Source organism: Mustela nigripes, chromosome 15 (genome assembly GCF_022355385.1).
Source record: "Mustela nigripes isolate SB6536 chromosome 15, MUSNIG.SB6536, whole genome shotgun sequence".
NCBI classification, from domain to species: domain Eukaryota; kingdom Metazoa; phylum Chordata; class Mammalia; order Carnivora; family Mustelidae; genus Mustela; species Mustela nigripes.
In genome coordinates this window covers 32,443,599-32,515,687 of record NC_081571.1, presented here as the reverse complement: position 1 = coordinate 32,515,687, position 72,089 = coordinate 32,443,599, and the positions used below count along the sequence as shown (strand labels likewise).

The 72,089-nt window shown below is 37.2% G+C and overlaps 2 protein-coding genes across 5 annotated transcripts in view; both read right to left on the bottom strand.

The window, feature by feature from the left end:
- Nucleotides 1-15,957: 15,957 nt before the first annotated feature.
- SUGT1 (SGT1 homolog, MIS12 kinetochore complex assembly cochaperone) lies at nt 15,958-55,297 on the bottom strand. The gene is made up of 13 exons (XM_059377688.1): nt 54,803-55,297; nt 54,653-54,710; nt 47,385-47,475; nt 46,641-46,710; nt 45,896-45,966; nt 43,433-43,486; nt 43,055-43,071; nt 40,645-40,679; nt 38,893-38,989; nt 38,035-38,142; nt 28,261-28,351; nt 24,808-24,989; nt 15,958-16,078 (listed from the first exon to the last, which is right to left on the bottom strand). The coding sequence occupies exons 1-13, from the start codon at nt 54,829-54,831 to the stop codon at nt 15,977-15,979; spliced, it is 1,005 nt and encodes a 334-aa protein (XP_059233671.1). The 5' UTR covers nt 54,832-55,297; the 3' UTR covers nt 15,958-15,976.
- Nucleotides 55,298-62,297: 7,000 nt separating this feature from the next.
- The window catches only part of ELF1 (E74 like ETS transcription factor 1), a 107,017-nt gene continuing 97,225 nt past the window's right edge, over nt 62,298-72,089 (bottom strand). For all 4 annotated transcript variants that reach the window (XM_059378099.1, XM_059378100.1, XM_059378097.1 and 1 more), the window contains 2 exons: nt 70,423-70,872; nt 62,298-64,315 (listed from right to left, as the gene is read on the bottom strand). In XM_059378099.1, coding sequence (XP_059234082.1) covers nt 63,715-64,315; nt 70,423-70,872 — 1,051 coding nt within the window. In that variant the 3' untranslated portion in view covers nt 62,298-63,714. The remainder of the gene's footprint in view (nt 64,316-70,422; nt 70,873-72,089) is intronic.

Sequence of the window (72,089 nt, the reverse complement as noted above, 5' to 3'; positions counted from 1 at the left end):
GACTCCCTCCATGAAGACTTCCAGGAAACTCCTTTGGATAGCACTGATTCCATGTTTTACTAATAATACTTATTTAAAAGGTGAAAATGGTAAATACTGTGCTGGCTATGCACTTCCAACTCACTCTGAAGTTATTGAGTTGGCACTTTGCCTTTGGCCACCTTAGCCCAACAGGCTGAACTGTATGGTCTCCCCAGGCCTGCAACACTGTAAATATGGGCATACCTTGTTTTAGTGGGCTTCACAAACACTGTTTTTAAAAATTGAAGGTCTGTGGCAATCCCGCCTCCAAGCAAACCTGCTAGTTCCATTTTTTCCAACAGCATTTACTCACTTTGTGTCTCTAGGTCATATTTTGGGTTTTCACAGTAATTCAGAGTGTTGCATTACTGCTGTATATGTTACAATAATCTGTATCTTTTTTTTTCTTTTTTTTTAGAGAGAGGTCACATGTGGGTTAGCATGAACAGGGGGAGGGGGAGTAGGTGAAAGGGGAAGGGAGAGTATCTTGAGCAGGGTCCATACCCAGCAAAGACCCCCAACACAGGGCTTCATCTCACAACCAAGATCGTGACCTGAGCCGAAATCAAGAATTGGATGCTTAACCAACTGGGCCACCTAGGTGCCCATGACCAGTTATTTTGATAATACTATTACAGTTTGGGGGTAGCATAAACCACACCCATATAACACACTGAACTGAACTGGTAACTGTGTGTTCTGACTGCTCCACCAACCAACCATTCACCCACATCTTTTTCTTTAGTCCTGCCTGTTCTCTGAGACACAACAACAATGAAATGAGACAAATAACCCTACAATGGCTGCTAAGTGTTCAAGTAAAGAAAGAGTCACATGCCTTAATTTAAATGGAAAGCCAGAAATGATTAAACTTAGTGAGGAAGGCATGTTGAAAGCTGAGACAAGTTGAAAGTTAGGACTCCTGTACCAGCCAGCCAAGTTGTGTGAATGCAATGGAAAAGTTATTGAAGGAAATTAGAAGTGCTATCCCAGTGAACACAATGGGAAAGCACAACAGCTTTACTGATGATGTGAAGAAAGTTTAGTGGTCTCGACAGAAGATCAAACCAGCCACACAATCCCTTCAGTCAAAACCTAATCCAGAGAAAGTCCCCGACTCTCTTTAATTCTATGAATGCTGAGGGTGAGGAAGCTGCAGAAAAGTTTAAAGTTAACAGGTTGATTCAGGAGATTTAAAGAAATGAGTTATCCCCATAACATACAAGTGCAAGGTGAAGCACCAAGTGCATATTGATACAGAAGCTGGATCAAGTTACCAGATCTAGCTAAGATAATTAATGAAGGTGGCTACACACTAAGCAAAACATTTTCAATGTATGGTTGGGCCCTGATCAACACAGGCTTGAACTGTGTGGGCCCACTCACACACACATTGTTTTGTTTTTTAGTACATATACTGGAAAATGTTGGGGGGATTTGCAATAAATTTTTTTTAAAGATTTTATTTATTTATTTGACAGGCAGAGATCACAAGTAGACAGAGAGGCAGGCGGATAGAGAGAGAGGTGGAAACAGGCTCCCTGCTAAGCAGAGAGCCCATGTGGGGCTCGATCCCAGGACACTGGGATCACGACCTAGGTGAAAAGCAGAGGCTTTAACCCACTGAGCCACCCAGGTGCCCCGGATTTGCAATAATTTGAAAAAATGAACAAACTGCATAGCCTAGAGATACTGAAAAAAATTAAGAACAAGGTGTATCTCAAGAATGTATAAAATACACATGATTACTAGCCTATTTTATCATTTACTATTCATAAAATATACACACATCTATTATAAAAAGTTGAAACTTATCAAAATGTACACAATAGTAAACAGCATGCTACTAAACAACGAAGGGGTCAACCAAGAAATCACAGACGAAATAAAAAAAAAATAAATGAAGATAAATGAAAATAGGGGTACCTGGGTGGCACAGTTGGTTGAGCATCCAATTCTTGATTTCGGCTCAGATCGACCTCAGGGTCAAAAGATCTAGCCCCATGTTGGCTCTGCACTTAGTGCAGTCTGCCTGGGTTTCTCTCTCCCTCTACCTCTGCCCTCCCCAACTCCTCCTCTCTCTCTAAAGTAAATAAATCTTAAAAAAAAAAAAAAAGAAGAAAAAAGAAGAAAAGAAAGAAAGAAAAGATAAATGAAAAATAAAAACACAAGTCCAAAATATCTAGGACACAGGGAAAGCAGTCTAAAGGAAAAGTTAAGGCAATGCAAGCCTCCCTCAAGCAACAAGAAAAATCTCAAACAACCTAACCTTACCCCTAAAGAACTAGAAAAAGAATAAACAAAGCTCAAAGCTGGTAGAAGGAGATAAATAATAAAGATTAGAACAGAAACAAATGAAAAAGAGATTTAAAAAAAAAAAATAGAAAAGATCGATAAAACCAAGAACTGGTTCTTTGGAAGATAAACAAAATTGACAAGTCTTTAGCTAGACTCTCAAAAAAGAGAATCCAAATAAACAGAATAAAAAATGAAACAGGAAAGGTTAACACCACCACAGGAATACAAAGAACTATAAAATACCATGAAAAATTATATGCCAAAAAAACCTAGAAGAAATGGATAAATTCCTAGAAACATAAAATCTCCTAAAACTGAATCAAGAAACAGAGAAAATGAACAGACTAATCATTAATAACAAAACCAAACTGATAACCAAAACTCCCTTCAAATAAAGTCCAGGATTAGACAGATTCACAGGCGAATTCTATTAATATTTAAGCAAAAGTTAATACCTACTCATGCTCTTCCAAAAAACAGAAAAGGAAAACTTCCAAATTCATCCTATGAGGCTAACATTACCCCAATACCACAATGAAAGACACTAAAAAGAAATTATAGACCAGTAACTACATTGGACACAGATGCAAAATCCTCAACCGTTATTAGCAAACTGAATTCAATACACTAAAAGGATCACAAACCATGATCAAGAAGATTTATTCTAGGGATGCAAGGATGATTCAATATTCACCCACCAAAGGGATACACTACATTAACAAAATGAAAAATTAAAATCACATGGTCATTTCAACGGATGCAGAAAAAACATCTGTCAAGACTCAGTATCTGTTCATGATAAAAAATTCTCAACAAAATGGGTTTAAAGAGAACATATCTCAACATAATAAAGGCCATATGTGGAAACCCCACAGGTAGTATCATATTCAATGGTGAAAAACTGAAAGCTTTTCCTCTAAGATCAGGAACAAGACAGTGATGCCCACTCTGGACACTTTTACTCAACATAGTACTAGAAGTCCCAGTCACACCAATCAGACAAGAAAATGAAATAAAAGGCATCCCAATTAGTAATAAGTTAAACTGACACTATATGTAGATAACAGACATAGAAAACTCTAAAGACTCCACCAAGAAACTATTAAAATAATGAATTCGGTAAGGTTGCAGAATACAAAATCAATACCCAGAAATTGACTGCGCTTCTGTAATAATCAGATAGCAGAAAGAGAAATTAAGGAAGCAACTACATTTGCAATTGTACCAAAAGAGTAAAAATCCTAGGAATAAATCCGAGGAATAAACTTAACCAAGGAGATGAACAACCTGTACACTGAACCATGAAACAATGATGAAAAAACTGAAGAGAGGGGTGCCTAGGTGGCTTAGTCATTAGGCATCTGCCTTGCGCGTGAGTTATGATCCCGGGGTTCTGGAATCAAGCCCTGCATCAGGCTCCCTGCTCGTCCTGAAGTCTGCTTCTCCCTTCCCCACTCCCCCCGTTTGTGTTCCCTCTCTCGCTGTATCTCTCTGTCAAATAAATAAATACATAAAATCTTTAAAAAAAAAAAAGAAAGAAACTGAAGACAACACAATGAAAAGACATACCATGCTCATGGATTGGAAGACTACTGCTAAATGTCCATACTACTCACAGCAATCTAGAGATTTAACGTGATCCTGTCAAAATACCAATAGCATTTTCCACAGAACTACAACAAACAATACTACAATTTGTATAGACCCACAAGAGACCCTGAGTAGCCAAAGCAATATTGAAAAAGAAGAACAAAGCTTAAGATACCACAATCTCAGATTTCAAGATATACCACAAAACTTCAGTAGTAAAAACAGTATGGCACTGGCACAAAAACAAACACACAGATCAATGGAACAAAATACAGAGAGAAATTAACCGATGTTTCTATGCTCAATTAATCTATGAGAAAAGAGGCAAGAATAAACAACAGGGAAAAGACAGTGTCTTCAATAAATGGTACTAGGAAAAGTGAAGAGCTAAATGCAAAAGAATAAAACTGGACCACTACTTTCTCAGAGCATACACAAAAATAAACCCAAAGTGGATTAAAAACCTAAATGTGATACCTGAAACCATAAAACTAGAAGAAACAGAGGCAGTGCTTTCTTTGATGTCAGCCTTAGCAACATTTTTCTAGATGTCTCCTCAGGCAAGGGAAACAAAAGCAAAAATAAGCTACTGGGAATATATCAAAATAAAAAGCTTTTGCACAGTGAAGGAAACCATCAAGAACATGAAAAGGTAACCTACTGAATGGGAGAAGATATCTGCAAATGGTGTATCTGATAAGGGATTAATATCCAAATATATAAAGAACTTATCAGGGGCGCCTGGAAGGTTCAGTGGGTTAAAGCCTCTGCCTTCAGCTCAGGTCATGATCCCAGGGTCCTGGGATCAAGCCCCACATCAGGCTCTCTGCTCAGCAGGAAGCCTGCTTCCCTTCCTCTCTCTCTGCCTGCCTCTCTGCCTACTTGTGATCTCTGTCAAATAAATAAATAAAACTTAAAAAAAAAATAACTTATCCAATACAATATGCATTCTGCATCTTACAGATCAAGGCATAATTTTAATTTCAAGGCTACAATTGCCATAGATAGGGGTTCCTTTGATGGATCTGGGCAAAGGAAGCTGAAACCTTCTGCGATTTTAGATGCCATTAAGAACACTTGTGATTCATGGGGAGAAGTCAAAACACCACCATTAATAGGAATTTGGGAGAAGCTGATTCCAATTCTCATCAATGACTCTGAGTGGTTCAAAACCTCAGTGTAGAAAAATAACTACAGGGGCGCCTGGGTGGCTCAGTGGGTTAAGCCTCTGCCTTCAGCTCAGGTCGTGATCCCAGGGTTCTGGGATCGAGCCCCGCATCGGGCTGTCTGCTCAGCAGGGAGCCTGCTTCCTCCTCTCTCTCTCTGCCTGCCTCTCTGCCTACTTGTGATCTCTCTCTGTCAAATAAAAAAAAAAAAAAACTACAGACTTAGTGGGAATAATAAGATAGCTAGAACTAGAAGTGAAGCCAGAAAATGTGACAACTACGGCAATCTCATGATGAAAGTTTTAACAGATGAAGAGATGTTTTTTTTTTTTTTAAAGATTTTATTTATTTGAGAGAGAGAGACAGTGAGAGTGAGAGAGAGCATGAGCGAGGAGAAGGTCAGAGAGAGAAGCAGACTCCCTGTGGAGCTAGGAGCCTGATGTGGGACTCGATCCCTGGACTCCAGGATCATGACCTGAGCCGAAGGCAGTCGTCCAACCAACTGAGCCACCCAGGCGTCCCTGAAGAGATATGTCTTATGAATGAGCAAGAAAAGTGGCTTCTTCAGATGAAATCTATTCCTGGTAAAGATGCTGGGCAGACTGTTGGAACAACAACAAAGGACTCACAATATTACATAAATTTAGTTGATAAAGCAGTACCAGTGTTCCAAAGGACTGACTTCAATTCTGAAAGTTCTGTAAAATGCTACCCAGCAGCATCACATTACAGAGAAATTGTGTATGTAAGAAAGAGTCAATTTACAGGCAAACTTCACTGTTGTCTCAAGAAACTGCGATAATCACAATCTTCAGCAACAACCACCCCAGTCAGTCAGCAGCCGTCAACATCAAGGCAAAACCCTTCTCCCAGAAAAGGACTTGTTTAAAGCTCAGAAGGTGGTTGGCATTTTCAGCAATACAGAACTTTTTTTTTTTTTTTTTTTTTTTTGAAGAGAGAGCACAAGCAGGGGGAGCAGCAGGAGAGGGAGAAGCAAGCAAGCTCCCCATAAAGCAGGGAGCCTAATGTAGGGCTCGATCCCAGGAACCTGGGGCTATGACCCAAGCCAAAGGCAGACACCTAATCAACTGAGCCACCCAGGAGCCCTAACAATAAATTACTTTTTAATTAAAATATATGTTGTTTCAGACATACTGAATTACACACTTAGCCTACAGTATAGCATAAACAAATTTTACATACACTAGGAATCCTCTGTAATATCTCTCAAGTGATAATGTAGAATACTTGACTAGCAATGCTCAACTGGCCTCAGAAAAGGAAAAATAAAATTAGAAATCTAGTAACTGTTGTTTCAGTGAGACAACTCTGGTTTGGCCAAACAGTAGAAACCTTAAGGTCTTAAAATGCTATTCATACCGGGGGCACGTGGGTGGCTCAGTCGGTTAAGTACCAGACTCATGATTTTGGCTCAAGTCATCATCTCAATGTTAAATAAAATTTTTAAAAATTTCATAATATATATGCTTTGAATAATTGGTCTTCTGATGAAATGATAGCTTTTACGAACCAATACTGATGGGGAATTATCAATAAAAACACAAAAGTTCCTACTTTGCTTGCCACACCTGCTCCAAATACAAGGAATATTATCAGTACTGCTCCTGGACACTTTATTTATTTAGCTATCATGCAAGTAAGGGGAAGGAAGGGACAGAGGGAGAGGAGGAATCTTTTTTTTAAGATTTCATTTATTTATTTGACAGAGATCACAAGTAGACAGAGAGAAAGGAGGAAGCAGGTTCCCCACTGAGCAGAGAGCCCGATGCTTGACTGATCCCAAGATCCTGGGATCATGACCTGAGCGAAGGCAGAGGCTTTAACACACTGAGCCACCCAGGTGCCCCGGGGGAGAGAATCTTAAGCAAGCTCCACACCCAGTGCACAGTGTGATGCAGGGCTCAATCTCAGGACCCTGAAATCAGGACGTGAGCCAAATCAAGAGGCAGATGCTTAACTGACTGAGCCACCCAGGTGCCCCCATCCTGGACACTTTTAAATTGCCCCCTGGACAAAGTTTGGCAAATAAATTTCAGTCAACCTCTCCCCTGCTCCAGTCTCATAAATGTGTTTTAGTCATAGTTTGTATGTTTTTCTCGCTGTACTGAAGCTTTTCGTTGTTAGGCTATTGCCTTTTCCACGGCTAAAATACTATTAGAAAAGATCTGTCTTGGGAGTGCCTCTCCCTCTCTTTCATGGAAGGGTAATGCCTTTGTCAGCATCTCCCAATGCCTTGAAGGGGTAAGCTGCTCCAACTACTGGATTCGGCACCAGAAACCACTATCTGTCCATGACAGCAGTGACCCCTTAGTTTACCCTATAAATTAGTCCTTGGAATCCCAGATGCTACCATAAGTTTGATTTGTCCCACAGGACCCTTTAATATAAAGGTGGAATACTAAATCCATATACCACCATTCCTTGCCGCAATTTAACCCAACCCGGGGAAAGAAGAATGTGATCCATCAAATATATATATGTACAATGCTAGAGCAGTCAGCATGAATCAGACCATTTGCAGGTTTGCTATCAAACCCATGTATCTTGGTGGTCTTTCAATATGTAATACTGTATTTGTGTCTTGGCTGAATGCTGCAAAGACCTCCATATTGACCAATACGTCCATAAATGCTATGTTTATAAAGTCGTATGTACACACCCCAGCTACTCCTTGACATGTGGAGGTTTTGGCAAATTTCCCCTATGCTTAGGCAACTTATTACCTTGACTGAACAATGAAAGGCCAATGTGCTCTTACTGTACTTAATAGTTCTGTTTTCTCTTCGTAATAAATGAGAAGCCTACTACTAGTCCACCCCATGAAGCCTCCATGGTCCCCTTAAATGGGGACCTGCAAGAAGCAAACAGGACTCCCAGTTTGCCCACATAGACAGCACCTGCCTTAGGTCAGAGTAAGCACCAATGGCTGCATTATCAGAAATCTCTCCGACATGAGAGTCACCCGACTGTGCTGCCAGGACAACAGTGCCCACGAGCAATCACTTGATTCTGTGGCTAGATAGCCCTTGATTGTATACTTGCTGAATGAGGAGGTGTTTATGTGACTGCCAATACCACATGTTGCACATGGATAAATTCCTCTGGGGAGGTAGAAATCCAACTGCCTAAAATGAGGGAAGAAGCACATTAGCTACAGTAAATTTCACTTAACAATTCTTTGATCTCTTCAGCTGGTTTGGTTACCTTCACGTTTGGGCTTCTGGTTTACAAGCCCTGAACAAACTGGACTTACCATTATTACTTTCAATTCTGCTTTGTATAATTCTTATTAAGCTTTATACCCGTTGCTACCAATCTTTTGTAAAAATGACATGTCCAATAGGGTAATTCCAGCTCAGTATTTTTAGTGTGGTCTCCCATGCTTACTAAACTTCCAAGATAAAGACTTCAGATTCGAAATGTCTGAGATCTCCCTCCTACCTTTCCTTTTTACTTAAATGTGGCCTAAACAGTGTCCCACCTGTGCACTTTCTCTCCACTGTCGGAGAGGACAACCAAGTAAGATCCTTCCTGGCACAGAGGGACAAAAATCACTAAATGCAGAAAACCTGATTCCTGGTTAGCCAATAAGAAACTGCCACATCTCAGCCCATGAGAAATTACCACAAACTGGAATTCTCCTCCTCCAACAAACTTTTCAAAAACTCCCCCTCCAACTTCCTCCTTTCCTCTATTAAAACCCTGTCTTCTTCATTCCTGAACTTGCCTATGGTTTACCATAGTTGGAATGTTCTAAACTGCATTTTTTTTTTTTTTTTTTTTTTTTGCTATTCCTGAATACATTCTTTTGCTAGCAAAATAACTGGCTATTTTAAGGTTGACGTTCCCCATTCTTTGGTATGAAAACAGGACTGATGATTTAACGCCTATAAAAACATCACATTCTTGTTTATAGCAGCCATGTCCACAAGAGCCAAACTATGGAAAGAACCTAGATGTCCTTCAACAGATGAATGGATAAAGATGATGTTGTGTGTATATATATACAATGGAATACTATGCAGCTATCAGAAAAACCCAAAATCTTGCCATTTGCAATGCCATGGGTATAACTAGAGGTATTATGCTAAGTGAAATAAGTCAATCAGAGAAAGACAATTATCTTATGATGTCTCTGATATGGGGAACTGGAGAGGCAGGGTGGGGGACTGTGGAGGGTAAGGAGGGAAACAAAATGGGACCAGGGAGGGAGACAACCATAAGGACTATTAATCTCAGGAAACAAACTGAGGATTGCTGGGGTGGGGGTTGGGGTATGTGGGGGGGACAGGGATAGGGTGGATGGGTTATGGACACTGGGGAGGGTGTGCTATAGTGAGTGCTGTGAAATGTGTTAAGACTGACCCACAGGGGCGCCTGGGTGGCTCAGTGGGTTAAGCCTCTGCCTTTGGCTCAGGTCATGATCTCAGGGTCCTGGGATCGAGCCCCACAGCAGGCTCTCTGCTCAGCCGGGAGCCTGCTTCTCCCTCTGTCTCTGCCAGCCTCTCTGCCTACTTGTGATCTCTCTCTCTCTGTCAAATAAACAAATAAAAATCTTTTTTTTTTTTTTAATTTCTGATGGTTCATATATTTTTTTAATTTTTTATTTTTTATAAACATATATTTTTATCCCCAGGGGTACAGGTCTGTGAATCGCCAGGTTTACACACTTCACAGCACTCACCAAAGCACATACCCTCCCCAATGTCCATAACCCTACCCCACTTCTCCCAACCCCAAATAAAAATCTTTTAAAATTAAAAAAAGACTGACGATTCACAGACCTGTACTCCTGAAGCAAATAATACATTATATGTTAATTCAAAAGACACACAAAAAAACAAAAAAAATCACGTTCTCTACACTGATGGAACAGGACAGAATTCATGGTTTACAAGTGGTGTGATTATGTATCTTGTTTTTATAAATCCTAACAGTTCTACTGTTTTGACATTTAAATTAAAATGGAATTAAAACTGAAGAATTTCTGAAAAGAAATCCCTTAATATTCTTCATAGTTTATATCTTCCACCACCAGTACACTTCATAATTCTTTTTAAAATACTAATACTTAGACATTTAAGCTCTGCTTAATTAAAATACTCATTCAAATTAAAGACTTTTTCTATATGCTTTCAATCATTTAAAAATGATACGAACAATTTTTAACCAGCTGATATTTTCCTCAAACAGAATCTTGAATCTTATAGGATTGAACTTATAACAAAAAGGCTTTCTACAGGATTTAAGCCTCTCAGCCTAAATGCATATATAATAATCTGATGGGTGCACATGGTGGCTTAGTCCATTAAGGGTCCAACTCTTGATTTTGGCTCAGGTTATGATCTCAGGGTTGTGCGATCAAGCCCTACTACCATCAGGCTCCATGCTGAGCACAGAGTCTGCTTTAGATTCTCTCTAAATAAATAAACAGAATCTTAAAAACAAACAAACAAACAAAAAAAAACCTGACATTATCTGTAACATTAAGCACTGCTCTTTGCACTTTAAATATACAGGTACATAATTCTTTCAAATCCCTTGGGAGTCAGATGTGTTTCTACAATTCCAAATTTTGGATTTTAGAATACAGATGTATCATTAATTTTTTTAACATCAGAAGGGTCTGTGTTAGCATTCTCTAATTAAACATACTAATATTTGTGTAGCAAAATATGACTTCATACTGTAAATTCACATATAAATTTAGTTTTTAGAGCCTTCTGGATTAAAATAAATAACTCATTTAATTCCTAACAGCTCACGAAGTGGAGATTATTATCCTAAGAATCTGATCAATATGATGTGTCAGTCTTCCTACACCTGTAACAGTTGTTAAGGGTATCTTGTTTCTCTGTGATTACCCAGATTTAAGAAAAAACAAAACAAAACAAATAACAACCATCACCTAGCACCTTCAACATAAATCAAGGTAACTTGCTTATATTACCTTCCATAAGCAAGAGGTTTGGATTCCTAGTAAGTTTTCCCACTTAAAAAACTGATAATATTCTGACATTTACAAATATACCTTTCTAGGGGTAGCAGGGTGGCTCAGCCGGCTTAGTTTCCAACACTTGATTATGGCTCAGGTCACGATCTTGGGGTCATGGAAACGAGCCTTGCGTTGGGCTTTGTGCTGGGCATGGAGCTGACTTGGGATTCTCTCCCTCTGCCACGCCCCTTCCGCACTTGCTCTCTCAGAATGAAAGCAAAGAAAGAAAAGACAGAAAGACAAAGAAAGAAAATACGTTCCCAGCCCACAAACAAGCAGAATTAAATAATTCAACTTACACATTTTTGGCTTCATTCTCAGGTAGATAATAACAATCACTCATTGTACACCCAACTCATAAACCTCAAGAGGAAGTTAAAGTATGGCACTGGAGTCTGACAGGCCTGGGTTCAAATCCCTGCTGCATTACTTATCAGTAGAGTAAATTTGGGCAAAGAACTTAACTTTGGCCTCATTTTTCTTTTTTTTTTTTTTTTTTTTTTTAAAAAGATTTTTATTTATTTATCAGAGAGAAAGGGAGAAAGCGAGCACAGGCAGAGGCAGAGGGAGAAGCAGGCTCCCTGCTGAGCAAGGAGCCCGATGTGGGACTCGATCCCAGGACCCTGGGGTCATGACCTGAGCCGAAGGCAGCTGCTTAACCAACTGAGCCACCCAGGCGTCCCAGGCCTCATTTTTCTAATCTGTAATAAGATGCTATGACTACTTGACAAGGCTGTTATATATGAGGTAGTGTACACATGGCACTTAGTGACACCTGACCCATAAAATGTACTAGTACAGAATAGCTACCACTGCTGCTGCCCTAATGGATAAGCAATGTACAGGATTTTAGCTTGATTTGGGGGGCACGTTCACTGAGGTAGGAAGAAAGGCTAAGAGTTAATTTCAGAAGCAGATCACAAGGATGATCCCAAAGAGTAACACCTGTGGGTAAATCAGTATTTCTAATTTACCCACAAGTTCGCAGACATTTCCTAAATTAAATCTCTTGGTTTAAAATGAACCTACAATAGAATATGCATAGTTGCATAACCTGATGATCTCTCATTCAGAACTACTTCACTCTTTCCGACACAGACACCACTATTTTGTCCTTTTATTTTGTTATTTCCTCTCCTTGGTTCCTCCGAGCCAGATAACCAAAATCCATTCTTATGAGACCACACAGTAACAGGTGTGAATGTCTCAAGGTAAACCTCTTTAGAGATGGTTAAAAAAAAAAAAGTAGCTCTCTTAACCAACCATTCACCGAGATATTTTCTGAATATTCTTGGAAATGTCAGTAATAGCTACAAGTCAGACACATGCACACTAATCTGGACAAGGAAGATCCCAGTACAGCTAAAGGGCATTAGGCAAATCAGATGGTAAACTGATAGGCAATACTGCTTTGAATCAGTGAGATCTCAGAAATCAACGACCTATTCTATTATGTAGATAATGGGGGAAGGAGAAAAGCAAAGTAAAATGGGTAAGAATAGCCAAATAATATTTTAAGTATTAAACTAAATTAACATATCTACTTATTTATAGTAATATACTGACATACCCAACTTTAAATATTTGAAATTTATAAAATTCATAAATTTACAAATATATTTAAAAGACAATCCAATTTTCTCCCTTGCTCTATTATAGTTAGCCTCAGGGAGACAATAATCATTTGATGTTCTGAAGTTAGCGAATATCACATATCTAAGAGATGAAATATTTTTTAAAATGTAGTTATCAATGCAAACCATCCTTTCTCTCCATTCCATATAAAGATAGAGAAAACCAATTATTTTTTAAAGTGGCCTGTAACTGCCAATGCTGACTCTCTTACAGCTGGCAATCAATTCTGAATGGGTCAGGACAGACAGAAAATTATCAAAATTGACCCTATATAGCCATCTCAAGAGATTACTTGATAGAAGAGTTCAAAGAAGTAGATTACCCTGTTCACAATTCTTTGAAGGTAAGTGTGAGAATTCTGGGAAGTCAGGTGCAGTAGATTACAAAAATCAGAAGAGATGAAAAAGCTAAGATTAAGAAAAAAATATATTCCAGCACTACACCTTAAAAAGGAAAATAAGAAATACTAAGAGAAAAAAAAATGTACCTTCTTAAGAAATAAAAGGTTAGGGGCACCAGGGTGGCCCAGTGGGTTAAAGCCTCTGCCTTCAGCTCAGGTCATGATCCCAGGGTCCTGGGATCCAGTCCCGCATCGGACTCTCTGCTTAGCAGGGAACCTGCTTCCACCTCTCTGCCTGCCTGCCTCTCTGCCTACTTGTGATCTCTGTCAAATAAATAAATAAAATCTTAAAAAAAAAAAAAAAAGAAATAAAAGGACCAGAACACTAAGAAAACCAAAATTTAAGAACTGAAAATGGAAGTCTAGAAAGAAAAAGAGAGCAATTAATATCCGAGAATATAGAGAATAAGGATAAAGAGGCTCTTAATTGAAATGATTTTTTGTTTTTGTTTTTTTAACTTTCTGGAGGCTTAAAAATTCTCATTATCTAAAAGGGTGAAAGAGAAGCAGTACTTCAGAGTGGTACTTTAAGGCAGCACTCTAACCTACTTCTCGTAAGTCCCTTCTTCACCATAGTCTGTTGTACTTGGACCAGGTCCATTTATACTCACATATATTTGGAACTCCATTTGGCTCAGCAAATCCTGAATCCCAAGTATTAAATAAATCTAGCCAACAGATAAACATACTATGGGTAGGATGCATCCTTGTAAATAGTACTGGAATTTTTAAAAAATCAACTTCTATTACAATAGTGTCATTCCTAAGAAAGAAAAAAGCTGCTCTTAAGCAACAAAAATATTTATTTAGAATCATGGACTTTTAGGGGTACCTGGATGGCTCAGTTGGTTAAGCATTTGCCTTCAGCTCAGGTCATGATCCTGGGGTCCTGGGATCGGGCCCCATGTCAGGCTCCTTGCTCAGCGGGGAGTCTGCTTCTCCCTCTGACCCTCTCCTACTCTCGTGCTCTGTTTCTCTCACTCTCAAATAAACAAATAAAATGTTAGAAAAAAAAATCATGGACTTTTAATTTTAACTCTAAGGCCCTAAAGATTACTTACAAATAAAGGAACTAAGACATAGGCTAAACCTGCTGAAGATTATAAAGGTAGTTAGTGGCAGAGATTTGTTGAAGCTAGGATTCTTGTCCCTGGTGTAGTGCTGTTGCCCAGCTTATGTGTCTGTAGCATTGGCCTCCCTAATCACCCCTGAGAACTAACGGTTCTGAGAAATTGTGCCACACAGAACACTAAAACTATCTAATTTCCTTAAGGAGAAAATTTCAGAAATTCACACAAGCGAAATTAATTTTGCCTTTTCCTTCAGTGCTGAAGAACCAAAAACGTAGCCTGTAGCTGTAAGTGGGCAGAAGGAGAAGTGAAAACGCCCAGGTACATTAATAGATTGTAAGAGGTTTGGGTAGTCAGGTATCACCCCACCACCATTTTCCTCATGAACCCTGCTACATTTCAAGTCAAACGAATAAATGGAAGGGACTGAATTCTCACTCTTTCGGAGGCTGACTCAATGCCTGATTTACCTCTGATCTACCTTATCCTAAGCTAGGAGGATACAGGAATGCCTTAACGCACTGTGAGATCTAACAGACACCAACCTCGACACCAACCTCAACAATTCAACAATTATGGTTCAAAAGCAAAGTCAGACCTATAGGTCATCATTGGCCTATACTTTGTAACAGTTCAGACTGCAAAGAATTTTAATCATAAGACACTAGTTTTCTGTCTCAAGACTCTATTTATAATGAGTTCAGCAATCAGCCATTCCACAATTCTTTCATGAATGCTAATTTTTTCTCTGCTAGATTATAAGCTCTTTGAAGTTAATGAACGTGTCTTTACTTTTTGTATTCCCACGGTATCTATTTACTCTAGGAATAGAGTACATACTAAATATATACCTATTAATTTATTCTCTCAGCAGCTACCTTAAACCACTGAAACCAAAGTAATCATGGAGATGTGAGATGAGAAATACTCTAATAAAGAAAAAAATATAGAAAAAAAAATTCAAAATAACAAAACAAAACAAACCATCAGTAATTTTAAACCTCCTGATGCGGGGAAGGGGGCCAAACCCAACAAAACAAAACAAACAAAAAGTCAACAAAAAAAACCCAGCCAAAAGTAGCATTGGGCTTTCCTAAATAACTCTTAGACCCAATTTCACAGATTATCCTTCAGTATGGATAAATTTGCAGCATGTTAAACTCAGGTCTCTTATGTTTTATACAGGATTTGGAAGGTAAGGACCACAATCTCAGTGTAATTACAAATATTTCCCATAAAAATAACCAAACAGGAATTCCCTGTGATAATTTCTCAAAGTTCTCATTATAAAACTTAAGAAAAAGGTAAATAAACCAAGCTTCTTCATAGAAAAACTGTATTTACAACTCCATCCAAAAGCATTTTTTAAAAGCAAACAATGTAACATGGAAGTTGAAAAAAATCTGTGCTCACCCAAACTGCCAAATCTAATAAATTATTAACAGAATACTCCATCAAAAATAAGGCAATAACCCAAGATATCCCATTAATGATTCTTCCACTTCCATAACTAGGTAGAACTAACCTATCCAGTAGCAAATGATACTTCATTTCATTTCGGCATGTCTGAAATCCTTAAGGACAAAAGTGTTAAAATACGATCTTCGTTCTTCATTAGAATCTTTTAACACTTGGGAGGAAAATGATTTTTAAAGCACAAAGAGGTAAAGAGGTATAACCTTTCAAAAAGATACTCAGAGTTCAAAATTCAAGAATGCGATATTAAAACACAATGGGCATAGGTGAATATATGCAATACAGTGATAGCAAATTAATTTATTTAGTACTTTTTCCATTCCATATCATCAGGAGGATTGATTTCAACTTTCCTTTTACCTACATCAGACCAGTTGGTACTCAAAACTGTACCACCAGACTCCATCTGTAATAAGAAATAAAAATAGATTAATCCTTCGACCATATAATCAAAACAGTATTTTTCTAAAACTGTTTCAAGTATAGTGTTCTAAATATAAGCTATGTTTGGCTCAATATAAACATAAGACAATACTTCGATTTAATTTTAGACTTTCCAGATAAATTAGGCAGAAGGCATCATGTTCATACACAGTCATAAATAAAAAGCACATCTCCCTCGGCTAACCAGAAATGAGGTAAATGTGGAAAATCTACCTTCTGATGAAAACAAAATTGGCTCCCCAAGAAAATGACTAATCTCTTTTGTTAAAGATAGTAAAGACCAGGCAAAGTAAACGCTTTCTTTACAAATTGGACAGAGCTTTTAAGATCCCCTTAATGTGGCAAATATATACAAGGGAATGCTGGAAAGTTTTCAAATCAATGTGCATACGCATGAGTACATAAAATGTGTATCTCACTAAAGAATTGATTATCTATTTACCATTAATAGAATTTACGACCTACCAACAACTTTAGCATATTCATAAGTACATTCTAAAAAACTCTGGACATTTGTTATCTTAAATTAAAAATTAAACTGACTTGGATCACAGAAAAAAGGTGTGAATTCTCAAAATCTAAACATTTTTACATAATCAGCTGTGCTACTGGCATATGTATATAGTTATAAACCCCACTACTACACTGGAACCTCCATGTAACCCCATGCCTCACACTTCCTGTCAAGCTCCCTTACATGGGTTGCTTCGCATGAGATGTTCTTTGCCACCCATTTATTTTCCATACTCTTTAGCTATCCTCTAAACATGACATATCACCATTTCTCTGTGGCCTCCTTTGACCCTAATCAGGACTCTACTTTTGTAGAATTTGTATTCTTTATGATCATAATTACCGTTAATGCAATATGCATCACACTACACTGTTAAGAATTTTAAGGGTTTGCTTTATCTGCTTAGTACCCTTGGTTCCTACTAAAGCTGAGAGCTCCAACAAGGCAAGTAACATATTTTTCTAACACTTACATCCCAGATCTAAGCCACAACGGTTGGGCACATGGTAGACTTCAAATAAAATATTGATATGTATGTTTGTAAATGTAATGTGTTGAAGCATATGAGAACAGACCTACTCTTACCTGAGTGGAAGTATACAGTGTATGTTTTAAGTAACGTCTTCTTTCATTCAGATATAAGTGTATGTAAACACGTTAACAGCATATAGCATGGGCCCTGTGCGTACACCTCACTGAACTACACTGTGTAGAAACTGTCATTCAAGTAACATGCTCTCTCATTAATACAAACCCACTAACATCATAAACCCCTAACCTTAGCCCTAAGCCCTAACCCCAATCCTAATGTCATCGAGTCCTCTAGCAAGTTCTCTAAATTGCAGATACAAGGCATATACCCTTACCTGGGCCCTAACCCCAACTCTGGCCATAAAAACCTAATCTAATCCTGACCCACATCTGAGAAGAAAAAAGAAAAAGTGGTATACATACACAATGAATTATTGCCCAGCCACACACACACACACGCAAAAGAATCAAATCTTGCCATTCACAATGACATGGATGGAGCTAGAGAGTATTATGCTAACTGAAATAAGTCAGTCAGAGATAGATACCATGTGATTTCACTAATATGTGGAATTTAAGAAACAAACAAACAAAAAAAGGGCAAATTTAAGAAACGAAAGAATGGATACTTAACCACAGAGAACTGATGGTTACCAGATGGGAGGTGGATGGGGCCATGGGCTAAACAGGGGATAAGGAATAGGGAGTACACTTGTGATGAGTACTGGGTGGTATACGGAAGTGCTGAACCACTATTCTGCACACCTGAAACTAATATTACATGTATAGTAACTAGGTGGAATTTTAAAACTTTGAAAAATTTGAAAAGAGATAAATTCTATATAATAAACTACTCCTATGAAGATGAAGAAAGCAAATTTAGCTTATAATCTGATATTACTGATGACATTTATCTCCCCCTCTTTCTTTATGGACTACAGTGCAATTTAGCATTTCCCTCTCATTATTTTGTACATGTTGGTCTTTTTGTCCCGATTAGACTGCAAGATCATAGATGACAAAGTCTACTTTGCTTGTCTTTCCAGAAGTACTTGGTATGTTTTAGACGGCTTGTTTTATGGGTGTACATGGTTCATTCACTATTAGCAAAGCCTCTGTATGAAAATGGATGTAGATTCTATAATCTATCTTTGAAATTTCACACACTGCTATTCTTTCTAGCATACCCTTAAAAAAGTCAATAAAGAAACTAACTTCCCTTCCTGGGGACACAGAGTAGATATACTTTATCCTATTCTTTCTCCTAAGTACTACTAAAAACCTTGGACATTATATATATGTAAACAAACGTTAAGACTCTAAAAGATGAAGGGAAGAAGATCAGCTAAGGACCTCGGGAGCCAAGGAACAACATAACATGGTGGTGAGTCTCCTGGGTTTTCCTTTTTGCCTCATGTCCTAGAGTTGCTCCTAAAGAAGCCAGAAACACTAAGAGGCACACAAACAAAAAATCTTGAAGAGAAACCTGGTTTCTCTAGCTAAACGATGAAGAAAGACAAAAAGATAGCTTAGGAAGACAGAACAGTTTTATAATTGCTCTACTGCACTAGACACCACAGAAAAACCTGTGGTCCCATCCACGCTCAAGGCCAGTAAAGGCTGAGCGAGGAGCCCAGACTTCCATCCATGCTAGGCTATCATGAACCCACCTCCTCTGCCACCTGTGGTATCAGTGAAAACCATATAGGTATCTATATCCCACTCCCAGTAGTAACAAAGAGATGCTCTGGGATGTCTAAGGAGGCTGATTAGCATGCTGGATTTCTACCTCCACCTAGCAACAACGAGGCAGTGCCTTCCTGTCCTCTGACAGAATGACTGGCAGAGAAAGCCAAATAAGATGGGAGGATTTATTATTTTTAAAGACTTTATTTATTTATTTGCCAGAGAGAGAAAGAGCATGAACAAGAATGGAGAGCAGCAGGTAGAGGGAGAAGCAGGCTCCCTGAGGAGCAGAAAGCCTGATGCAGGACTCGATTTCAGGACCCTGGTTCATGACCTGAGCTGAAGGGAGATGCTTAACCAGATGAGCAACCCAGGCATCCCTAAGATAGAGGATTTAAATAAGATGCTGTCGCACTGCAGAACACGAAAACATCCCAGTTTCAACTGAAAAATCACTTATTGCTGGTCAAAAAAAAAAGCATAAGGAAAATTTCAGATTCTATTTTTTCAAGAAAGAAGACAACCAACAGAGGCTAATTTAGAGATATGATAAATGCTAAAATTATCTAACAAAAGATTTTAAAGTAGTCATAATAAAAAATGCTTTAACTAGAAATCATGAACTTGCTTGAAATAAATGAAAAATAAAAAAGTTCAGCAAAGAAAAAAGATATAAAGAACCATCGAATGTTTTAGAATTAAAAACTACAGTTGAAGTAAAAAGGTTAAGTAGACAGACTAAAGAACAGAAGAGAACAGACAGAGAAAGAATCAGTGAACCTGAAAACAGGACAATATAAATCACCTAATCAAAACAACAGAGAAAAAAGAGAAATAAAATGAAGAAAGTCCCAGGGATGTGTGAAACTGTGACAAAATATTTATCTTATATCATCAGGTTCTAGGAAGAAGACAAAGAGGGTAGATCTGAAAAAATACTCAATGAAATAATGGCTGAATATTTCCCAAATTTGAAAAGACATATAAACCTATACATTCAACAAACCCCAATCAGAATAAAACTAAAGAAATCCCTGCTGACAAAGAATCTGTAACAGGCAGATCTAAAGAATGCCAGGGGGCACGTGAGTGGCTCAGTTGGTTAAGCATACGACTCAACTTCAGCTCAGGTCTTGAGTTCAAACCCACACTGGGCTCCACTCCAGATATGGAGCCTACTTAAAAAATAATAATAATAATAAAATAAAAAGAATGCCTAAAGAAAGTTCTCTAAAATAAGAAAAATCTAATGACAGAATCTTAGAACATTAGAAATGAAAAAAAGACAACAAATAAAATAGAATTTGCTTTTTTCTCGAGCTTTCTAAATTATGTTTGAAAGTTGAATGAAAATATAATGCTGTATAATGTGGTTCTAAAAGTATGTAGAAGAAATACTTGTGAAAATTATAAATGAGAAAGGGTAAAGGGACATAAGGGGGGGTGGTAAGGTTTCTACACTTCACTCAAACTGACAAAAAAAATGACACCAGGTCGGGCGCCTGGGTGACTCAGTGGGTTGAGCCTCTGCCTTCGGCTCAGGTTATGATCTCATGTCGGGCTCTCTGCTAGGCAGGGAGCCTGCTTCCCCCTCTCTCTCTGCCTGCTTCTCTGCCTACTTGTGATCCCTCTCTCTCTATCAAATAAATAAATAAAATCTTTTAAAAATAACACCAGTAAACTATGATAAGCTATGTATAACATAGCTAGCATACAAAGCAACCACTAAAAAATTTACAAATAAATAAAAATGAAACTAAAAAACATTTAAAAGTACTCAGAGGAAGGCAGGAAAAACAAAAACAAAACACAGAACAAAAAAAAGAAAATGGCAGAATTAAAGTCCTAATGTATCAATAATTACATTTAATGTAAATTATCTGAATACATCAATTAAAAGACAGAGACTGGCAGAAGAGATGAAAAACAACCCAACTATATGCTATCTCCAAGATACTCACTTTAAAACAGAAGGAATCAACTTAAATATGATATAGACAGGTTGGAAATAAAAGAATGGAACAACACATCATGCAAAGATTAATCAAAGACAGGAGAATTGGCTACATTAGTATCAGAGCAAAGAAAATTACCAGAGCTAGAGAATGACATGTATATATGATAAAAAGGTCAATCTACCATGAAGATACAGCAATCCTAAATGCATATGAACCAAACAGAGCTACAAAATATGTGAAGCAAAAATTGACAGAACAATAAGACAATATCAGCAAGGATACAAAGGAATTCAACAACAGTATCAAGCAACAAGATCTAACAGACAACTACAGAACATTCCTTCCAACAACAGAATACAACTTCTTTTCAAGCGAAACATAAACTTGAGATAGACTGAATGCTGGGCAATGAAACAATGTAAATCACGTTGTATGTAATCTCAAATCACAATGGAATGAAATCAGAAACCAATAAGGTAACAGGAAAATCTCCAAACATTTGGGAACTGAACAACACACTTCTAAACAATCCATGTGATGAAGTCTCAACTGAAATCAAAATACATATTAAACTGAATGACAATATAACATTAGAATTTGTGAGACAGCTAAAACCCTGCTAAAAGGGAAATTTATGAAATGAATGAAATTTATAATAAAAAATAGAAGAAAATATATTCTTAAGTCAACAAAGGGCTGATTTTGTGGAAAGAAAAAATTCAGTGACATTGACAAACCTCTGTATCAAGACTGAAAGAAAAGATACAAATTACCACCATAGGAATGAAATGGAATATCACTACAGACCCTGTAGATAGCAAAATAAAAATAGTAAGAAAATACTACCAACATTGACAGGTTAGACAAACTAAATAGAATAAAATGCTCAAAAACACAAACTGCCACAGGTCATTCAATGATATGAAATAGATAACTGGAACAGTCCTACAAAGCTATTAGAATAATTGAGTAATTTATTTTTATTTTTATTTTTTATTTTATTTGACAAAGAGAGAGAGAGCACTAGTAGGCAGAGAGGTGGCAGAGACAGAAGGAGAAGCAATCTCCCCGCCAAGCAGAGAGCCTGATGCGGGGCTCGATCCCAGGACCCCGAGAGCATGACCTAAGCCGAAGGCAAAGGCCTAAACCACTAAGCCACACAGGCACCCCTAGAATAGTTAAGTAATTTAAAATCTTGACAAAAAAGAAATGTCCAGGCCCAGATGATTTTACTAGTTTAAAGAAAAATTAACACCACTTCTACACAATCTCTTCCAAAAAACAGTAGAGTACTTCCCAATTCATTTTATGAAGTTAGTATTACACAGATACCAAAATCAGACAAAGACATACAAAAAAAAAAATGTATCGCTTATGAACATAGATTAAAGAATCCTTAACAAAGTATCTGAAAATAGAACTGAGAGATATATATATAAGGAATTATACACCATGACCAGGTGAAGCTTATCCCAAGGATGCAATAAATAAAATATAATTTTTATTATAAATTTCATTCATTTCTGTTCTGTGCTTGCTTTGGGTTTATTTTGCTATCTTCTTAGGTTGTTCAGATGTGAATTAGATTATTGATTTGACTTTCTGTTTTCTATTGTGTGTGTTTATGGTGCCTACTCTAGCAGGGTTTTAGCTGAAATATACTAATCATATAAAATCCCCATTGTAACAGATTAAAGGAGAAAAATCACATAATCATTTTAATCAATGCCAAAAAAGCACAGCTAGCTGTGTGGTGTTGGTATAGATGAACCTAACAGCTATCTTCCAAAAAGTCAACAGCCATTCATGATAAAAATCTCACAAGGAATAGAAACCTTCAACCTGATAGAGCATCTGCAAAAAATCTATCACTAACACTGTAATTAATGGTGGAAGACTAGTTTTTCCCTTAAAATCGGAACAAGGCATAAATGTCCACTCTCACCACTCTTATTCAACATAGTGCCAGAAGTTCCAGCTGTTGCAATAAAGCAAAAAAAAGAAGATGAAAGTCACAAATATCAGATTTAAAAGTCCTTACTTGAAAATATGACTACCTACATAGAAACTCACACTTACCAAAAGATTTCCTAGAATAAACAAGTTTAGCAAGGACACAGAATATAAGATAAACAAAAAACCAACTGTATTTCTAAACACTAGCACAAGGACACCAAAGTTAAATATACAATACAATTTACAATCACTCAAAAAAGAATACTTAGGTATCTCTTGCAAAACATTTAGGATTTACATGTAGAAAACTGCACAACGCTGATGAAAGAATCAAAGATCTAAATAAATGAACTGGCAGATTCAACACAGTAAAAATGTCAATCTCTCCAAATTGATAGATAGTCCAATGCATATCTAAGAGGATGTTTTGATATATATACACAAAATATTCTAAAGTTTATGAGGAAGAGCAAAAGAACTAGAGTATCTAGAACAATTTTGAAAATGACTAACAAAACAGAAGGAATGACTCTTCCTGGATTCAAAATTTACATAACTGTGATAATCAAGACTATAGTATTAACGGAGGGAGACATGTAGGTCGATAAAAAAGAGAACTCAGAAACTGACAAATATACTCAAGTAACTTTTGAGAAACAAAAAAACAATTCAATGTTAGAGTTTTTTCAACAAATGGTTCTGGTGCAAATGATCACAGGCAGGCTAAAAACAAAACATACAAAAAACCTCAACCTACATCTCAACTTCATATAAAAAAAACTAACTCAAGATGGATCATGGACTTCAACATATTATGTAAAACCATAAAACTTATTGAAAGAAAAATGCAGGAGAAAATCTTTCAGATCTAAGACTAGGCAAAGAGTTCCAGACTTGATAACAAAAGCATAATCCATAAAATGAAACACTGATAAATTGAACTTCATCAAAATTGAATACTTTAGCTCTGCAAAAGACTATTAAGAAAACAAAAAGTCAAAGTACAGACTGAGAGAAAATATGTGCAAACTATGTATCTCACAAAGACCTGTCAGATTAGTGGTGCCAGGACTTAAGGAAGGGCAGGGTGGAGGAAGTGTGTATGGCTATAAAATGACTACAGTGAAGGAATCCCTGTGGCAGTGGAAATGTTCTTCATCTGAACTGTCAATATCATGGTTGTGATACACTACTGTAGTTCTGCAAGATGATTCCACTAGGGGACACTGCGTAAAGGATACAAGGGATCTCTATCTACATTATTTCCTACAACTGCATATAAATCTGTAATTATTTCAACATAAAAAGTTTAATTAGAAACACTTTTTTAAATTAACAGTGAAATGCTCAATCACGAGCAGTTACAACACAGTAACTTCTGTGGAATATCTGAGTCTCCAAGACATTTATTAACTAAATACTAATTTGAATATAAATGCCTTAGAAGAAAGTGACATTTCCAAAACTACTGATAAAAGTCAAATGACTACAACTACAGGAAAATCATCGACCTAGTTTTATAGAGATAACTTGTTATTAAAAATCTCAGAACTTGAGAACTTGAATTCAGGTGGTATTTATGTTGTCCTGGGGCTTATTTCCTTAATCAACAGACAAATCATTAACAAACCAATGAGTAATTAATGTGCACCTTCTACTTGCCAAACACTGTTCTGGCAGTTTCCTGTCTATATTCTTCATCTCTAACGCTGAGGCCACTATATATGGTTCTAATGGAGATTCCTTTAGCTATTGTGATAAATCCAACTAGAGTAATTAGAGTATTTCCTTAAGCCTTCTAAGTTCTAACTCAGTAACTAAAAGTATTTGGAATAAACCACTTGCGTCTCAACTCCCCGACAAGTTTCCAACTTCCCCAATTATTACTCTTAGTTTAGAGCAGAAAGAAATGTTCAGATGAAGCCTATTCAAAAAGGCCTCCCAACCACAGTACATGCAATATGGTTTTAAATTGCCTAATTAATCTTTCTGTTAAAATTTCTGGAGTACTACCACAGTATATGTTTTTCAAGCTTATGTTCTTACAAATGATTTGTTCATAGCACGTTTCACTTCATCAGAACCATCTGAATAGATCTGCTGGAATAGTTTGTTTAAAGCTGCATCTCCCTCCAACTTCTCATTTTTTTCTTCTTCTTTGATCTCACCAACCAATTTATCCCAATTTCTCGTATAATGAGATGATGATGGATATAAGTTCTTTACATCTATGGAGTAAAAAAGATAGATGTGATTAATCAACATATGATGATTATGTCAAGAATATGCAAACTTTGTGACCATAACATACAGAACATCGCAGAAAATAGTTTAGGTCACTAAATTTCATAATAAATGTCTTTCTGATATATAAATCAATAATCAGATTTACACTTTTACAAACTGAATCAGTGTAATGTAAAATCCAGGAATTTCTTTTGAGCAAAATCTAATGAAGTATATGTTTTCGGTACATATTACAGAATTAGATTAAAAACATTCTTTGTATTAAAAATGAGGGAACTGAGTGAGAAATATATTAGAACTTTTATATTTACAGAAAAGTTGCTGAGATAGTACAATTCTAAAAAGGGTTTTTAAATAATGCTTCATTAAGAAATTTCTAAGTAAATTTTAATAAATGTTAAAAACATGGCTTGAGCTGCATCTCTCTTTCAGAGTAGAGATAAACTGAAAATATAATTATCCACGCCATTAGACGGTGAGTTAAGACTCCATCCTCTCCCCACATTAAATTATTAATTACTTCAATAGGAGATAATAAGCAATTCTTAAATGTTGAAAAATACACCATGTGATCATTTAGAGTTCAATGCTCACTCATGCACACACAGAAAATAATAGTACCTGTAGGGCACACTGAGGTAAACCAAGGCTGCTTAAAACCAGAGAGGCTACTGACTGGCTCAGCAGCTCAGGGCACTGCCAGGGCTATCCCAAAGACTAAGGGAATCAAGATGGTGGCACCTGAGTAATTAAAAAGTAATCTACCTAGTAGCTATAAGAGCAGTTGTGTTCACTCTCCAATGGAAATACTACACAGGCCACAAATGTGAGCCACATACATAATTTAAAAATTTCTAGTAGCCATGTTACTAAAAAGAATCAGGTGAAATGCATTCTAGTAATATATTTTTAACCTACATACACAAAACGGTATCACTTCAACATGAATCAATATAAATATATTAAGAAGACAGTTTATGTTCTTTCAGAGTCTTCAAAATCTGGTATTTTATACTTCCAGCACAACTCAATCCAAACCAGTCATTTTCAAATGTTCAGCAGGTACATGTGGTCACCATACTGGACAGTGTAGCCACAGAGCTTTAAAAAACCTGACTCAAAGTTTTACTATTAATAAATTAGGACACACAACATGTCCCTCTTTCCTCAAAATAGTTCAAAAATGAGAAACTACCAACTGTTCAGTCTGCTGTTCCATCCCTTCTTTTCACCTGTAAGCCAACTTCCTCCCTGTCTATCTCCCCAGAGAAACAAAACCAAACAGCACCCCACATAGTTTTTTTTAGTGTAAGCATACAGTTTTCCAATCTACCCTTTTCTACCAGTAATCCCCTCTCTATCTACGTGCATTTTCACTAGTAGCCAAAGAAAGCAAAAAAAAGTATGTCGTATTAAATCAAGAGCCTAAAAAATGCATGGGTTTAATTAATCCTAATGCCGACTCCCTAGAAGAAAGGGAACAGATTCTAACCTCCATTTTACAGATAAGAAAACTGGTCCAGAAAGGTTAAACAACTTGCCCTTATCTGCACTCTCCAGCTTGCAGGACATGGGAATCTGACAAGCATATCAATTCCTTACAAAAATATAACAAGACAGAAGGAATAGCATATGAAATATACAAGGCATTGAGTTTAGAAAAACTCTGCAACTACAACACTAAAAAAATCTCCATATTTATTCTCAGAAAACTTTAACACCAGTAGATGGTGGATAAACTACTTAGGAATGGATGGGTAACCTAACTCCCTTGTTCATTCATTATAATATCAAATAACTGCAAAGATTCTCAGGTCAGCAGAGACTTTTTTCCATTGTTAAAAGATGCAGCAACAACCCGCATCACATACAGGGTTTATATAAGAACCAGACCAAGACCCTGAAAACCAGGGTTTAGTCCTAGACCACAAAAATTGCTGGGTGATCTTAAGCAAATTGCTTACTTTTAGACCCTGCAAAACAGGGCTGCCTCCTACAGAGGACTGTTGTTAGAACTGAGTAAGATTTAAAGTTTTTTGTTTTTGTTTTTTAAACGCTTTTTGAGCTCTATATAAACCTCAGCCCCCAAATCTCTCGGAGTCAGACCCAAAAGAATCACATAACATCTTTCCTCTATCTTTCACATAAAACGTGAAGCAGAAGCTTAACAGCCTACATACCAACTTCAAATATTTCAATCCTTAAAAAATTATCTGTTGGTGTCAATTTTCTGGTTTTGCTAATTACACAACAGACTAGTTGTGATGTTATTATGCAGGGAAGCTGGGTGAAGGGTACATGAGAACTTATCATTTCTGCAACTTTTAGGGACATCTAAAATTATTTCAAAATAAAAATAAAATATAATGAATAAAAAAATAAAAATAAATTAAAAATATATAATTAATGATTTGTTGGCTAACTGTGTTTTCTAAAAGGTGCCATAAGAAATCTGTTTTCTGTTACAGAAAGAGCAGTGAAAAAATCTAGAAGTAGCATTTTAGTCATCAAATCAGAACATTAATCAAAAAAATTTTCTCTCCTTTCCTAATGAGGGCATTGCTATAAAACATACTCTCAGACTGTAATTCTAACAGTATCTAAGCAGATTAATCATTCCATTAGAAAAATAGCTGTCTTTTGCATAGGCTTAAAATTGATCCCAAGTAAGTAGCCCGGTCCTTATAGGGTTAAAAACAATCAACCCTAGTTTTCACTCTTCTGGGTTTTTCTTAGGTTTTCATGACCTGTTTGTGAGCACTTCTTTAAGAGCAATAGAGTGAAATGGGTTAGGTATTTTACTCTGCGAAGCCCTGAAAGTCCACGAAATTAGAGTTGACAATATCAGAAGAAATAGAAAGGAATAAATAAAAAGGAGAGCGAAGAGGAGAAAATTATTTCAGCAGAATAAACCTCTAATCCACTTACAATCCAAAAAGAAGCAATAGGAAAGGGCAACACACAAAAACAACCCTCAACTAATGTCATACAGCGACTGGGTAAACAATAAAAACGCAACCCCCTCAGGGTTTATGCAGGCATTCACTCTTATTCTCAGCTGAAGAATTGAAGAAGGTAGAAACTTTACATAAAAGGCACTTTGTATTCATTACAGAGCAATCTTACTGCACTCACTGTATCTGTTGTTCTTGGGAACATAAATAATGAAAATAGAAAAAATGCTCATTACTATTTAACTTCAAGTATATAACACAATATGAATTTAAAGCTCATCAAGGCCAGACAACAAACCTGCTATGAACTGTTTTGGTTTAGGCACATCTCCTTGCCCCTCTAGCTTTTCCCATCTCACAGCCTCTGTCTTTTTCATTTTAATTTCAATCTGGAGGAAACACCAAATAAAATTTATTATTTCAGGTAAAATATACAAAACAGTAAAAAACAAATGCAATTTCCTTAAGTCATAAAATTTTTTAAGAATTAATAGTGCCCAAGATGATTTCCTTGAATTATACAAGGTTAAATTTAAAGAACTCTGAAACATTTTATTTCTATTTAAAAGCCACCCTTCAAAAACAACATGCATACACACTACAAGCTATAATTAAGAATCCTGAAATCCATATGCTTTTTTCTTCCAATGAACTGCTCTCAACGAAGGGTGATTTGGCAACTTTTATAGCTATTGTTGGTCCTCACAACTGGGGTGGGGGTTAGGGATGCTACTAAACATCCTACAACATAAAGGACAACCCCTCCACAACAACCAACCCAAAATGTCAACAGCACTCCTGAGAAACCCTGTTCTAAAGGAATTAGTACAGGAGTGCCTGGGTGCCTCAGTCAGGTAGGCTAGGCATCTGACTCCTGATGTAAGCTCTGGTTGTCGAGATCAAGCCACTCACCCCGATCTGGGGAGTTTGCTTCCCTTTCTTTCTCTGTCTCTGCTCCTCCCCCTGCTCAAGCTCTCTAAAATAAATTTTTAAAAAAATTTTTTAAAGTATTTATTTATTTGAGAGAGAAAAAGATAGTGAGAAAGCACACAAGTGCGGTGAGAGAGAGAGGGAGAAGCAGACTCCCTGCTAAGCGGGGGCCCAACATGGGGCTCAATGCTAGAACCCTGGGACCATGAACTAAGTGGAAGGCAGATGCCCTACAGACTGAACCACTCAGGTGCCCCAATAAATCTTTTTAAAAAATAATGGTATTACCATATTTGCTACACAATAACCCATTTGAGAGTTGAGACAAATTCCTATCATTGTATAAAAATACTACAAATAATCTAAAATGTTCATAATAATTCACTCAATAATTATTAAACACCGCATATGAGCAAGTTGTAATCTTCAAGGATGTGGTGGATTTTTAAAATATTAAAAAACATGTTCTTGTAGGTAGCTCTTGAAGAGCTTTGAGGGGCGTAAGTATTTGCAATAGTGAAAGGGGGACGTCTCCAGGGGCAAAAGAAACCGCCTAAAAGTGGAGCCCTGAGGTTTCAAAGGACATAGTGCGTCAGGGAGTATGGACAAGACCCATTTGTCTCAAGTCCAGGATTTATGTTAAAACAGTAAAAAATAAAGGTGAAAGACGTGTAAGGCAAACTACAAAGACCTTCTAAATGCTGAACTAGCTTCACTTATTAAAATGAAATATTAAAAGCATCTTTAATTCTCTCATCAAGGCTGCACCACCCCAGAGTCTACCCTTAACTGTAACACACACTCAAAGAGCACTTTTGTGCTCCTTGTTTTCCTTGTTCAAATAATGCTCTCATTCCCATTTTTAGCCTCGCAAAATCAGCATTAATAGCACTAATAAGCCAATTATTACGCAGTTTAAGAACCAAAATAAAATTTTCTTAAAAAGATATTATATATTTATTTTAGAGAGAGAGGAAGTGCAAGCGTGGGGAGGGAGAAAGGGAGAGAGAAAATTCTAAGCAGGATCCACAGCCAGCGCAGAGCCCAATACAGGGCTCCATCTCAAGACCCTGAGAGATCATGACCCCAGCCAAAAGCAAGAGTCAAATGCTTAAAAGTAAGCCACCCAGGCGCCCCTCAAAACAGAATTTTATGTTCTATTTTTTTCTAAGAAAAGGATTTACTTTTGTAAACAGGAAAAAAAAATCAAAAGACAAATATAACAAAAAGAAAAGCCTATTCACACTGGTTCTTTAACTCTGTGAAATCAGAAAAATTCAGATCTTTCTACCACCTGCATTTAGTGTCAGAATCCTTAATATTTACATTTTAAAATACCTTAACAAAACACTAACGGAGAAATCTGCCAGTAATTTTAATCAGACAGAAGTGATGGTATAAGAGGGATGTGGTCTTTGAGTATTTTTATTTTCTTTAGCACAGAAATTTAACAAAAAACTGTTTTCATAATGAAAACACCATGAAACAAATGTCATTGGGAAAGTATAGTATTTTTAACATTAAGTTTATATGTATCTCTAGAATTCTCTAAAATGAATGACTAATTTTTATAAAGTAAAACACTACCCATATTTTCTCATACACTACCCATAGTAATAGGGTTGTAATATGCATAGGAATATGATTGTTTTAAGTTGTCACTGCTGGAATATTTATCAAAAAGGAGCAAAACTCTAATAGGTGGCAATGACAAAGCAACAGTTACTGAAAGGGGATATTATCCTAAAATTTAAAACTTCATCTTGTTCCTTTTTCAACTCATCTGGAAATGAAGACCTGGCAAGCAGTGTATACATAACACTACCCTTAGCTAATATAATATCTCTGCCTCAGGGCACCCTCCATTCACATCTCAAATTCCTGCACTTAAGCATAGTCAACAAAAAGTTCCTTATTTCACATAAGGAGCAGCATACACTGGCACTCACATGTACTGAAAGCCACTATAACCTGAGTAATTGTGCAGTATCAACGGTGCAGTATGAAATGTGCAGAATGAGGACTTTGTAAGGCCAAAGTCAAAGCCCTTAGTAACGACATGTATCAAGTGAGAAACACTGAACTGAACTTGAAATTGTATTTAATCCATTCATTAAAATAGCTGCACATAATAAAAACATACTTAAAGCAGCTTTTTAAAAAAGTGGGAGAGCTAATTTTCTGTGAATTCCTTTTTACACCCATTTCACTTTCAATGCTTATACATGCTTGTAAAAATGAAGTTTTAAGTCTTAATGACTCTGGCAGGTAACTCCAGAGTTACCACACACCCAATTTCAGATATTGTTTATTACAACTATTATCTAGCTATTCTATTTTCATTTAAGTCAAAAATAATTTATAAGTTAACTTAGAACCTTGGTCTGAATGTTCCTCTCATATGCACGGGGAAGGCTTTCAGTAATATCCCAAAGCAGTATTCACAGGTTACTAAGTAAGAATCCCTGCTGTTCCAGATTGTTAAGTTTTCATGATTTTGCATACTATCACCCACTTCTAAATTCTTTATGCACGGACAATTTAATATTTTCCAATGAAAGAACTTCAAATTTAAAGGGAAGCCATTACTCCAAAAGGGTCATGGCATCCAGACACCACCTTCTTAGGAGGAGGCAAAAGCTCCCACTTACTGCCATAGGCTGACAGGAAGGCATCTTTCTCAGCGATTAGAGAGCTATGCCAATTTACTGCTGAACTTTTTTCCTGGCAAAGTTTTGACAACCATCTGTTTCAAGGCTGTAGTCATTAAACAATTGTTTCTGACCTTTAGAATGTAATTTCACAATGTTCTTACTCAGCTCTCAGCACGTTTAACGGCTGTACCTAACCACTTCGTCCAAAAATAGAGCAAACTCAGTCTTCCTGAAGCCATACTGCACATCTACCATCTTTATTTTTTCATTCAAATCATTTCATAATCTTTTTTTAAATGCAGAAGATAGTTATTAATGATGAGAAACTGAAAAATCACAAAAGCTCTAATAGTACAATTCAAGTATTTAAGGAGTACCTACTGTGGGCCAGGAACTGTGATAGTACATAAAATCACAGTCTCTATTCTTCCTGAAGAAATTAATCAGAAGAGATACTCCCATAAACAAAAAATTCCAGTATATCACTTGTAGTGAAAGATCTAAATAAGGGGGGTGGGCACCTGGGTGGCTCAATCAGTTAAGAGTCTGCCTTCACCTCAGGTCATGATCTGTGTCCTGGGATGGAGTCCTGCATCTGGTTCCTTGCTCAGCAGGGAGTCGGCTTCTCCCTCTGCCTGCCCCTCCCCCTGCTTGTGTCCTCTTGCTCTCTCCCTCTCTCAAATAAAATCTTTAAAAAGAAAAAAAATCTAAATATAAAAAATATTCATCTTCTGGAAGTCTCTCAAAATGTCATTAATAGTGAGACTGATTACTTTCTCAGCTCCTTTATATTTTTCTACATCTTCTATAATATGCGTTTATTGCTTTTATAACTGGAATAAAAATCTACATAATCAGGATAAAATAATAATAGCGGGAATATTTGTTGAGCACTACTATAAAGCCTGTGTGCTTTGCATATGTCATCACTTAATAGGACAACCCTATAAAAGGAGATTACCATTCATACTTTAGAGATGAGGCAACCAAGATAGATAGACAACTTGCTGGAAGAGTCTTCCACTGCTAGAAGTTTTACTTATTTCCTCAGAAATAAGCAGAGGTTGAAAGCAGGACAAAAACTATCAACTGCATAATTTTAGAAAGGAGTCATAAACAGGTACTACTTGTTGGAACTATGACCATGAATAGCACCTAATCTCACTGAGCCTGTTCTCCTGTAAAAAGTGATTTAATAGAGTCTACCTCATTTTGGGTCCTTGTCAGAGTTAAATGAAACCATGTATGAAAAGAACAGAGCACTGTGTCTGGCAAATAACTGAATGCTATTATCATTATCTTCATCATTATAATTAGCTAAAAAATCTGGGCAAATTACTTAACATCTCTGGGTTCAGTTTATACCTATAAATAGGTGATAAAAATACCTACATCAAGCAGTATTTATGAGGATCACATGGGATAATACACCACAATCAAAACAGTTACCTACTGTAATTCTGCACAGGTCAAACAGCAAGACTGGCTAAGCTACAATAAATGCATAATGAAATAGTTTGCTGTAGAATACTTAAGAGCATCAAAAAATTATCCAAAAGGTATGCTAAATTTAAAGAGATAGCTATAGACAGTATTTACAGTAAAATCCTTTTCTTTTGGGGTGCCTGGGTGGCTCGGTGGGTTAAAGCCTCTGCCTTTGGCTCAGGTCATGATCCCAGGGTGCTGGGATCAAGCCCCACAATGGGCTTTCTGCTCAGCAGGGAGCCTGCTTCCCCATCTGTCTCTGTCTGCCTGCCTCTCTGCCTACCTGTGATCTCTGTCTCTCAAATAAATAAATAAAATCCTTAAAAAAAAATCCTTTTCTTTGGAAAATATATGAATATGCATTAATAGAAAAGGGGGCAAGAATACACTTCAAAAACAATCCGTGGATTATCAGCAACCAAATACTTATTTTAAAAAAGCAACAACAAAAACTATTACCACCACCACTGTATCAAAGACGTAAAACATGGGGCCAATGGGTGGCTCAGTCAGTTAAGCATAGGACTCTTGACTTCGCCTCAAGTCATGATCTCATGGTTATGGGATTGAAGTCTGCCTCAGGCTCTGCTCTCAGTGCAGAGTCTGTTTGGGATTCTCTGTCCCTTTCCCCAGAACCCCTCCCTTGCTCCTGTGTGCGCTCTCTCTCTCTCTAATTAAATGCATAAAATTTTAAAAGAGAAAAAGACATAAAACAATCCCCAAACCCCCACACCTTTGTGTTTAAAAAAGCAGAAGCATCCTGCCCAAACATCTCCAATTCTATTACATCATTATTAGGATTCTTCTATGAATATTAAGAAAAGGAGTTCAGGGGCGCCTGGGTAGCTCAGTGGGTTAAAGCCTCTGCCTTTGGCTCAGGTCATGATCCCAGAGTCCTGGGATAGAGCCCCGCATTGGGCTCTGTGCTCAGCAGGGAGCCTGCTTCCTCCTCTCTCTCTGCCAGCCTGTCTGCCTACTTGTGATCTGTCTGTGAAATAAATAAATAAATCTTTAAAAGAAAAAAAAAGAAAAGTTCACTCTAAAACCTCTCAATTTTATTCAGTTAAGAAAGGAGAAGGGAGCAATTATTGGTCTCCAAATAAAGATACTTTACTTCTCACTGTTCCAGGTAAAAGCCTTCATAGTTTATATAGATACAAATACAAAAAGACTGCTTTGACTAGAAACAGGAATAGAAAAACATTTCTTTTTCTTTTTTTTCTTTTGAAGATTTTATTGGGTAAGTAATCTCTACATCCAACAAGAGCCTCGAACCCATCACCCCAAGATCAAGAGTTGTATACTCCACCAACTAAGCCAGCCAGGTGCCCGAAAGAACATTTCTACAAGAGTGAATTAACTTCAAAGGATTTTGAAAATTCTAATTTTTTGGAAGTAGTGACTATTAATCTTTAAAATGAGTATTTCACAGCATAGCTGTCACTGAAGTTATAATCTTGTGATTGTGAGCAGGGGATATTGTCATGAAATTAACAAGATGGAACAAAGAAACAATACAGTTTCTTAATAAAGAAAATGAATAGGCAGTTATGAAGGCTGATTTTCAATAAAAAGTAGAAATAACTATCAGAGGTACTGGAAAAAAATATGAATTCTGACTAGATATGCTACTGTAAAATACTGAGCCAAGAAATGCTGCTTCATTAACTTAAGGGTCCTATAGCTCTTATTTATTTTCACTGCAAATTAATGTTCACTTGAATTAATAACAATTCAACAATTATACAAGAATATGCAACATTTATTCAGCCTTGAAGGTGGAAAAGAAAGAAACTGGATTCTCAAAGCAAAGAAATAGGCCTTTTAAAGCAAAGATTTTAAGGAATCCCTAATTTTACCAGATTCTTCTAAACAGAACCATTCTGATTCAAGACAGAATTCAAGACACCTAAATACCAATGAAAATCAAATGACTTATTTTTTTCTTAGTGTCATCATTAAGTAAGCCTCAGTAACCCAAAGAAATATTTTAACTTTCAGTATTGAAACAGTCTCCCTTTGCTGTATGAAAAAAAAGATTCAAAACTTTCACTTCCCTTAAGATAAAATTAAGTGCAATTATTTCAATTAGTTTCCCATAAAACACAGCTTAAAAGTTAGCAGTCTTAACAAAACTAATGTATATTACTTTGGGTTGAGAAGAACTAATTATCTTCCATTACACTTCTTAAAAATTTTACTACTTTATTAAAGAACTTAGAAAGACCTAAACAAAGAAGCACTAGCTTTCCAGACAGAGAAGTATTCCTTTTGGACCAGGATGAACAATTCAGTAACTATGTAAAACTCGGGAAAAGCATTTAAAAGTCCAGGGACCTCGGTTTCTTTTCATCTATTAAAACGAAGAATAAAAATACTCTATCAATCTCAAAGCATTAACATTAGAATCCAATTTAAATTCATTCACTGAACAATTACTGACCAGCACTACGTACAGTGCACAGGGCTAGACAAATTTAGCAAACGGATCATACTTATACTAAAGAATTACTCATTTTTTAGTTTGTGGAGTCAACTGGGATATCCTTACCTGCAGGTATGGATATGACTTGCTTCCTATCCTCACAGACAAGATGCAAGAATAATGAAATATATACATGAACTACTATATAAAAAAGAAAAGTAGTCATGTAGCATTTAAAGAAAGAAGGGATCAAAAAAGCAAACTGGGAATATAGCAGGGGGGTTGCTGATGGTTAGAAACAAGCACTCAAGAGTCAAAGGAGAATTAAGGAGAGAATACCATGCTTTGTTAACATCCTCAATTCTAGCCACACAAACTTGTGTATTCATTACCACACATCCTATTCTTCCATAAATTATATGAGGAGACCCAGTAACACAAGTTTTTAAGTCATTTACCATCTATTATACTTCAAAAGAAATGTGCATTAACAACCTGTTGGTAAAAATATGTACAAAAACGCCAAACCCGTAACTTTCTGATCTCCCAAATCTAGCTAGAGTTTTGTGGTTGATTATTTACCCAGCTTCTTTTATAAAACAAATTCTACATTGTGTGGATGGGGTAAGACTAAAATCTTGTTAAGATTTCACCCCTTTTTGTCACTTTCTATCATCCAAACAACTGTGTCTTCTCATGTCTACTCATAATTTAACAGCTCTGTACTTTGTAATCTTCAAATAAGTGGGGAAATCACTTCTAACTAGATGCAAAAAACTACTAATTCTTTTTTTAATTAACTATTTATTTGACAGAGAGAGAGAGAGAGAGAGAGGGAGAGAAAGAGATCACAAGTAGGCAGAGAGGCAGGCAGAGAGAAAGCAGGAAGCAGGCTCCCTGCTGAGCAAAGAACCCAATGCATGGCTCCATCCCAGGACCCCGAGATCATGACCTGAGCTGAAGGCAGAGGCTTAACCCACTGAGCCAGCCAGATGCCCCAAAACTACCAATTCTTAACTCTGCGCTTCTGCTCAAATGTTTTGCAGGTATCCTCTTCTTTCTGCAGGCCCAGTCATCATTTCTCCCAAACGCAGGCCAACCCTGATTCTATTCTAGGATAGGAAAATTCACGTCCTTAGCACTCAAACTCAATAGTTACTAACATAGTTACGTTCTAAGACATCTGTATAAAGAAGGTATTGTAATGGAAAAAGTCTACTTAAATCACCTGCTGTCATCACTCATTATACATCCTCACACAATTTTATAGATGAAAAAAAATTCAGTGCTCATTTAGTCCATACCTCTCATTTTTAAAGACAGTGAAAATTTAGTCTTATAATAATTGCATGACTAGTCTAAATTCACAGGACAAGCAAAGAACCAGAGTCAGGTTTTTTTTATTTTTCAGTTCAGTAGTTCAGTACTTGTCCGACTTATACTACCTACATCTTCTGACTGCTGTCTAAAGCATTCTATGAATTTTAGTTCTACTGCATATTTTACTTTTTGAAAATATAAAGAAACCTAAAAATTATATAATTACCGGAACTGTAGTTTAAATCATTCAGTATTCCCTCATAACAAAGTATTTTAATATTTAGCTTAATTAAAAAACAAAAAAAAGAGCAGATTCATCTTCATAGTAGTTTATATTTTTTAATACATTAATATTTATACATCAAAAACAGGCCAAGTTTAAGAGAAGAGACTTTATCAAATCTTAAAGACAGGCTGATAATTTCAACTTTTTTGAACACCTCTGTAAGAAATATACCAATCTTAAGTATATAAACACTACTAAGGTTAAACTAACTTTTAAATTTCATTGTCCTAAAATCTGGGAAGGAGAAAACTGTTCCTCGAAATTTGTTTTATTTACCTGTACCTGCCTATCTATCTTTCTTTTCTTTTTTCTTTCTTTCTTTTTTAAAGATTTTATTTACTTGAGAGAGAGAGAGAGTGAAAGAGAGAAAGCAGGAGAGAGGGGAGGGTCAGAAGGAAAAAGAGAATCCTCACTGAGTGGGGAGCTCCAGGCGGGACTCCATTTTGGAATTCCAGGATCATGACCTGAGCTGAAGGCAGACACCCAACTGACTGTGCCACCCAGACACCCACTTACCTGTACCTTTTAATTTGAAAATATGTGCTTAAAAGGATCTATAAGCTTATAATCACATTGGCAATTAGTTGACCAATATTTCTTTATTCTGAAAATACTACTGACAACTCTTCTCATTTAAAAAATCTATCTCTCAGGAGCCTGGGTGGCTGAGGGGATTAAAGCCTCTGCTTTTGGCTCAGGTCATGATCCCAGGGTGCTGGGATTGAGCCCTGCATGGGACTCTCTGCTCTCTGCTCTGTTTCCCCTCTCTCTCTGCCTGCCTCTCCGCCTACTTGTGATCTCTGTCAAATAAATAAATAAAATCTTTAAATAAAAATAAATAACTAAATAAAAAATCTATCTCTACACCCAACATGGGGTTTGAACTCATGACCCCGAGATCGAGTCACACGCTCTTCTTACTGAGCCAGCCAGATGCCCCCACTACTGCCAACTCTTTTAAAATTGTCTTACCTTTGTTGAAAGTACTTTAAATGTGCTCTGTTCTGGTATTATAGGATGAAGAAGTCTCAGTTTCAAATTGTAATCCTCTCCAGAAGGAAGTATCACCAAAGCAGACAACTAATGAAGACAAAATTAGCAGCGCATTTTATAAATTTATATAATGAAAGGTAAAATACTTAGACTGAATATAACAGAACTTCATGCTGCCGCTGATTATTTTACACTTTCTATGGAATATCAAATTTAAGAAATTCAAAATAATCTTTTTCTACCTGGAATCTTTTACATGGATTCTCACATACACAATTAAATAAGCAGAACACAGTATGTTTCATTTAACGTTTAAATCTCTAGAAAACTCAAGATATAAGAGCAAAACAACACAAAATGTAACAAAAGTATTTATTTGCAAAATACCTACTTCTGCCACTAACTTAAATATCATTGAAGTTTTCCACTAAATGCTAAGAAATCAAATTACAAGTCACACTAATTTAATTTAATGTGGTTAGTAAATTCTAAGACGTATAAATCACATAAAAAATAAGACCTTTTTCATAAGGTATACAAATGTAACCAAATCACATCTTACTAATGTCTTTTATATGTGTCAGCCAAGTTCTGCTTTGAATTTCAAATCTAAAAAAGAAAAGATAATGCACATCTAGCTGTAACCTACAGTATACATTTGTCTCAAAATTTAAAATCATTCAAGCTGAAAAGCAATGCTTCAGATTTTCATCAGCATTTTCCACATTGCCGGAAGAAATATCTGATAAACTGCTATAGATTCTTCTGCGGTATACTATACTTCCAAATAAAAGTATTTAATCTCAAAATAAAAAATGGTTCAAAGACTGTAATAACCTCTTTTTCTGAAAATTCCACATTTACATTATTCTTCTGAACATTCTTGATCATAAGTGTAATGATTACTTGAGATTCTGTTTGATACCAGTCATACCTATAAAAAAAAAAGAAAAGAAAAACCACCTTAGAACATTTAATTTTCTTAAAGTTGCTGCTGCTTTATGTTTTATCAAGATAAAACTACAATCTGATAAACAACAAGAGCTCCACCTTGAGGAACAAATAAGCAAAGCAGATGGTGATTCACAGAAACAATTTTATATAACTAATTTTCTTTGATCTGCACTAATGGAGAAGAACATTAGGGTATGATGCCTCAAACCTTTCCAGGATACTTAAATACTTCCATGATTTTCTGGGCTCTGACTCCTATCTCTAATATTGTTGTGCTTAAGCTAATGTTAAAGATGAAATTTACTCTTAACAGCAAACCATTATTATATACCATTAACAGCTTTACACTTTCATTTCAACCTAATAGTAAGAAAAAGCACTTCTATCCCTCTTTTACAGATGAAAAATAGGCCCAGATGGGCGAAGCAATCAGCAAGTCAGAGGCAGGTGTTAAACTGGATCCATGTCAGCTGGACTCCACACCAAAATCTCTTAACTGAAGCTGGGGCAAACAGCCCTGAACACAGGGAGCAGAAGCAAATGAGCGAAAATTAAAATAACTTAAAATTTAACTCATCCACATTAAATACCATATCTTCCTTCACTTTCAAGGTACATGGGAAAACTAATGTGCCTAGAGATTCTAATTATGTCTTTCCCACATAAGCCTCTAGAAATGCAGGGATCCTCACTCTCAAATTAGCCTGTATTAGATCATAAACTCCACGAGGCAAAGCAGTTTATCTATCCTGCTACTATTATATTCCTAGAATATAATAGTATATAGTATATAGTATATATATATATAGTATATATATAATATATAAGCATAGTGCCTGGTACACAGAACCAGTATTAAATCAATGTTTAATACTGGTGGGTTATTGTATGCTCCAAACATAATTATTATTTAAGGTTTCTTTTCTATTCCTGCTGCTGTCATCAAGCTAGTCCAAATTCCTTATCTACTTGGTATTTGGGAGAGTCATCCTAAATCTCCCTAGAAAGAGCAGGAACAGACCTTTTTGTTTTAACATTTCCAAACCACTTTAGGTAATTAAAATGCACCTTGATTAAAGAAACAAACTTTAAGAGTCTCACAATTTCCCTCTAAAATTCAGTGGGGATGCAAAACTCCAAATCAATGCCTTGTGTTTCTTTCTATTATAGTCCTAAGAATTCAAGTTGTACACATGACTAATGAATAATTAAAAATAAATTCAAATACCTGCTAGATGCTTATTAATTCATTACTGTAACTGTTGCCCTGAGCAACAGTTGTCCCTTTCAACCCACGCAGAATTACTCAATGAAAAATTTACTCTAAAATATAAAAAGCAGGTAGTTACAATTCTGCCAAGCCTACTACTACTAATTTATTTACCTGTGTAGTAACAACTGGAAGAGGCTCTTGTCATTCATGGAAAGGTGACATTATATGAGAACTAACTTGAATTTAACCTTAACATAAACACTAATATCAATCAGTAAACAGCCTTAGAATTAGTTTACCCAAGCTAAACACAATTTCTAAAAAACACCAAACAGCACAGGGTAAGGACTGGCTTACTATTAAATAGGATTTTTTCCTTTAGCCATATTTACCATGCATATTTATGAAAAAGAAACACTTACTTGATTTTTGACTGATGAGTCCTCTGGGATGCAGACTGATTTTGGCAAGTTGCAAGAGAAAGATTTTACAAATTAGTTTAGCAACTATGTATTAAAAATGCATGTATTATTAATTTACCCAATGCTGTGGTTACTTTGATATGGAATAAGAACATCAACATATCCCTCAAAGACAAAGCATAGTATTCTTGTTAAAAATACAAGTTATCAGAAAATTTAAGAATATTCAACATTTTTATAATATTATGAGTTAAAATGTCAAAGGAGATTTTTCTTCTAAAATACAACCATAAGGGGAAAGGAAGGAAAAATAAGATGGAAAGAGAGAGGGAGACAAGCTACAGAGACTCTTAACCATAGGAAACAAACTGAGGGTTGCTGGAGGGGCAGTGGGTGAGGGATGGGATAACTAGGTGATGACATTAAGAAGAGCACTTGATGGAATGAGCACTGGGTGTTACATACAACTGAAAAATCACTAAATTCTACCTCTGGAACTAATAATACACTATATGTTAATTAAATTGAGTTTAAGTAAAAAAAAAAAATTCAGAATAAAAATAAAGGCATAAAACAAAAAACTTTCTAAAGGTCTACGTGGAAAAGGTTACATTTAAATGTCCAGTTCCAAGGCTCTCTAATCTGAAAATAACAATGACATTTTAAAAAACCAACACATTTTTTAGTATAACATTCAGGCTTAGCAGTGGCATCAAACACTGCTCTGGAATATATGAAAGAACATTTCCATGGTGCTTTCCAGCTAACAGCTTACTGTGCTTATGGTATCTCAGTAACAAAAATTCTATACTGCCCATCAAGAAACAAACAAATCATGATTCCAGACCAACCCATATTTTCCTAAACTACATGTGTGCCAGTTAAGACCTCGTAAATCAAAAGAACTTGCTCTGGGTTATAGGTGACCTCAAAGTCATCCCATGATAGGGAAGAGATGGGGTTTAGAGGAACAAAATAAAACCCCTCTACAGATTTAAGTCTAACTCAGAATTTCTCTCCACTATTAACTATTGAGAAATACCTGAGTCTAGGTGATATCAAGTAGAGATAATGACTAGAGCAGATTATTCCCATTCACAATGGTGCAAAGATTAAAACTTAACTAGTGTGAACCACCACAGTTACAAAATGCACTGTGGCTAAACAGCTGTCTGTGTTACTAAGTATGATCCGAATGCTATTTTGTTGTTTGCAGGACTTGTTCCAATCCCAAACAGAATACTGTAAAACCTAAACAGAAATACCAGCAGGTGAAGAAACCCAACTTTTGTTTACTTAAAATTTTCATTTATTTATTTAGAGAAATCTAGCAAGAGTGAGCAGGGGGAGGAGCAGGAGAGGGAGAAGCAGACAGCACACTAAGTGCAGAGCCCGACTAGGGGCTGGAGTCCATGACTCTGAGATCATCACCTGAGCCTAAATCAAGAGTCGGACGCTTTGTCAACTGAGCCACCCATGTGCCCCAAAGGAAGCCAAAAATACTTCCCTCATTCATCACCCTTAGGAATATGGAAAAGCCTTTCAGGTGTAGCAATAACCCGACAGGGCTCACTTTTGGTGATGCTCCAAACTCCAGTCACCACATATACACATATCTGGCCTGACGCTCACAACCTGAAGGAGATTAGCTCTATTAGGCCCAGTTTACACATTAAGAAAGCCCAGAGAATAGAAGATTTTCTCAATGTCACAATGTAATTCTGAAAGACAGAGATGTAAATCTTCCTTCAGACATGAAGAGACCCAAGAAGGTTAAGTAACTGCCAACAGAGTTAAGACACACATTCATCTCCTGACTCCTTGTCATTTTATTTACTGACTAAACTGCAGATGATCACTGCTAAAAACCACTAGCCAGAATTTAACTGTGTGTGTTATAAATAAACCTAAGTGCATAATGTAACTATGCGTGTTATAAATAAACCTAAGTGGTTTAAAAAAAAAAATCAAGCAACTTTCAACTCCACCATAACTTTTAATGACTGAAAAGACCTGGAAACCTTCATATCCAAAATAATAAATGTGACTGAATTAGACAAACATTTCCAAATTTTACTTAACTTTTGTGTTCTCAGTACACCACAATAAACCCTGAAAGTGCTTTCTAAGCAGCAGCTGTTTAACCTAAATGTGATGACTTTTCAGCAAGGAAAAGAAAAAATAACCACCCTGACCATACTAAAATATGCCAAATCAAGTTGATCACACATTAAACAAGTCCAATAATTATTCATTTCACCAAAAATTGTATTATTTCAGTTACTAAAGGAAAAAATACTTACATGGAATTGCTTAAGATCTAAGTAAAAGACCATTCAGAGTCCTGTCTCAAATACAGGGCAACATTATAATTAAGTAAGAATATGAAGAATAAAAATTTTATACTTACCACCTCAGACTGTGATCCTATTAAAAACATAAAAAGAAAACATTTCCATTTAACAGTACATTTAGAAGCTAAGTTACATACACAACTTCTACAGCACAAACACACTAACCCAATTTTCCACACATTCCAAATTAAAAAAAAAAATGGTTTAATTTTGCATCCCAGACTCATTGTAGACTTTTAATAATTTCTTACCAATAACACAACTACAAGACAAATCCATCCAAATCACCCTTTCAACATAACAAAACCTTGGAAATCCCTATCTAAGGGAAAACACGCTATTTAAATTTATGATTTATAAAGTTGTAAAGTTAAAAACAAATTTGTTAAAATCCAAAAATGTCAAAAATTTACATGGGAAACCTACATACTTACCATTCTGAGCCTCCTGACACCTTTTAACCCAGACAGTGAAATCAGGATCTGTACCTAGAACAGACAAACTGAGTGTAACATCACTCACTCATCAGCAGCATCAAACATATTCACTCAACAAGTACTTAATGAATATCTCCTATGTTTCAAACAGTGTTTTAAGCAATGGGGATTCAGCAAAAAATCAGACAAAAATACTTGTCCTAGCAGGATTTATAGAAACATAACACTAGAGCTATAAATACATTTAAAACATAAGACATTCATGCTGAAGAATTTTAATTTAAAAAAAAAAAATGGTTTTAGCCACAGACAACCTTACTGGTTTCCAGATACAAATACAGATACATTTCCCCTCACCCCTCTCCTGTTAAAGGAGATTCCTCTCACACAACAAAATCAAACCTGAATTAAATACCCAACACACCATCAATTAGTGTGGGATGGAAGCCTGGTACCAGATAGCTGGACCAACGTCTAGAAGCCTCTTTTGACCCCAGATTTATTTTCTAATGCAGTTATCCACTTCTATCTACTATTCTCTCAGTAGCTTTTCCTGTTACCATGCCATTCCTACCAACACCAAAAAGCACCTTTGTACTTTGTGCAGTTCTGTCATATCTCCAGATTCCACAGCAGCCCAGGAGACCACAGATGGTGAACTATATATTTAGATATAGCAATGTAAACATGTACATAAGCAAATAATTAATTTCTAAAGACTCAGAACAATGTTAATCCAAACAGTACTGGGTCTAATCTAATATAATGTTAAAAATTATTAAAAGTACGCTCAATAAAAGTTTGCAAACTCAAACAAATTGCAGGCAAGATTATTCTGAAAAATAAAAATTTCTTAGAAGAGTAATTTATAAATGAAATTCAATTGTACAGGCCATAACTAAAACCTACACACATATATGCACATGCTCCTTCTGGTGGGGTAAAAATTTTATCAAAATCCTAGATTTGAAAAACCTATTACTCAAATTTAATCAGTAAGTAAAACCAAGCTTCCTACCATACCAAAAGAAAAAAAGGTAATATTCTGAGTTACAATTTTTTTTTTACCCTGTCTGTTAATAAGGGAACCCTAACAGTTAAACATAAATTTTCCTTAGAATTAAAAGACAAAACTTTTTAAAATAAAAATACTCTTAAAAGCAATTTTACCAAAAACAGACCTTCATTTGAAGCAGATTTTGAAATAAGATAAACATTAATGGCAGTTAAAAAAAAATCAATGGGAATAAAATATTAATAAAGGAAATAATTTAGGTGATGAACTATCTATCGCTCAAAAAAAAAATAAGGAACAGGGCTTAGAAATCTGCAAGATGGAATCTTTATGTCTCTTCAGGGTTTTCAAATATGTATTAAGGTACAGGATAACTGGACTCTTCAGAATTTGCAGAGTGCAGATATGCTGGCTTGCTTAGTAAATAGCCAAATTACTCATGTACCATTCACAACTCCTTCCTAATTTGTAGGCTCCAATTATGAAGTTGGGCCCACTGTCCTCTCTCAAGCAGGTACATGACAGGAAAGCAAATATTCAAAGCAATACAAGAGTACATTTTTAAAATATAAAAACATACTCATTAATACTTCAGAACAGGGTTTCGAACCTCAGCACTACTATTTTGGACCAGCTACCTCTCTGCAATGTAGGATGTTTAGCATCCCTGGCCTCTACTCACTAGGTATCCATAGGACATCCCTATTCACCAGTCACGATAATCAAAAATCTCTTCAGACATTGCTAAATGTCCTCCGGGAAGTAAAATCATCCGTACCTAGGAACCACTGCTTTAGAGAACTGTGATAAAAAACTATCATTAGAGTAAGATAAAATGGTACTACACAGTTCTGATTAGGCACTTTACAATTATCTATGAGGTTACTTACAACTTCTTTCCATATTTTGTAGACTCTTTCGCCTTTTGGATCTTAAAATTTCTACACATGTGCAGACATCCATACTGCTAATTTTCATATACTTCTCTGAAGCCAACATTAAAAACTCACAATACTCTCTCAAAGCTCCAAGTTTCTATCCATCACAATTTACCCAAACTGATGCTTCACTTGTTAATAAAAATGTCTGCTGTAAAACTTCCTATCTCAGCCACCTGAATAACCTAAACCGAAAGGACTTCTGAAAATGAGAGCAAACTAAATTTTCAGTTCTCCACTAGAAAAACATAAAGTCAGACTAAGTAAAGGAAGCACACTGAGTGTTTATATATCGTTTTTAACCTCTAATCGTAAAGTTTATCTGTGATTTAAATGCTAAAGGCCAATTTAATCAATTTTAAGTACGCAATCAACAGGAAATGTCAGTAAGAAAAAAGATGTTAAGTTTCTACAATGAACTTGGGATCACACTAACAAAATTCAGCCATCATATTTAAAACACAGACATAATGGATTAGTTTATTAACATACAATTCCAATACTTACTATCTAATTTCTGTCCTCCTATAAAAGTTTCTAAAGCAGCAGCATAGTTTTTTTCATGGTATTCACATATCCTGCATAAACATATTAAAAACAAAAACCGCACACACATGAGATCATGCAAAAAGGTTTTCTAAATTAAATATCCTAATATTTTCTATTGGTAAAAAAAAGAATAATAATTTATATCTTAGTAAGTCAAGAGATTTTCTAATATACTATAACATTAAATTTAATTCTCATTAAAACCGAATTTTGGAACTCATTTCAGAAGGAATTTCTTGATTTAATTGTGTACACGTGCCTATTCCAACATATAGTTATGCTAAGAAACCAAATAAGTTTCTTAAGAATAAAATTACACTTATCAACAGAAACAAGCTGGGATGTGAAGTACTGAGATACAGGGCTTTCACAGCATTAAGTGTAGCCAATCCAGCCTGGCTGACAAATAGATGTTCTCTAGTCAGTTAAGTACAATAAATTCCAAATGATGAATGAAAAAAGAATTTGAAATCCATCAGTTTCATCTTTTCCTTGTAATTACTTCAACCACTACTATTTCAAAACACACATACTACAATTAACACAAGTATAAAATTATATTTAAAAATTAATCCTATCTCAGCTATAAAATGTATAAATACAGAATTCACTATTTACATAAAACTTAAAATTCATTCATTCAATGAACTAAACACCTACTATCAGTAGTCCAGACCCAATTAGAAGAGTAGTTATTGCATACCCTTTTCTCAGCACAGCAGTGGAATTATTTGGATTAAGTTCAAGAGATTTCTTTGCATCAGCAACAGCATCTACATACAAAAAAAGGGGGTTTTATGGATCCTAACAAGTTACACACAAAACCTGAATCAGCCCTATATTTTTAAGTTTTCAAATTAGTGCAATGGACAAATGCTTTTAAATTAGGAAAAACTAATCCAATATAAAATAAAAAAACAAAATCACTCTCACACCTTATTAGCCTAATATTTAGCTTTCCTTTTAAAGCTATTCAGTCAATGTATAAAGTTCTGTCACAAAATTCACCTAATTTTCTCATTACCATCATTTATGTAATCTGACTCAAGATGTTTAATTTTCCCCTACCTAGGTTCTCTACCCAGAATAATTTAAAAGTTACACAAGTAATATATAAAGACATTCATTTTTATAAAAATTACAAATAAGAGCACTTTATTTAAATAGTCTGTAAAATAACACATGTGATGCTATTTTTGTTAATATCTCCAATAACTACAAATTAAAACTATATAAATTCTCTATCCACTGAAGGAAAAAGAAACACCCAGAACATTTGTATGGGTGTTGCTCAACATGTCTGTCATGTTTCAGCTACTTCACACCTTGTATAAAAGACCAATTTAAAAATCCTCAAAAATGATCTCTACTGTATTTGATTCACTGTATCTCAGGTAAAATGTATAACTTATAAAGAAAAAATAATACATTCAGTAAGAAAAGTTACCACAGTAATTCCCAAGAAGAATGTGACAATAAGCTCTTTGACAATAATATTGCGCATCATCTGGTTTCTGTTCCAAAGTCTTAGTCAGCTCCTACAAAAACAAACACACTGAGTGTCAACAAATGTTCTTTAAATGTATCTGAATTTTATTTTATTTTTTAAATTAATTTATTTATCTGACAGACCAAGATCACACGTAGTCAGAGAGGCAGGCTGAGACAGAGAGGGGGGAATGCAGGCTCCCCGCCGAACAGAGAGCCTGATGCAGGGCTCAATCCCAGAACCCTGGGATCACAACCTGAGCCGAAGGTAGAGGCTTTAACCCACTGAGCCACCCAGGGTCCCTAAATGCATCTGAATTTTCATTAAACATGATTTTTTTTTTTAAGATTATTTATTTATTTAAGAGAGAGCATGAGCGAGGAGAAGGTCAGAGGGAGAAGCAGACTCCCCGTGGAGCTGGGAGCCTGATGCAGGACTTGATCCCGGGACTCCGGGATCATGACCTGAGCCGAAAGCAGTCATCCAACCAACTGAGCCACCCAGGTGTCCCTTAAACATGATTTTTAATCAAATAACCTATTATCGTAAGCTTCTTGGAAGTAAGATAACAGAATAATCTTGGAGTGTTTTTTGGCAAGAAGATCGGTATCACCCCTTCTCCAGTCTCCCCCGCAAAATCCACAATCTAATGTAGTATCTTAGCACAATTCCTGGTCTATAGTAGGAACTCACTAAATGGTAATTTCTATTACCTCATTTATTCTGAAGACTTTAGACGATATATATTGACAAGCAGATTTTCTCCCTCTAATTTGAAGACAACTCAAAGACCATGTAGATTTTGAGATGCCTAGAAAATATAAAACTGTCCAATAAAAACCAAAAAACCTGAAGTTGAATCTAGAGCTCAAGGAAGTTAACAGAATTAATAAAGACACAACGAACCCTATCTGTCCCTCTCCCATCTTTTAGCAATAGCAAACAACCCTAAGAAATTACCGCATTCTGCTGACAGCCCAGATACAGCACCTCATAGCTATCATCAACTGATCAAGATTTAACATGAGATTAAAACTCTGTCACCCTGGACAGTCAGAGAATATAAGTGGTAGCTAGAGCAATAATGATGCAAGAAGTGATATAGCATGATCAGTGATGCCAAGGATAAATGTAGGCAATGCTTTGATTCTCTACCCAGTGTTCACACATCCTACGGATCTGGGTAGTTTTCTTAAAAGGTAAAATTACTTCAGGGGCGCCTGGGTGGCTCAGATGGTTAAGCATCTGCCTTCGGCTTAGGTCATGATCCCAGGGTCCTGGGGTTGAGTCCCGCATTGGTATTCCTGCTTGGCGGGGAGCCTGCTTCGCCCTCTACTGTTCCCCCTGCTTGTGCTCTCTTACTCTGTCAAATAAACATATAAAAATTTTAAAAAGTAAAATTCAATAATGACACATCACTGATTTTGCTTTTATAGCCTGATTCCCCAAAAGCAAATTATACTCTTGATAATCATTTACCTAAAATGCAACATACCTAAAATCCAAACCACTTTTTACTTTCACCACCTCTACTATCCTGATCCAAGCAATAATGAAAATCAGATCTTGTTTATGTCAATAGGCATAAAACTCTCCAATGTCTTTTCAGCTGATTCAAAGCAAAAGCCCAAGTTCTTCCAGTGACCTTCAAGGCCCTCCTTGATATAACTCTCTGCTAGCTCTCTGACCTCAACTCTTAATACTCTTCCTCTTGCTCCTCTACTCTAGTCACATGGCCTCCTTTTTGTTCTTCAAACACTTCAGGACTCTGTGTCTGCTGCTCCCTCTCTCTGGAAAGCTCTTACCCAGATGTGCTCAGAGGATCCATTCCCTCACTTTCTAGTTAGTGACAAGCCTATAAAATCCAGGTCTGTCTGACTCCAAATCTGATTTTTTAAGCACCAAACCACACTGCCTCTTGGTAACCTTTCTTTAATCAAAGTATCTTTCACACACCAATGACATTTGTATTAATGTTTCTTAACACTCTGAAATTCCCAAGTTAAATAATACCATCTTGCACTTGAACTTTCAACAATTTTGAAAACCTGTGATAGCTTATTTATCTACCCAAATACATATCCAAACCAAATTTCTAGCCTCTCCTCAGCAAGAAAACAGATATACTATGGGTCAAAAAGCTACTATAAATTGTACAAGGCTCTGGTTCATCATTTATAAGTATTTTTAAACATATAGTATGTAACAAACACAGGCCAGACACTGGGGGTACAAAGATAAATAAAATGGAATCAAGTAAAACTGATTTTCAAACAACCAACTTGCAAATGACCTATAAAAACACAAACCAATTGTTGGTTAAGGAGAACCAGTTTTGTGATTCAGTTAAATAAACTAAGCAATTCACTTATTAGGCCTTAATTTTGAAAAGTTATCAAAAAACAGAACACAAACTGAATATGACACACAAATACAAGTCTTAAAACACAAAACAGTTTATTTGGAATAAACAATATACAGTATAATAAAACCAGGAAAACTGAAATTAAAACAATGATCTGCGGTTGTATTAACTACATCAGACTTGTGGCATGTTTTGAGAGTTCTGTTTCTGTGACAACAGTTGCTTGCTTCTAGAGTACAAAGGGACTAAAGAGAGGTATCTCAAAGACAAGGACTTCAGTGCCAACATTTGAATAACAGCGGCAAAAGGCCATTATTTAATGCAGACCAATGGGAAACATAATGTAAACATGTCTAAAGATAAACTTACATAAAGTAAGTTGTTGTCAAGCAACTTATAGTTCTCAAAAATAAAGAAACTCAGTGAACTATGAAATATAATTACATTGAAATCTTTACCAAGATAATGGTGAAAGAAGTACCTTGACAATCCAAAACGGGGGAAAAACTCCTTTTTAAGGCATTAAAATTGTTTAAAACTTAGATCTTAGATAAGTGAACTTCTGAATCTTTAAAGTTTGAGGCTTTTTAAAACTGCTAGTCAACAAGTTAACTTGTTATGGTTAAAAGCAAAAGCAGACTGTTCAGACTGACCTAACTGCTGAAGGCATGTAGCTAGCTCTGAGTATCTCAATTTGATTTCACTTCCCATTTTTCTTCTAGCCACAGCTAATCCCCCAATCACAGATGACAAACAAGAGTACCAGGCCTTCTCCCTTCTTAAACCACCTAGCACGGCTAAAGAAAAACCACACAGCCATGCAAAACAGGTAACATTTATGCTAACCAGCTACATTCTCAATGCTCTGAACAAAGCTATCAATGGTCAGCTATTTCAAAGTCAGCTACCAAACCTTTAATTATATTATACATCCTTAGACCTATACCCTCCTCCAGAGGAAGACCCTTGATGCCTTGAACCCAGAGACTTGTCACTTCTCGACTAACGCTGAGCAAGTGACTCTCTTTGGTCTCTGCTTCCTTATGAGTAAAATGCAAATACCCACCTCAGTTGTTACAAGAATTATGGTAGAAGTCATTTCACATAACACATCTGAGTGCCTACCTACCACATCACAGGTACTACATGGAGAATGTAGTAAAGAAAAAAAAAAAAAAAAAAAAGACACACAAAACCCCTGCCACCTTGGAGCTTACAAGGGGGCTCAATTTAGATAGGGTGGTCCAAGAAAAAAAGTTTCTCTGAGGTGTCTTGTCAGCTGAAATCACAAGTGATGAGCATCTCCAAGGAAAATGAGACAGTACAAGACAATACATTTTAGGGGCGCCTGGGTGGCTCAGTTGTTAAGCGTCTGCCTTCAGCTCAGTTCAGGATCCCAGGTCCCAGGATCAAGCCCCACATCAGGCTCCCTGCTCGGTGGGACGTCTGCATCTTCCTCCCCCACTTCCCCTACCTGTGTTCCCCCTCTCACTGTGTCTCTGTCAAATAAATAAGATCTTTAAAAAAAAAAAAAAAAAAAGAGTACATTTTAAGCAAAAGGAGTTCCAAGTCCATAGGCCCTCTACAAAGACTTATCTTAATATTCTAGTGACACAAAAAAAAGACAGCACTGGGGTGCCTGGGTGGCTCAAGTGCCCTTGGCTCAGATCATGATCCTGGGATCAAGTCCCAGATTGGGCTCCCTGCTCAGCAGGTAATCTGCTTCTCCCTCTGCCGCTCACCCTGCTCATGCCTGTATGCTCTCTCTCAAATAAATAAAATCTTTTTTAAAAAGTCTGGCTAGAACCTAGAGAGCAAAGAAGCTACAAGATGCCTACCTCAAGGACCTCATCTTGTACCTTACATTACTCATCTTCATTGTAGCCCTTTCAAATAGGTCCTGTTAGTCCCACTTCACAGAAAGGAAATCTGATCCAAAGTGACATAAGGAATTTTCCTGAGGCTACAGAATTATTATGAAACCAGGATTTGGACCCTTCAAGCACTGATTCCAGAGCTGAGGGTTTTTTGATGCTGTTGTTTTAAAGTAAACTCCACCCACAATGTGGGGCTCAAACTCACAACCCCAAGATCAAGAGTCTCATGTTCCACCGCATGAGCCAGCTAGCTGCTCCAAGAGCCTATACTCTTAACCACTATTCATACTGGGCCTCAAAAGATTCTCATAATTCACTCCTCTCTTCCTAGTGAATTGAGACATCTGTGAAGTTGTTCTGATTATCCCAATTAGCCTCTACTCTGCTATGTTCTTAGTGTACTTCATACACTACTCCATTAAAATATTTAGCTTATATTTTAATAATCTGTTGACTTATCTACTAGACTGCAAACTTCCTCGATACAGTCTTTTCATCTTTAGATCCCTGGCTCCCAGTGCAAAATTCACCACTAATATATACTATTAAATGTTTAATGAAAAATGTCAATCAGCTTGATACAAATTTCTCCCCTAACATTCATCCTAATTGGATGATCTTATATAAAAATGTAACATTTTAACTGATGTATCAAGTGTCCTGAATTGCAAAATGATTAGCTGACTCTTCAACAATGGGATATATTACGGGTACTGTCTCTCCCAGTCAAAAATCCAATCCAAGTATAACTTGACTCCCCAGAAATTTAACAGCTTTCTATTGACCAGAAGCCTTATCAATGATTAAACAGTCAACAAATATTTTGTATGCTATATTATATATTCTTACAATAAAGCTAGTGAAGAAAATTAATAAGGAAAACACATTTATAGTACTGCACATATTAGAAAACATCCATATGTAAGTGGGCCAATACAGTTCAAACCAGGTTGTTCAAGGGTCAACTGTGAAGTCACCTCAAGCTTTAAAAAGAACACTTTCTCGGGGTGTCTGGGTGGCACAGTCAATTAAGTATCTGCCTCTTGATTTTGGCTCAGGTCATAATCTTGAGGGTGGTGGAACCTAGCTCCACATTGGGATCTGCGCTGAGCATGGACCCTGCTTAAGATTCTCCCTCTCTGTCTGCCCCTCCTCTCCAGTCTGTTTCTCTCAAATAAATAATTAAAAATAACAAGTACACTTTCTCTTAACACAGCTGATTCTTACCATGATCATTATCTCCACTCCCAGTTTCTAATTCAAGTAGGTGGTGGGTCCTGAGAATTTGCATTTCTAACAAGTTCTCACGTGATGCTGCTGCAGCTGGTCTCATTTGAGAATTACTTCTCTACTGCACCAGAGTAAGAGTCTGGAAACTTGTATCCTAAGGGTCTCCTTCTACTTCTAACTGGCTATACACATCTCTATGACAGATCATTTGGATTTCTTTGGGTTTCAGTTTTCTTCTGTAAAATGAAAGGGTAAGTACTACACCACATAAGCTGTAAGGACTTCCAATAATCTCAGATGCAGTCCAACAATTTGCATTTCTTTTCAAGTTTTTATTTATTTATTTGAGAGAGACAGAAAGAGCTTGAGCACCAGCAGGGGGAACAGCAGGCAGAGGGAGAGGGAGAAGCAGGCTCACAGAGCAGGGAACCCAATAGGGGTCTCCATCCCAGGACTCTGGGACCAGGACCTGAGCCAAAGGCAGATGCTTAACAACTGAGCCATCCAGGCGCCCCAACAATATGCATTTCTAATAAATTCCTAGGTGGTGCTGGTGCTGTTGGTTCCAAACCACACTTTAACAATCAAGCTACTAGGGGCGCCTAATAGCGCCCCTAGTAAAACCTGCCTCTGCCTTCGGCTCAGGTCATGATCCCAGGGTGGATCCTGGGATCAAGCCCCACATCGGGCTCTCTGCTCCTCGGAGAGCCTGCTTCCTCCTCTCTCTCTGCCTGTCTCCCTGCCTACTTGTGACCTACCTCAGGATCTTTGCAATGGCTCTTTTCCTTCCTGGAATGCTCTTTCCCAGAGCTCACTGCCTCTGGTCTCTGTTCAAGTTATCACCCCTTCAGATGGACTCTACTACCCACGTGGCAAATTTCTTTTAAGGTCCTAGCTTGCAAAAAACTTCTTTTGCCTCAAACTGCTAACCTTACCTATACTGAATTATAACACCCCAACAAGGTTTGGTTTCCTTTTTCCCTCCTGCCTCAAAGCAAAAAAAAAAAAAAAAAAAACCCTGCCTAAATTTTGCAATCAACTGCATCATGGATCCTTAGCTTGGGCTCTCTTTATTATTCTAAATTACTTAACTCTTGCTCTTTTGACTTTTCTTTTTGGCTGTACAGTCATTCACTTCACACGAAGTGCCTTGTGAGTCAAATACATAAACAAGACTTTCATCCACAGGATTCAGTGTCTTGCATAAAAGCAACTCAAAGTAGTTTCGAGAAATAAACGAGTGAATAACGAACCGTAACGGGACATCTGGAAATATTCAGAGACATACGGGAAAAGGCTTCTGTTCCTAGTAGTCTGCACTTAGCACAACCTCTGGCGTGTAAGAACGGCAAGGATGATCATCAAATGAAAAACCGAATTAACACATACCATCAAGCCTAGATTTCACTTTTTCTTCTAATCACACATACAATTAAAAAAAAAAAATTCTTTCCAGGCCAACGATGAATGTCAACTACGCCCCCCCCCAGAAATAGAGAAGGTAATCCCAAGGAGCTAAGAGGATGCGGTAACGGTCTAGGAGTGGGAGGGGGGCAAGAACTAGGGTCTGGAGGAACTGGGCCACTATGGAACCGAGGAGAGACGGAGGCTGTCAGTCTCAGGGGCCGATCCATTATAAAGAGAGCAACCCCGGTCCCAGGCAGGCAGTGCTGGGAAGAGGCGGAGTCCGCGGGAACCCGTCGTGGCCGCGTCCCTCCGAGAGGAGTGGAGGAAGCGGAGACTGGTTCTCTCACCTCTAACGCCGCCTGGGGGTCCTCCTCGATCAGAGCATCTGAGAAGCTCCGGGAAAACCTGCCGGGGGAAAAACAACGACAGGCTCACTAACCAAGTGATGGGGGCGGGGGCAGATAGAAGTAAATAGCACGGAGAAGGAAAACACGCACTTCTGGGCTGTTGCAGGTCCTGCGGCCATCCCTAAGAATCGCTGTTTCTATTAGAACGGCTACCACCGAGGTTACGAGCTACGCCGCCGCCGCCCAAGGGGGAAACTTCTGGAGCAGCACCAAGAGAGCTTCCGTCCTAAGTAGCCAACGAGCAGCCACGCAGCGTGTCGCGGGGCGGGGGAGGGGAGACGAAAAGCGTGCGCGGGGCCGGCTGGGACCGTGGAGGACTGAGTTGCCCGGCCCGGCCCGGCCCCGCCCCGGTCCCGTGACCGGCGCGCTCAGTCCCCGCCCTTCGCAGCCATGGTTACGGAGGCGTCGGCTATTCACGCTGGCCCTGTCTTCCAGTACGCCTGCGCACTCCAAAAGAGCCGTCAGCGGTAGTAGCTTCAAAGCCCTTTTGTAGCATACTGTTATTCCACAGGAACGTGGGGGCGTTTGGGAGAGTTTGGACGTCTATTAACAACAAGGCATGTTGGGCTCCATTTTCGCCACCGTTCGCCACCGTTCTCATCATGGCTACCGGGGGCTGCCCAGCCTTTCGGGATCCGTGACGTCATTCGCCGGATCCTCTTCCGGGAGCATAGTTCCGGCTGGCGCCTAGATCCCGTGATCTGTGCGCTGGGAATCCTAACCGACGAGGACGCGTCGGAAATCGTTCTGCCTTCGCAGATGCTACACGGAAGGGAGCCCTTTGGTTCCGGTGCCGTTGAACCCTGCCATTACCCAGAGACTCGGCAGCGCAGGGCTTTTTTCATAGTTGGCGTCTCCGATTGAAAAGGAAACCTGTTACATTCGAAGGCCCCGAAGGGAGGAAGGTGGCCTGAGGTTGTGTCCGTACTGTTCTGCTTTCTCCAACCTAGTCTTAGTCTCCCTTACCGCCCTTTGACATAGGAAAATCCGATAGAAGCTTCCAGCAAGTTCCATGGTGGAGGAGGGAGTGGGAGTGAGTTCTCAGTCAGTAGAGATGAGCAAGTAAGTGCACTCGAGTGTCCACTACTTCCAAATTCTACACTAACTGGGGTTCAGAGATGTTAATATGCTCTCCAGAAATGTAAACTAATTGTTTTGGATGCTAAAGGGAAAGAAGGAGAATGACCCTCTCTTACGTGTAAGGACGGATTCCTCAAAGGTGTGACACCTGAGCCTCCGCCTCAAAAGCCAAATTAGAATTAGTGGATGAAGGAAATGGAAAAGACAATTAGGACAGACTAGGACGTGTATGAGACAAACAGTAATATGAGGTCTGAAACTGGTGGAGCCACAATTGAAGTTGGACGCTCCCTGGAGGGGCAGGTGAAATGCCAGGTCAGAAAGGGCGAGCCTGTGGTCTTCGGAGAAGCTTGGATGTAATGTGCGTCCCGGTGCTAGCCCACTACGGAATTTCTAGTTTAAAAAAGGCAACTACAGTCAAATTCGCATTTTTAGAAGTGTATTGTGGTGTCTGTGCTATGGAACAATGATTAAAGGGAAAAGAACAGTTGTTGGGACACTGTTGGGGAAGTGTTACAAGCCAAAGTGACTCTTTTAAGTAGGTCAGTGATTGTAGGGGTGGACAGAAAGGTGAAAACAAATGGTGAGGGTTTGCTGATCTTTTGTGCCCTATTACTCAGGCTTCGCCTACTCCAAGGTCGTGAAGATACAGTGTGCATTCTTCCAGATGCTTTATTTAACTTTGACATCTAGGTCTGTGATTCATCTCATTATTTTTTTGTGAAAGGTAGGAGACGGGGGTCGAGGTTCATTTCCCCCCATGGGGGTATTCAGTTGACCCAGCCCTATTTATTGACAAGACTGTCATTTGTCACTGCCCCCCATTAAATTCTCTGGCACTTTTGTTGCATAGTGGCTGATCACTTTATATGTGAGCCTGTTTCCAGGTTCTCATTCCATTGGTCTGTTTGTCTAACCTTGTACCACTACCAGACTGTCGTAATTAATGTAGCTTTATACTAAGTCTGGAAGTCCTAGAACTGTTCAAGGTTGACTTGGCTATTCCAAGTCCTTTGTAATTTCCATTATTTGAGAGATCTTATAAAGTTTATTTCCATTTATTTATAACTTTTAGAATAAGCTTGTCAACTTAAAAAAAAAAAACCCCTGCTGGAATTTTAATTGGACTTTCATCGGCTCTATGGATCTGTTTGGGGAAAACTGACATCTTAATACTGAGTTTTGCAACCCATAAGTATCATTCATACAGGGGCGCCTGGGTGGCTCAGTGGGTTGGGGCCTCTGCCTTTGGCTCAGGTAGTGGTTCCGGGGTCCTGAGATCGGGCTGCATCGTGCTCTCTGCTTGTTGGGGAGCTTGCTTCATCCCCACTCCTTTGCCTGCCTCTCTGCCTACTTGTGATTTCACAACAGCCCATTAAAATGGCTAAAATGTTAGGGGCACACAGGTGGCTCAGTTGGTTAAGCATCTGCCTTTGGCTCAGGTCATGATCCCAGAGTCCATTGGGCTTCCCTGCCCAGTGGGGAATCTGCTTCTCTCTTCCCCCTTCCTCTACACCCTGCTGATGCTCTCTCTCTCAAATAAATAAAATCTTTTTTTTTTTTTTTTTTTTTAATGGCCAGAATGTTAGAGAGGATGTAGAGCAACTGAAAAACTCATACTCTGCTGGTAGGAATGTACAATGGTATAACCATCCTATGACCCAGCCAGACCACTCCTATTTACTGAAGAGAAAAGAAAATACATGTCCATGTAAAGATTTGTACAGGCATATTCATAGCAGCTTTAATGGTAAGAGCTGAAAATAGGAACAACTCAAATGTCTATCCAGGGGTGAGTGGATAAACAAACTGTAGTATATCCCTGCAATGATATATAAGTAATAAAAGGAATGATACACTGGGGTCCCTGGGTGGCACATTTGGTTGAATGTCTGACTCTTGGTTTCAGCTCAGGTCATCATTTCAGGGTCCTGAGATTAAGCCCCAAGTCAGGATCCACACTCAGCCTGGAGTCTGCTTGAGATTTTCTCTCCCTCTCCCTCTGCCCCTCCCAAATCCAGGCTCTCTCTCTAAAAATAAATAAATCTTAAAGAAAAAAAAAAGGAATGATAAATTGATACCACACATGGATAAATCTCAAAATAATTACACTAAGTAAAAGCAGCCAAAGAAAAAATAGTATATACTCTATGATTCCATTTATATAAAAACCCTAGAAAATGCAAATCAATATAATTTATAGTGTCAGAAAGCAGATCAGTGGTCAACTGGGAGTGGAATGGGCCAAGAAGAGCAAGGAGCAATAGCAAGAAGGGAGTAGTTACAAAGAGGCACAAAGTAAATTTTAGGCTAATGGTCACCAAACCTGGGAAGGTTCACTATCCGATTATTGTGATGGTGAGTTTATACTCTTTAAACATGTGCAGTTTATTGTATGTCAATTACAGCTCCATAAAGCTATTTTTTTTTAAAGATTTTATTTATTTACTTGAGAGAGAGACAGTGAGAAAGAGCATGAACGAGGAGAAGGTCAGAGAGAGAAGCAGACTCCCCATAGAGCTGGGAGTCTGATGCGGGACTTGATCCCGGGACTCCGGGATCATGACCTGAGCTGAAGGCAGTCGTCCAACCAACTGAGCCACCCAGGCATCCCTCCATAAAGCTATTTTTGAGGCAAGTTTGTCTCCTTAGATAAGATTTGAGAGTCATCAGCATACAGATGGTAGTTAGCAACATGAGAAAACGAGTGTGAAAACAGGCAAGGAGAACATGTAGTTTAGTCAGTATTTAATAAATAGTATGTACAGTGCATAGGTTATTACACTAGGAACTAGGGTACCAGAATGACTACAAGTTTGCCTCTCACAGTGTTGGAATCACACCTATCAGCCAGCAATTATTATCATCGTGTTTTCTGTGCCCAAATGGGAGAAATTAAAAGGCTCTATGACAGCAGTGGGAAGCTTCTAAAAGCTCAGAGAAAGCTCTCAAGAGGAAGTAATGTGTAAGCCGAGGTTCAAAGAACAGGTAGAAGTTAGCCTAACAGAATGAGATAAACTGGGGGCACCCAGCTGGCTCAGTCGGAAGAGCATGTGACTCTTGATCTCGGGATCATGAGTTGGAGCCCAACAATGGGTGTAGATATTACTCAATTAAAAAAAAAAAAAAGAATGAGATAAGCTGTGCAAAGCAGAGTGACAGCAAATGCAAGGGGTTGTGTTTTTTCCTAAATATATCCCCTTCACCCACCCAGCCACCAAATTGTGTAAAGTTCAAGCGCCACAAAATCTGGATTTTCCCTCATGGAAGACATAGGTCATTCTTTTGGGCAGCTCGTAATCTCAGCCCCCCTATGTTTGGGGGATTCCTTGAGTCTTAATTCCCACTCAGGCAGGCTCCTCTATAGAAGCTGAAAAAATGCCAAACTAGTCAAAAAGCTGAAATTGCTTTCTCAGCCTGCCTTGGGGTTCAGGTCCTGGCTGGACACTTGACCTAGGCTCTGCCAGTCACATAAATTGGTAGCTAGTTGACAACAGTGAATCAAGGAAGTACCTTGGTTAATTCTAGAGGTAGTAGCACTCCCCTCAAGATCAAATTCCCAAGGCAGTAGAGGTAGTAATACAAAGCTTGGTGTTCAGTGCTTGACCGAGGTGGCTACAATTTCCCTGTAGACTAGTTGTGCAGACTTTTCCTAGCTGTGTGACTCAGACTGAGCCCGACTCTCTAGTCCTCTCGTATATTCTTTGAGCTATGCAATATTCTTCCGATGACATTTCTTTTATTCTAAAAACCAGAATCCATTTCTGTTGCAAATGGCCAAGAACTCACACTAACAGACAGTTTGGTATTTGGAAATGGAAGGCTCCCCAGCTGACCCTGGTATGCAAAACTGGCCAGGCATGTCGAAGAGGCAGGATGGAAGGCATTGAGGACACAATGCTTCCAGACAGAAATAGGGTGACCCTGGGACAGTGCATCAAACACACCATTATCAAGAAATGTATTCTAACGCTGAGAAACCCTAGGGGAAAAGAAATCTTTTTCTGAGCGCTCATAGTAGATATGACTGGGGAGGACAAGAAACCCGGGAGCATAGCTGATCTGAAAAAGAGGACTGTGCATCATCCCAAAGGTCCCAGTCATAGAACTGGATCAAGTAACTGGATGAGACTTCGGGTGATCTCTCTTTGGGAAGATACGTTTTATGTAGGCATGAGCACTTTTTAAAGAGTATGTGAAGGAAGGAGGAGGTGTATGGGTGACAGTAGACTGTATCATTCCTCCCTTATTTCGTGGTATGGAACCCTAATTTTGTTTGGCTTTCCATCTCCTCAACATACAACTAAGTCATTTATGGCAATCCTACTTCCTTGGCCAGCAGGTGGTTTTGGAAGGGGTATATGACCAATCTCGCCAATGAGCTCTAAAGAGATGGCTGCTCAGTGTGTTCTGGGAAAGGTCTTCTTCGAAAAACAGAAGCAGTAGAAACTACTGTAGCTGTCTTGCAACTATCCAGAAGCCATCCTAGAAATAAAACCAAAATCCTGAGGATGGGAAAGCAGAGAAGGAAGAAATCTGGTTGCTCACTATCACCCCTCAGTTCCTGAATTAACTAACCTGGAAACCGGACTCCAGACTTTTTGTTCTGTACTATTTAATAATTTTGAATTAGGCTTTTGTTTGTTTCATGCAACCGAAATCATCTCAATCATTATTGACAGTTACGATTTGGAGAGTAAAATCTGAAGATAAGGCTGGTGGGCCCAAGGAAGGGGTAAGACCATGCAGGACATCAACTCTGAGGACAGTAAGGAAGGGCTCGACACTGAAGGGTTTGACGTAATTGAACTGGCACTCCCGTTGCACTGGGGAGAACAGACTAGAGGGGAACAAGGTGAGGACAATGAAAAGAACAGTGATCATTGGATAAAACATGGGGAACGCCAACCTTTGCAAAAGCCTCTGAAGCAATACTAAAAAATTATTAAAGGCAGGAGGAGAACAGGAGCAAGCTGGGCATGAAAGTGAAGGCAAGAGAGAATTTAAAAGGGAGTTATCAGAGGCACCTGGGTGGCTCAGCGGGTTAAAGCCTCTCAGGTCATGATCCCGAGTGGGGTCCTGGATCGAGCCCTGCATCAGGTTCTCTGCTCAGCAGGGAGCCCACTTCCTCCTCTCTCTCTCTGCCTACTTGTGGTCTCTGTCAAATAAATAAATAAAATCTTAAAAAAAAAAGGGGGGAGTTATAAAAGGTTAAATACTAGAAAGGTCAGGGAAAATAAGTATGGATAGAAATTTGGCAATATGGCAATTAATTACTAGTTAGTGACCTTTACAGCAGTTATTTCAGGGTAATAGGGTGAATGCAATACTACAGAGGGTTAAAGAATAAATGGAAAACAAGGAAAGCGTCAAGTTTTTAGGTTAAGGACAGTGACCATAACATCACATGAATAAATACATTTTGAATCAATGATTTGATGTACAAGGCCAGATAGCAAATGAACACTATCCTCCTGTTTAGGAGTTCAATACAATGAAATTATAATAGGGGATGCATAGCTAGAGAGAGTTCTGAAAGAGAACTTTTCCATGATTCTTAGGGTCCTTAGCTGAACCTAAAAATCAAACTGACAAAGACAGGTTAAAGGAGGAAAGCATATTTATTTTAATATGTTTTACATGACACGGGAGACTTCAAATGGAAATGAAGACTCAAAGAAATGCTTAAGCCTAGCATTTTTATACTAGGTTTGATAGAGTGGAAAGTCAAGAAAACTGACAGGAAAAAAGGGTATGAGTGAAGGGTAGTACACGGGGAAATTTAGCAAGGCCTATTCATTCAAATTCTTCTCTGCTTCCCTCTGACTTCAGAGATAGAAATGCTCCCACTAAAATCATGTTTTGGAACAGTATTAACTGACAGAAAATGAGTAAGTGTACAGGGATACTGCATTAATATTTAAATTTTCATCTATTTTTCTGTTTCCATGTTTTCCAAGTTTAACAATTAGCTGATAAAATTTCCAATTAGAAAAAAAAATTTTTTCCAATTAGAAAACTTGGTTTTTAGGGCACCTGGGTGGTTCAGTGGGTTAAAGCCTTTGCCTTCAGCTCAGGTCATGATCCCAGGGTCCTGGGATCAAGCCCCGCATGGGGTTCTCTGCTCAGTGGGGAGCCTGTTTCCTCTTCTCTCTCTGCCTGCCTCTCTGCCTACTTGAGATGGCTGTCTGTCAAATAAATAAATAAAGTCTTTAAAAAAAAAAAAAAACTTGGTTTAAAGAAAAAAACTTGGTTTTTAAAGTGTGTTGAATATTATTGCTGGGAAAATTTTATGGTTTTCTAATTTTCAGAGCTTGATGATCCATTGTGTGCTGTCTGGAAACCACAGTTTGGCACAGTGGCAAGGAAAAATGAGAGGATGACAATTCTGCAATTATAATTTGACCAATGGAGCTTGTTATACGAACATTTAGTAACACTGTAAATGCTAGCAACATTCTCTATATATTTGTTCTCAAGAGACATTTGTTTGAAAACACAAACATTGAGAATTTTTACATGATTTATTTAATAATAAACCAATTAAAGATACAAAAATGTTTAGAGGATTCCAAAATTTAAATTTTTGTTTAAATACAAATTCACTCCATAATATGAAAACATACAACATTAGACCTCTAAACATAATGATTTTTTTCATCTACAAAAATTTCTCCTTTGCTGTACTAGAAAATTTGCAGAAAACATTTTTTGTGAAATTAAATGTACATTATTTACAGTTGAAAAAGTAATCTAAAAACTATTTCATTTCAGAGACTTAGATATAATGTATATTATCTTTGTATGCAACCCCCCAACTCCCAATAAAAAATGATCCAAAATATAAAGCAATTATGCTTTTATAGCAACTGACTACTCAGCCAGATTAGCTCAAGTCTTGGTTGCTTTCTGGGCCCTTGAGAGCGAGCCCTGGATCTTTCAGAATGGCAGTATATTGTTTAGCACTTGGCAACATAAGTTTACTAATGACCACAGTGCACAGTGGTCTAAAGAGTTAATTAACAAAGTATTTAGGAAGAATTCAGAATCATAACAGATTTTATGGATAACAGAAGAATGAATTTTGTAGGGCCACTTTTCTGTAATATGTTAGCTATATCTACATTAAGAAATAAGTGATAATGGTTTAGTTGATTTAACTTTAAAATATAGGTGCTAGAAACCTCAATTTAGAACCAGAAAGCAAACTGGAGATCATCAAGTCTAATCCAAAGCACCCCTTCCTTTTTTCAGAGAACGAGGCCCAGAAAGATCCAGAGGCTTTGCCCAACGTTATACAACTATTCAGCAGGACAGCCACTCTTGAAAGGGCTGATGCTTTTGTACCATTCTGCTTCTGAAGTAAGGTTCAGCCATATCATGGACATTTTCCAATTTTTCATGTTTTTTTTACATATTCATATTTCCTTATACAGTGCAACCAACTAACATCAATCTAAGTGAAATCATAATTTTAACAAAATAGAAAATAGGAGTCTTGCATTTGAAAGAGTCAAGACTTTAACTTACAAAAATGGAATGAAAATAGTTCCTACATAAATTTCCTGTTGCCTTATATTGAAGTACTGTATTTACAAAAGAATCAGAAAAGCTAATACCATGTAAAAATTAAAAAAGAAACTTTAAAAATGTTTACGATATAGCAACTGAGAAAAAATCTGAAAAGAAGGACTTCATAGTACAAAATTCCTGTTCCTTCACAATTGAATTCTGAAACATTTGGAGAACAAAGAGGAACTCATCTAACAAAGTCAACATTAACTCTAAATTAATATTTTTAACAATGAGCTAAAAAATTAGGAACATCTGTAGAATTCCTCTTAGAATCAACCAGACAGTTTGCAGGCAACTGAAAATGTTCAATTAAAAAACAATCATCCACAATTCCTTTGGCGTATTTATTAAAAAGAGTTGGGTTCCAGCAATTCATTTTGTTTCATAGCTACCTGAGAGGTAAATCCACTGGAATTGGATACCACCATCACGTAAGGCTGTGGCTGTTCAGTTTTCTCACTGTCTTCTTTCAAATTATCTTCGGCTTCCTTTTTCTCCGCTTCCTCTACGAGTGTTTTTGTGTCTTGAGCTTTGATAACTGACGTGATGACTGTGCCGGGTGGGTGGGCAACGATTTGTGAACTTCGAGGAGAAAAGGTCACCACAGGAGTCGTAGCACTGAAGGACGGAGATGAAGCCACAGTGACGGTGCCATTGCAGATGGACTGGACGTTGCTGGTAAGAACCTGCTGCACATGCGCAGGGCTCAGGACGATGGAAGGAGGGGAGCCCGGCTTCTGGGACGGCAGCATGACATTTTCTTTCAATACTGTCATGGGCTGTGATGATGGAATGGCTTGTAGAATGAACTTCTGAGACCCAGCACCGGAAGATGGATCTGTGCTGGCTATCACTGTTGTGATTGGCACAGTCTGGAGTGTTACTGTATGCAAATGTTGATTCCCAGGAGACACGACCACTGGAACTTGGGCTGGAGCCTGTAGAGTCCTATTGAGATGATGAAATTACAGAAAATCAGCACATTCTACATCATTTAAAAGTTTAATGTTTGATAAGTCGTTCTGATAAAATAGGAGCCGTACAGTTGGAATGCTACTTCCCATATCTTCGACACAGCAGAAACACCATACCAGACTCTGTATTACATGGAATGCCTGACACAAAACTTTCAAGCCATTAAGTGTGATACTATCTGATGAGGAGGAAAAAAGTCTGTGCAAAGTGCCACATTAACGCAAATGGGGAGGCAATTTTGTTGGGGAAGGAGGAGGATCTCAAAATGCTGGGAAAAGAAGTTACGTATGAGCCACGTGAACGGAAACTGGGAATTTTAAAACAAATGTATCGGATTCACTCTCATTATTTTTAATACTTAAGGGCCAATGCTCGTCCACAATTACCTAGCTTCATAGGATTGTAAAATAAAAAAAAAAAATCAGTCTTAAATGTATACATGACAGAACTATCAAAAGAAATTTTGTGGGTTTTTTTTTTTTTGCAGAAGAGATTAATAGTTCACAGTTCATATCATATTACACAAAACAAGTCATGAATATAATTAACTCATGAGGGTTCTTTAGGTTGCAAAAAATAAGGTCAAGCTCGGCAAAAGTAAATAGAGGCATGTTTTAACAGTTTTCTCAGCTCAAATAATCTTCACAGATTTTAGCCATAAAAATACAATTTAACATAAAATCCTTTAATGTAAACCTGGTTTATGTAAGGTTGTTCATTTAGGTTATTGAAGAAATTTGTAAATGATATTATGAGTCAATCCAATTTTAAAAGTTCATTGCTGTGGAAATTATAGTTATGACCATTGTTAGCATAAAACAAATGCAGCTGAAAAAACTCAGCATCTGGATCTCAATTGTGTTTCTTCTGGAATCTGTAAAGCTATTTTACAAAAACAATAGATAATTGCTACTTCAAATGATTAACAGCTAGACTGGCCCCCACAGTCCAAATGTTAATCATTGCACATAGATTATTACAGGCAAATTTTAGTAAGTTACGTTATGTGGCCTGTCACATAGGTGAGAAGTGAAACTCTGGAGAACACAAATGGACTAGGTGGAAATATGAAAAGAAAACTCAGAGCAACTTAAGAGAAACTCAAAGCAAGTGGAAAGACACAGGATGACTACAGCCTGCGCACAATGATAGGATTCTGATTTCCAAGTTCAGATTCCAACCAAGTTGTCACTGTGAGGATCAGTCTAGAGAAGGATATTAGCAGCTTCTTTCGAAGGACAGAGCCAGAAAAGAGCATGAGTCAGGTAATGAAAATTTAATAAGTGGGCAGGGGATGACTAGAAATAAAGGCCAGATCTGCTGATATTATTGGTCAAGCAAGGAAGAGTTGGTAGAATACAGAATAACTTTGGGAGTCAGGCAGCTTTTCCAAAATATACGGTGCCTCCTTTCTACCCCCTGCCTACGTGCATCAGGACATCTTGGGTAGAATCTGAGCCTCGGTGTGGTAACTGACCCTGCAGCCAGAGATCATTTCTTAAATAAAGGGTTTCCCATGACAAGCATTCATGTACATGTATATACAGATAAAATAGTACACACGGTATATACAGTGAGCACAGATTATATCTAGAAATATGTATAGTCTTGCCACCCAATACGTACTATTATCCCCATTTATATATAAAATTAAATGCACAAAGAGGGTGAACAGCTAGCATGAGGTGACCAGTTTGATAAGGAAAGAGGCCATCTGACTGCAAGGCCTCTGTGCCTTAGGATAATTACAACACACTGCCACTTCCTCAGTCCTAAATAACTTTAGCTAAAGATGATTATTGCCGATTATATCTTTAAGCTGTGGGCAATTACACACCTTTAATACATGACTCCACCTTCCTTTTTTCCTCCCTCAGGTGTGGTACAAGCAAGAATGTACTTGGAAATTTTCCATATTGCTAACCAGGGCTACCACTAGACTTTCAATGCTTTTGTTCAAACTAGAAAAAAGACCTCAAAACAACAGACTGCCATCTTCCAGAAAATACATATACTCATCTAAAATATCTACAGTGTAAATATACTGGCTTATTTGAACAAATTCTAAAATATTAAAGGTAAAATATTATGCAGCCTTTTCCCTGCTACAGAAATTTTAAATTATTTTTGTCTTAGTTAATGATTAAGCAGTCATTTGTGTCTGGTGATGTTATATTATATAACAAAGGTTACAGTAAACTACTTTATACAAATTTCCTAAGCTGCTCATAACCACTACTACAATACTAGAAATTTAAAATACCTCAAACTTTCTGAGATGAAAACAGATATACAGTATAACATTTAGTTTTTACTAAATGTTAAACTAGTTAGTAGTTAGTTTACTGTTAGTAAAAACTAGCACAGTTTTACTGTATCTACTCAGATGTCAAGAATGTCATTTAACTGTTACAATCACCTGTAAAGTTAAGTATTATCTTTATTTTACAGATGAGGAAACAGACTCAGAATAGTGAATTAATCTGATTCAATGTTACATCTAATAATTGATAAGGATGGAGGGCTGGAAAGTAATCGAAAGAATATACATTCTTTGTACTCCATTACTTTGTTTTTAAGATAATCTACACATTATACATTTTTAGAGCTAATTTATTCAAAAGACCCTAACACAAACTATTAGTACTTGAAAATATTATACAGAAAGAAGTTATGCTAGGTAGGCATATGGACTTGCAAGTTTACCAAGGGACAATTTCAGGAAAAAATCTGACCAGAGGTTTACTTTTGTTGTAGTTGTCTCTTTAAATAACATGAAGTCAGAGTCAAAATCAAAATTTTTAAAAATCGAGCACATATACCATAAATCAATTAAGAAAAGCTTAATAGATTTCCACATAGATACATGCAATTATGTGAGACAAAAAGACACAAGCAAAGGAAAAATTAAGAAAAGAAAAAACATGTTGCTACTTCATTGTAAATAACTGGTAATTCACGAGAGTTATGTGAATCAGCAGGCAGAGTGACAAATCATTAAAGCTCACTGCTTTGGACTAAACTGCTTGCATTAAAACGCTGTCCCCACCACTTACTAGATGTGACCAGGCTCCTTGGCCTCTCCTTGCCTTGGTTTCCTCATCTGTAAAATAGGAATAATATTACCTATATCTCATTGATCAGTGAGATTATTAGACATTAATATATGGAAAAGTGTAAGAAATACAGAGAGTGCTTTGAAAGTGTCAGTTCTTGTTGTTATATTAATAATCTAATTTTAAATCATATATATTCCATCTTAGCTACAGAAAAAAATCTTTAAGTGGTCTTTGATTTTGTTAATCAGTAGTTATAAAATTGAGAAAAATATAGCTAAAGTATTCTTATCCTTCTTGGGAGTGATAACATGGTTACCTAGGATAATCTCTCTATTCTTAAAAGCAGGATGTTGAAATGTTTGAGAGTGAAATGTCATAAGGATGTCAACTTACTTGACAAATAGCCCAACAGAAAAAAGGTTATAAATAAATACAGAGTGAAAACAAGTAAGGCAAAAACGTTATCAACTGTGAATCAAAAAGGATGTAAATAGATGTTCATCGTACTATTTCAATCTGTTGATATTTTGAAATTTTTCATAATGAAAATTTGGAGTAATTATAAAAAAGACAAAAAATAAAGTGCTAAGCAAGAAATTAATCTAATGAAAAATGATTCTAAAAATACAATAAAATTTCAGAGTAATATGTACAATTTGCATGAAATTTAAGACTTTTCTTTCTTTCTATATAATGGAAAGGAACAATGGCAAAACCCAAGTTACTATATTCAGCAGGTGTCACTCTTCAAAGAGCATTATTATTCATTAACTTTGGCCTTTCCTCATCTAGTTATTTCAGGGAATAAAATGCATTCCATAAAAGGTTTAACTACATTAAAATAAGTAGGATTTGGGGGGAGATATAAATAGAAGGTACACCCAAAAGAGAGAATATTTTTAAAAGTCAAAAAATGATGAAGAATATGTGTATACATACACATAAATATAAAATGATTTTTTCAACAAGGAAGTATGTTTTAAAGTCTGACAAGTTAAGTTTTGTGATTTCTTCATTATATAAGCAGTCCACTTAGAGAACTCATTACTCTGAGAGGAGATACAGAATGAATATAGACACTATTTCAAAATAAGTTCTATACATCTGAAGGGATGCTATGTGCCAGACACGAGGCTAAGTGGTAGGAGAAGAGCAACGATTAAAATGTGGCTCCTTTGGTTTAAATGTATGGGAGAAGACAGGCATTGATGACAATGGCAATGCCTGGTTCACTGACCAGACTGCGGTGCACCCAAGCAGGCAGCTTTAGCTAGAAGACAAGGAAGGAATCCGAGCAGAGAGTGAGAGCTGGTAGCTGATCCTCCAGAAATTTGACTGCGCTTTGTGTGCAACACAGATCTAACAAAAGCTGCAAGAAAGTAACAGAGCAAAGCTGTGACTAAGGGTCTTGCATAGGTTGAACTGAAGAGAAAAAACAGTAGAGGCAGGAAGCAGGCAGGGAATCCATAGAATAATCCAGAATAATCCGGGACCTTGGACATGAAAATTCTGGAAAGTACCCCAAAAGAGTTTGCAAATCATGGATAGGGAGTGTATTATAGTGTTTTAATATCTGGCACTGAGTATCATTCAGAAATTGACATTCAGAGTAACACTGCATCCAATTCAGTATCACAATTTAACACCTTTCAGAGCTACAGTTATGTGGGATTTTTTGATGGGGGGGCAGGCATTTATTTTATCCTCAAGGTATAAAAAGCAAGCTGATTACAGATGCTTAAAAATAACGAATCACTCTATGAAGGGGATCCCTTCTGAATAGCTGTGGCCATGTACTGTTTCCTATCAACACAAACACAGTGATATGATGACAAAGAGCCTAGAAACCAACGAGAGGAATCACACCAACCAATGAGAGGAATCACACCAAATGGATACTGGGTCATCACACATAACCAATAATTGAAAATGAAACATTAAAAGGCAAATAGAAAAATAAGTACTCCTTTAATAACAGTTTAAGATAATCATTCCTGTCCAGTTAAAATGGGGAAAATGTAATTTTTACACTCCTTGCAAGTCAATTTTCATGATGCCAAAAGTTTAAATGGACCATACAAGGAAGACAGGAATATCTAACTCTGTCTTGATTCCGGGTACTGTCTCTTACTTCAAAATCAACTGAACAAAATGCCGGCATTTATATTTTGGCATATTTGAACGTAAGATTGTGAGACTGAAGTCACTTAATGAAAGTATTCAAAGAATCATTTTTATTGGATTTGGAAGGACTCCTATATTTTATTATAATTCATATTCTGGAAATTCATGACAGTAGAAGGAAAAAAATACTGCAAATGTCCATCTAATTTTCTGCCCTCCTCCTTTCCCCCATCCCATAGCAGTGAGACCAGTCCCAAATTCTGCAGAGGACCAGTCTAAAGCTGATGAGGTTTTCTTTGGTCAATTTGTTTTTCCTATCTTTCCTGGGGCTAGGAGGCAAATTTGATTTGATTGCTAAAAAACTATTCTTCCGATTTCTGCCACTCTAAAAGCTTGAAAAAGTGGACCTTAGATTCTTGGCCCTCCCTACCTCTTTAAACTTTAGAACTGTTCCATGACAGAATCCTCCCAAAAAATAATGTTATTTCCTGGAACTCACTACAATACACGTCATGGTATGTCCGTTTATGTAGAATTTTTATAGCTTCTGACTTTGAAAAAAAAGGATCTGAAACCATTCTCTGGATTTTCTAATATGTGGATCCCTTCTTGTAGGGATCTATTGAATTATTCAGAGATATAGCGGACAAGATTTAAATGGATAGGATAGCAGCACGTAATGACAAAGTTTAAAAATAAGAAATCAATGATACAATTAGAGGGCTGATGTAATACACACAGCTGCTGAAACCAATCTGCTGAACAAGGCTTCTAGCTTTAAAAATCAATATAATTTTTATTTTCATTTCTGAATCCCAACCCAGAGTCATCAACAAATGATGACTCTGGTCAGAAACATCACGTAAACATATGCATCGGTAACTTTAGTTTTCTCACCTAATACTCTGAACAGAGGAATTTAACGTTTCGTCCTGCACACTACTGGTGGTGCTTGCTTCTCCTTCTGGGACAGCCTGTACTGGCTGGACGACATGAATAGTCCGGAAGAGCTGGGTGGGGTACGGAGATGCTGTGGGCTGCACTGTCCTCAGGACTTCTGACGGCTGCGCAACTTCCACAGGATCTTTGGGTTTTGTAGCTTTAGGATTCCCTGGTTTGAGAACTGTAGTGGCTCCTCCCTTTATCCCCGGACTTGAGGATACTCTCGATCTGCTTGTTTGGTTCCTACTTGAAGTGGCTGCTGAAGACAGTGATGGATCCGCAGACTCGATGCTGGAACCTGGGTCCTCATCGTCTATATAAATAAGATCTTTCGGCATCTCCTTAAATTGATACACCAAGCGTTGACCTTCTACTTTCGCTAGGATACCCCTTTGGTAATAGTACCTATTCAAAGCAGACAATTTTAACAATACTTTATTTGGTTAAACATAAATTAAAATTATGTTCAACAAAAGTAAAGTTCCTTAATCATAAACAAAGGTTTTAAGTTGGAAACAAGTGGGAGAACAATTTCAAAATGAAGCACAGTTATTTTTTATAAGATAGTATAATTGAACTTTTTTTCTGTATAAATGTAAAACACATATACTCACAGATAAAGAAAAATCCTTATTATCAACTAAACCTAAAACCAATTCTGATGAGGCGATTGTTGATAGAATACATGGATTATCCTAGTCATTCACTATTCTTCCTTTGTCTCCCCTTTTTCCAATTTGCCGGAATAATAAAATCTACTACAAACCTCAAGAATTTATTTCCCTTCCGTCGTTTATTATAATGTCCCTACCAGTTTAAATCTGATTCGGTGAATCTAATTCAGTTTTCCATATAAAATTTAATGACATACAAACAGAAGTGATTCAAATTTTGTCGTTGATTTTAATTAGATCAAGAATCTAAAAAGTGTGAGTTAAAGAAACAAATACAGGGGTGCCTGGGTGGCTCAGTGGGTTAAGCTGCTGCCTTCGGCTCGGGTCATGATCTCAGGGTCCTGGGATTGAGTCCCGCATTGGTGCTCAGCAGGGAGCCTGCTTCCTCCTCTCTCTCTGCCTGCCTCTCTGCCTACTTGTAATCTCTGTTGAATAAATAAATAAAATCTTTAAAAAAAAAAAAGGAACAAATACACACAAACTGTCACTAAATAGTTCTGGTTTAAGAAGGGTATCTAATAACTCTTTCTCAAACAAATGCATATCTTTAAGAATAGATAACCCGATCACAGAAAAACACACTAAAAGTGAGCTTCGGAATAAAATGATAACCTACCTAGTTCAAAATGTTCACAATGTCTAATATTATTCTTGAAGCATTTATTCCAATATAATACAGATCACACCTGATATTTACGTTTAAAAAATGCACCCTCTTTTTAAGTACCTGATTACCACTACTCAATTTTGTGCTGAATTCAAGTTTAAGGGATCAAATCATATGAGCCCCATGCTTAATTTATAATTTCTGATGAGAGTTCACGTTTTCTAATCCATTTACAAGAAGATTTTTTTTTAAGAAAAACATTTTCCCAGATCAGAACAGGATTTCAATTTAAATACAAACTGATTTCTATAAGTAGCATGGCTTTAGCTCTTCAATAATAA

Coding starts and splice junctions, on each gene's coding strand:
- SUGT1 (XM_059377688.1), bottom strand. CDS start 54,831: ATGGCCGCAGGACCTGCAACAGCCCAGAA. Junction 47,476..54,652: donor ACCCCCAGGCGGCGTTAGAG/GTGAGAGAACCA, acceptor TTGTTTTTGTAG/GAGCTGACTAAGACTTTGGA. Junction 24,990..28,260: donor ACCAAAACAGTTCATAGCAG/GTTTGTTGTCTG, acceptor TTTACTCCATAG/ATGTAAAGAACTTATATCCA.